General features: G+C 44.2%; 2 protein-coding genes across 6 annotated transcripts; one reads left to right on the plus strand and one right to left on the minus strand.

Annotated features, from left to right (window-relative positions):
• Positions 1-140: 140 nt before the first annotated feature.
• LOC308638826 (melanoma-associated antigen D4-like) lies at positions 141-7,371 on the minus strand (the record flags this gene model as incomplete). Of its 3 annotated transcripts, none has more annotated exons than XM_081276654.1 (13): positions 7,236-7,371; positions 6,020-6,263; positions 4,949-5,776; positions 4,366-4,569; positions 4,195-4,258; positions 4,000-4,079; positions 3,555-3,646; positions 2,870-2,949; positions 2,744-2,786; positions 2,332-2,394; positions 1,249-1,363; positions 535-971; positions 141-338 (listed from the first exon to the last, which is right to left on the minus strand). In XM_081276654.1, the coding sequence occupies exons 2-13, from the start codon at positions 6,230-6,232 to the stop codon at positions 329-331; spliced, it is 2,229 nt and encodes a 742-aa protein (XP_081132780.1). In that variant the 5' UTR covers positions 6,233-6,263; positions 7,236-7,371. The 3 variants fall into 3 exon arrangements, with proteins under 3 accessions (XP_081132780.1, XP_081132781.1, XP_081132782.1); XM_081276655.1 differs by lacking the exon at positions 7,236-7,371 and adding an exon at positions 6,570-6,590; XM_081276656.1 differs by lacking the exon at positions 141-338 and having other exon boundaries at positions 531-971.
• Positions 7,372-38,146: 30,775 nt separating this feature from the next.
• On the plus strand, positions 38,147-45,376 carry LOC308638825 (melanoma-associated antigen D4-like; the record flags this gene model as incomplete). Of its 3 annotated transcripts, none has more annotated exons than XM_081276651.1 (13): positions 38,147-38,282; positions 39,255-39,498; positions 39,742-40,569; positions 40,949-41,152; positions 41,260-41,323; positions 41,439-41,518; positions 41,872-41,963; positions 42,569-42,648; positions 42,732-42,774; positions 43,124-43,186; positions 44,154-44,268; positions 44,546-44,982; positions 45,179-45,376. In XM_081276651.1, exons 2-13 carry the CDS (start codon positions 39,286-39,288, stop codon positions 45,186-45,188), a joined length of 2,229 nt encoding a protein of 742 aa, XP_081132777.1. In that variant the 5' UTR covers positions 38,147-38,282; positions 39,255-39,285. The 3 variants fall into 3 exon arrangements, with proteins under 3 accessions (XP_081132777.1, XP_081132779.1, XP_081132778.1); XM_081276652.1 differs by lacking the exon at positions 38,147-38,282 and adding an exon at positions 38,928-38,948; XM_081276653.1 differs by lacking the exon at positions 45,179-45,376 and having other exon boundaries at positions 44,546-44,986.
• Between the last annotated feature and the right edge of the window lie 26,713 nt (positions 45,377-72,089).

Here is a 72,089-nt window from a genome sequence, read left to right on the forward strand (position 1 = left end):
ACTGTAGCCGTGAGCTTCATCTGCAGAGGCGAGGGCCACAGATCCAGGACAACCAGAAGCGACCTCCTTACCAGACCAGCCAAAGGCCAATCATAGCCACACGTGCACAGGTCAAGCAGGAGACAACCCAATTCATTTTGCAACTTTAATGTAACACTGATACCAAAACGTGAACACACACACAAAAGCACACAACGAAAGCAGGAGCAGCAAGGGGAGCTTCGCGTTGCATGGCCCCTCCAACCCACAGGGAGAAGCGCCTGGAGTGCTGCTTAAGAGGGACTCTGCAGAGGCAGTCTGGCTGGATGAGGAACATCACGGCACGTCCTCAACGCTGTCTGGAACACGAGGAATAAAATGGAAACGGATGGATGGAGGCCCACAGCAACCAGCCAGGGGTAATACACAGGGCAACGGGTGTCATTCCATGTTTCCACAGGCTCGCCACTGCCCTGCCCCTAGCCCTCCCCTTAGCCCTCCTGGGGCCTCCCCCACAGCCCTCCCGCAGGTCTCACGGCCCTGGGAAAATCTTACTGGATCCAGGAGAAGAAGCTGGCACCAACTCGGGCGGCATTTCTGGTCCGGATGGTGGAGCTGGTGCTGGGGCCATCAAGGATGCTGGTGCTGGCCCCGCCGTTGCCGTTGGTGCCGCTGCTGACACCAGCTCTCCATGTGGCTCTCCTGTTGGCACGGTTGCTATTCAGAATGTACTGATGGTACCTGGCCCAGAATGCAAAGGGGATCCTGGCCCAGGCGTCGCCGAAATCCCCGTCCTCATCCCAGGTCAGCAGCTCAGACTGTATGTCGTCCCAGCTCCACCGCCCAATCAGAGCTTCGTCCCCGATATTCATCTGCGCCCTCATCTGGGCCCTGGCATGTTCCTCGGCCATCTCCACATCCATCGTCTTGAAAGCATCATCCACAGCCTCCAAGAAGTGAGCCTTCCATTCCCGGGGGTCCCGGTTCTGGTTCTGAGGTGGGAAACAGCAGCCTCAGTGCCAGGGCTACCCCACAATTCGGGCAGCACCTGCTGCCGGCCACACCCTCCTAGGCGCTTCAGGAAATGACCACAAAGAGAAAGACCCCTGGAATGGGGCCACATCCAGCACAATCACGACCCCTGTGAACTTGTCTTCATCCCTTAGGAACCGCTCAGCATCCACAGGAGGAGGCCGTGACCAAGAAACGAACAAGGCATGCAAAGTGCCACCCCCCGAGGCCTGGCACCCCACACAGGTTCCCAGGTACCTGGGCAATGAATCTCAGGACCCTCATCTTGCTGGTCTCGTGGCGGGCTCGCAGGCCCCACAGAAACTCATACTCAGGTGGGCTGCTGTTGGGGATCTTCTTGTACTCCAGGTACCTGAGCGAGAGAGGAAAATGTCCTTGGCTTCTTTCCCAGGAGACCCGTTGTGGGTTCCATCGGGCCCCTCCTCTACCCCGCAGCTGCAGCTCGGCTGGCAGAGGAGGGCTGCCCCGCCTGCCCCCAGACTCACCCCCAGGACCTCCGCCCCCAGCAGCGTGGCCCTCACAGCTTCACAGCAGTGGGCCCACCCGGAAGCCACGTGCAGGTCAAGAGTGGACATGTGTAGGGCTATGCTCACGGGGAGGCCACAAGTGTTGTGCCTCTCATCATCATAGCCCCAGAATTCCTGTTGGGTGTGTTGTAAACAGAGGAGCCATTCTTCGGGCCCCCTGCTCTGAGCACACCCCGTCACTAGTGGCCCAAAAACAAAGAAAGACTGCGGAGCCCCGAAAGATGTACCATTGACAATGGCGGGAAATAAAGGAAAAAAAAAAAAAAGAGTCTGCCAAGAGGATCTCCATGGGTTAGTCTAAATTCCTGACCCTTTTGTGTGTGTGTGCATGTGTGCCTGTCCACACACCTGCCCACCTGCCTGTGCACATGCCTTCCCGTCTGCCTGCCTGTGTCCCTGCTTGCGTGTCCTCCAAGAACCAAAGGCAGGTTGGGTCTAGGCCTGGAACCCAGGAGAGCTGGGCTCCCAGCCTTTCTGGCTGTGGGCCATACTTGGAGACCTCCCTTCTCCAAGCCCCTGGCTCCTCAGGTGTACAAAGAGCAGGGAAAATTCCTGTGGCGGTCCATAGGGCAGGTGTTCAGTGACACGGTGGTCCTAACACACACGCCCTCAGCACACTCCCAGTCAACACAGGCTCCCTGTTCCAGAGACAGCCCCAGAATTCTCCCCCTGACCTCACCCGGGCTGGGCCCTGCTCGTGCTGGGTTACAAAATGGGATGTGGATGTCTTCTCCACCCGACTGGCACTGTGGAGTACCCCAGAGTGACGTGAGGTCAGCTCAGCAATACTTACTTCTGCTTCACGAAGTCATCTGTGATCAGCTTCCTCAGATCACCAAGGAAAGGGTGCCTCACCCTGAAGGCAAGCAAAGACATCCATGACCCGTGAGGGTTGCAGTGGCGGACACGGGCGGCAGCATTTCCGGGCACCTTCACTGGCTTCCCAGCCCATGGGGACTGCCTTCCCGGGACAGGGCACACAGCCGAGGCCAGGTGACCCGGTGGATCCCCTAACTCTGTCTCTCTGAGGTGTCCTCTGTGGACAGAGCCCGGAGGGGGCTGAGAGATTGGCATCATTACCGCATCCATCCCTAGGGAGACCCTCTGTTCTCTAGCTAGCCCGGGCGCCCCACTCCTTTCTAATCCCGGGACCTCCTCTGCCATAGAACAGCACCCAAGGGCAGGGGCCGAGGAGCCAGTCATACCCAGGGCGCAGTCCCATCTTGCGGAGTGCCTCCCAGAGGATAGCTGCGAGGGGAGACGGGGGACGAGAGATTGGCACCCAAAGATGAGACCGTGGCCAAATCCCCAGGTGCAGAGCCAGCACTCACCCTCGCTGGCACGGTTGCCATTCATGAAGATGACGCCCAGAATCACCAAGAGGAGACTCAGCCGAGGAGTGTCCTTGGTCCTACAGGTGGAGAAAGAGGGAAGGGATGCTGTGCAGAGGCCACTGCCCTCAACGATGCATCCAGCTCACCATCCACCCTCTCCCAGGTTGCCCATGGGGAGGGGAAATTCTTGGCAGGGATACATAGCCTGCTGCCCCACGGATCACAGACAATTCGCACCCGGAGGAAAGAGACTTAACTGCCTCGCCCACAACCGGGGCATCTGATACCCCTCCCCCCAGGGTTCTGCAGAGCATGGGGTGAGTCAGGGAACACGAGCTGGGCAAGTGGCCATGGGGTGTCCAGAGGCGCCTCCAGGTGGGCCATGCCCACCTCAGGATCTGCACTCTACAGGAAGCTCTCCCTGGAGGGCCACCCTGCTGCACCCATGCCAGCAGGGATGCAATGAACCACCTTCCTCCCACCCAGGGGCAAAAATCCCGACAGCAGCAAGGTCTCGCCCCCCAGGACGCTGCTCATTTTATACAGCGGTCCCTGGGCACTGTGACCTCCCAGGGTGGGCCCTGCCAGGGGGCCCTCCAGCCCTGTGTTCCTGGACCCTCAGAGGATGCAGACAGGGACAAGGCATCCCCAAGGAGGTCACGACATTCTTTCCCCTCCTTACTTCCCGAGAAGACGAGCTGAAGAATCCCGGGTGCAGATGAGAATGTACAGGTGCTCCTCCTTGTCGATTTCCTTCAGGTGGATCCCAAACTTCTACATGGTGAGAAAACAGAGTGAGATCTACCCCCACGCTGGGCATCGTGCAGCCAGCCAGTCAAGCCCCATGAGACGCGTGCTCCTCCCCTAATCCAAACCTGTGTGTGAGGGCGGGGGGGAGGGGGGAGGACAGGACAGGAGACCCACCACAGGAGACAGACTCTCAGAGCAGGGCCTGGGAAGGGGCAGGTATCGCCCTGCGGGGGCAGTGGAAACTCACGGGTGGAGGGCTAGCGGAGGTCCCCAGAGCAGGCAGGGTGGGAACTGGGCCTCCAGGGGCCACAGGCCATCCCACTGCTCCACAGCTCTAATCTCCAGTCGCGTGGAGCAGCTTCTGTCCCCGCACCCACCTTTTCCAGAGTGTAGGTGGCTCGCTCAATGATCTCAGGGAAATGTTCGTCATATTCCCGGATGACGTCCTTCATCATGTCTGTGGGAGGGGGGCAGTTAGGGGAGGCACCTGGGCTGAGCAGGGTCCTCACAGCTGAGCTCCCTCAGCCAGTCATGCTGAAGGCAGCGGGTCGGGGCCCCGCTCTGCCGCCTACCTGAGCGCTTGATGGGGATCTTCTTGTAGTCCTTAATCATTAGGTATTTCACCAGCTTATTTGCCTGGAGGAGGAGGAACGCGGGGGTACATCGAGGCATGGGTGGCCAAACAGTGCTGGCCCGTGGGGTAGGAGGGCATGGTGACGCAGAGTGTGGACTTCTTATCTTACCCTCTCTTGCAGAAGGGTCACATTGCGAGGGGGCAAGCACAGGACATGCCTCGAAGGTATCTGGGACCTTGGGGCCACCGGGGGCCGAGGGGCCGACTGAGCCTGTGCCAAAGAGGGGGGCTGCGATGCTCTCCAGGTCGGTGGCACGGCGGGGGGCTCTCTCTCCTCCTCGCTGCTCTCATAGTCCTCGACAAGGTGCTTGGACTGTATCATGGGAGAGAGAGAGGAGACAAGCGGGACTAGCAGAATTCCCGTGCCAAAGCACCCGCCACACACCTTCCCCCCAACAGGCGCTTGGAGGCGAGAGTAGTATGAGCAGTGGCTGGCACGTGCTGAGAGCTTGCTCAGTGCCAGGCTCTGAGCCAGCCTCTTCTCCCACCAGCCCCGAGGGCTGGAACTACGTGGAGTCAAAAACACACTCAGCAAGCAGCCTTGTGCTGCGGGAGCATGGACTAAGCTGGGATGAGAGTGGGGGGGGGTGGGGAGGAGAAGAGAGGAGAGGAGAGGTGGGGAGAGGAGAAGGGGGAGAGAAGGGGCAAGGCAGGGGAGCAAGGGGCTGTGCCGATGGCACAGGAGTCCATACCTTCTTTGTCCTCTTGCCTCCCATTCTGGTCCAGGGCTCAGCACTGTGCTGGGCAGTGGCAGCTGCCCCCTCCTGCTCGGGGATGCTTGTGGCCGCCTTGGCCTTGGCGGCAGCAGCTGCCGCCACATTCTGAGGCTCCACCCACCGAGTCTTGGCCAGCGCCTTCCCAGACTTGGTGGTCTTGGGCCGGGTGGCTGACCCCTCGCTGGCAGGTGCTGCCTGGGGCACACAAGAGGCAGCACTGGGACCCTCTGTGGGGGCCTCTTGGGCCGGGGCAGGTCTCTTGGGACGAGGGAAGGCCATGCCACTGACACCTGCCGGCTGAGTGAAATCAAAGACGTCGTTCTGGCCCAGGAAGGCTGTCTGGGGCTGGGTGGCATCCCTCTCGCTGGCACTTGGAGCCTGAGTGAAAGCACAGGCGGTGCTAGGGCCCTCTGCAGCTGCTTCCTGCGCCAGGAAGGCTGTCTGGGGCTGTGTGGAGGTTGCTGGAGCCCCAGGGGCAGCCCCCTCACTGGCGACTAGCTTCTGGGAGGTCTGCTGAGAGGCATGGCTGGTCTCAGGGGTGGCCCCCTGAGCCTGGGCATATGTCATTGGCTGGGCGTCCTCTACTAGGGCCTGCTGTGCGGCCCTCATCTGGTTAGAGAGGGCCTGGTTGAAGGACCTGCGGGCAGCAGAGGCAGCAGCCCGAGCGGCTCGGTTGGAGGCGGCGGAGCGGGCTACGTTGGCAGCGCGGGCCTCCGTCTCATTGGCAAGGGTGTCCGGATCCAGCTGCAATGCCTCCACCAGGGTCTGGGCCAGCACAGGGTTTTCCAGTTCCCAGGGCTCATTCTGCAAGGCCAGAGGAGCGGGGCGCGAGAGGGGAGGGCACACACAACTCTACACACTGCCATGGTGCTTCCCTGGTGGCCCCGCCTCCTCCCACCAGCTGGCCCTGGCCACCCCTCAGCAAGACAGGGAAGGTTCGGGAAAGCCGGCCATGCCTTGCCCACTCGGCCCTCCCCCTTCCTTCACCCACCCCGCTGAACAGGGGTCAAGGCTCAGGGCAAGCAGGTGCCCAAGAAGGGGCCTCACCGCTAAGAAGCGAAAGCCTGAACCCAAGCTCCCAAAGGCTCTCAGGAGATGGATGTCAAGGCTGGTGAGGGTGCCATAGCCACCGAAAGCACCGAATTCTTCATAGTCGTTGCCTCCAACCATCTCTTCCTCCCTGGCTCGCTGGCTCCCCTCATCCATGTCTCCAGAGTTGGAGTTTCCCGACTGCCCGCTGCTGTGGCTTCTCTCAGCCATGCCGCGGGTCCCAAGGAGGAGACAGCTCAGCCTGAGAGGGAGGGTGAGGCAGCTTCAGGGGAAGGGTGCGGGATTCAGCGAGGCGGGATCTCTCGCGAGCTGAGGGGCCGCAATCATCAGGTTACTAAGCAGTACAAGGCAGCACAAGGAGGTGGTGGTGGCGCAGCGGCGGCGGTGGCAGCGAGGGGGTGGGGTGGGGGGGTCTGACCGGGTAGCCGCGGTCAGGGGCAGAGCCCCACCACAGGGATAGAGGAGGCCCCGTCCCCAAAGGGCTGTTGAGCACCGGCAGGCTCCCCATCCCTGAGGCTAGGTTACAGCGTTTGAACTGGGGGTGCACCTGAGAGCTCAGGTCCCAAGAGTCCCGAAGGGATGCGTTGAGAGAGGGAGAAACAAAGGGCTTGGGCTTGAGGGCCACAGCTGGGGACCACGACCAAGGGGGAGCAGATGCCAGGGCTCAGACGACAGCGACAGCCCCAAGCTCTGGGAAACCGAATCCCGGGGACCTTGGGGCCAGGTCCCCGCCAGGGCGGGGGTGGACGGGGGATTCAGCTGATTCCGGTCTAGGCTGGGCTCGGAAAGGATGGCTAGGGCTGGATGGTGCATAGGATGAGGGCCTTGGACCGAGGAGGCGAGGTTCCAACTGGAGCCCTGGTGAGCTCAGGTCCAAGGGGCCGGGACTCCGGGAAGGGGGCAAGCGGTCAGCTCCTCCGGAGTCATCTAGGAGCCTCGGGGTGGGGGTGGGGCCTCGGACCTAAGGAAGCTCGGCTCTGAGCACACGGGTCTGCCCCACGGGTGGGGAGCATGGGCTCTGGGGCCGGTAGGCTGGGGTCTGGGCGCGCGGGCGGGATGGTCATAGCGGGGGTGCTCCTATCTCCACCTCGGGTCTAATGGGGTTCCGGTTCCGAGCGCTCCGGCTTTGTTCAGATCCGGAGGGCGGGGGCAGGGCGCAGCGTGTCGGGTTGCACTCTCCCTCGCCAGGTCCTGTCTGGGGCTGGATCCTTACCTTCCCTGGGGCTCCAATGGCGTCCGTCCTCAGCACCAGGAACCTCGCAGCCGCGCCCTCGCCTACTGCTGCCAGCACAGCAGCTCGGACCACCCCGCCCCTTTTCTCCGCGCACCCCCGGCGGCTGGGGAGCCTGCGCATGCGCGGACCCCTCCAGCCCTCCCGCTTTCCCAACAAAAGCCCTTTCCTCCAGGTCCCCAGTGCGCATGCGATTCCGCGGGTGGGTGCGTGGGTGGGCAGGGGGGCGGCGGGGTGGGGGTCTTCTTCCCGCCAGATGCCCCTTCACCCCTCCTCCTCCCACCGCAGGCGAACTCACTGTACCCCGCAGTACAGCTCCACGCACCCAAGTTTCTGTCCTCAACCCACACCCCTCACTGTTGCTCAATGCTTCTAGCTCCTGACCTTTCACCCAAGCTCCTCCAGCCTGGTCCTGGATACTTTATGCCCCATTTCCCTGACACGCCCCCATTGGCCACGTTAAAGAGGTCTCTGGCAGCGTCTGGAACCGCAACAAGTGGGAAACCCTCGACTTGTGACCTGTGGGGCCAGGAAACTGTTGGTGGCCAGAGGATGGAAGCGCCCCTCGCGCTGCCCTCCACCATCCATCTCTAGGGCCCCCAGACACTCTGGCTACATCTGCCACTTCCACTGCCTTTCTTGCAGCTTGGCAGGCCACAGCGGGACCCGTCGCCAGGCCTGTGTTCCTCTCTCAGCAGCTCTGGCAGGTGCATGGAGCCTCCCCATTTGACAGACCAGGAAACAGAGGCACAGACAGACACAGGGCAAGGGCCAGACAAGTCCCCGGAGCCAGTGAACAGAATGTGCACCATTTGGGCCCGGTTCTTTCTGAGAGCAAAGTCCCTTGCTGTGCTCCTGCAGGCCTGGGGACCAAGGCACCCTCCTCTCCTCCATTGGAGCCATATACCTCCCCCACCACCGCATCTGCCCCAGAGGAGCGAGGGTTGTGCTCTGGGAGGCCTAAGCTCATGCCCTGAGCTCTGTGTGGGCCCATCCATATGTGGCCCTTGTTCCTTGCAGGGGGTGTGGGGGGTCTGGTCTGCTCTCTGCTGCCACTGCAGAGCCTCTTGCCTGTGACGCCCTCAGGCTGCCTTCAGAGACCTTCCAGGTGCCCTGAGGGAGCTGCCAAGACAAGTGGGTGTTTCTTGACAGTCTGTGCCATGGCAAGCCCCTGGTTCAGAACCAACGCTTGCCTGCCCGCTTCCACGCCAGGGGTGGTCTTGCAGAAAAAAAGCTATGTCCCGCCCCCGGCTGGGGTCACTAGAGCCCCCTGAACCTGGCTCTCCAATGTGAAAACATGGGAAGCACAGTAAGGGGGTCCTGCCCGAGGACATCCAGGCCGCTGTGCTTCTAGGATGACCAGGAGAGACTGCTTTTGAGGCAGAGAATGCAAAAGCCCCATCTCAAATCGAAATGCAACTCTTCTTTTCGCAAGAAGAAAACATGTGAATTTATTTCCGCTCTGTGTGACACGGAGCCTTCAGAATGAAGACCCAGAAGAACAGGGAGACCTGTGTATGTGGGGGAACAATCTTGCAAAGTAGGGTTGTGGGACCAAATGGTATAACCCAATGCTAATAAGAGGAGGGGAGCTTCAGAAGCCCTGCACCTTGGGATTCGTTGCTGTGTCCATGCATGACATCCACTTATTCTGGGTATGGGAAGGACCCCTCTGGAATGATGTTCTTAGGGTCCAAGTTAGGGGAGCTTTGGAGCATTCTTTGACAGCCGGCTTCAGGGGAGAAGGGTGGGAAAAAGTCAGAGAGCCTTCCCTCCTTCTGCTCTTTTCTCCGAGGCCACGGCACCGTATCCTGGGGCACAGTGTCCTGAACCCCATCATTCATCCTCCCCAAGAAGTTGCCACCACCAGTCAACTGGGTGGGTGCGTTGTCTCCCAGGCCATTGGACCAGTCTGCCCCGGTCAGGCCAGTCCAGTTAAACAGCCAACAGTGTGTCTAGGTACAAAGAGGTGGCTTCGCAGGTGGGCTTCCACCCCAGTGGGCCTCCCCGTGGTGGGATCCAACAGGTGTCTAGTGACGGGCATTGCTAAATGGAAGCAGAGGAGGAGCCGAGGTTAGTGGTCAGAACCACTTCCATCTCTCAGTCCAGAGGGCCGTCGGTCAGGAAGATTTCCAGGTTGGAGTGTGAAGCATCTTCAAGTGAAGAGAGGACTGGCAATGGCAGCCCAAAAGAGTTCCCTGGTCTGCGGTGGGGGTCAGGTGTTGCAGTGAACTTTCTGTGTGGCTTGTTCAGAAACAGGTACAAAGGTTGTCCGTCCGTGCATAAGCTGCTGTGGTGATTTCTCTGGCTTCTGTAATGAGAATGTGTTGGACGCTTACTCTGTCACAAGCACCGTTACAAACACTTGATATCTTAATATTTACGTGTAATAGCTCATGGAGTCCTCACAGACATGTCATGTGATGAGACAAATATTTGCCCATCCTCGTTTTATAGACGAGAAGGCCGAAGAACACAGTAACTTGCCCAAGGTCCGGGGTAGCAAGACTTGGAGACCTTGTCTGTATGGTGGAAGAATTGAGGAGTTCTCAAGGGTATTAAGTAGGTCTAATTTGGGGAGCCAGTGATTTTCATTTGCAATTAAGCTTGTTTTTCACGGATACTCTGGAACATTTAAAAAAAAAACATGCATCTTATTGGGACACCATGTGATGTTCTGATAGACCTGCATATTGTATAATGTTTACTTTCCCTTAATTCATTTTATCCTATACATAAATCCTAGGAATGGTACATATCGATGTGTTACTATGTAATGTTTCTATGGCCTTGTATGCTATGTAATGTTTAAATCAGCTCAAACACGTCTATCTCCTCCAATGCTTTTCATTCCTTTATGTCCACAACTTTCAAAATCCTTTCTTTTAGCTCTGTGAAATGTTCAGTACATTGTTACCGTCTACAATCACCCTACTCTGCAATGCCACACCAGGGCTTCTTACTCCTCCCTAACTGTGTCTCATCACCCATTGACCAACGTATATAATCAGTCCCTCCTTCTCCCCTTCTCTCCCCAACCTCTGGGAACCACCACTCTACTCTCAACTTCTGTCAGATCACACTTTTTACATTCCACATGTTGTTTCCATTTCACTTGTTTTATAAGCATTATTCATATATAGTCAAGGGACTCCAACAAACAAAACAAAAAACTTGAAAATAATGAAAACTTGGAGAATCATTTTTTATATTTCAAAATGTATTTGTGAAACTACCATAACCAAAAAAGTATAATACTAGAAAAAAAACAGAAATATGAACCAGTGGAATAAAATAGAGACCCCAGAAATAGACCTTCATATCTATGGACAATTTATTTTAGAAAAGTGTAGCAAGACTATTCAATAGGGTAAGGAAGAGTCTTTAAAGCAAATGGTATTGTGAAAATTGGGTATCTACATGAAGATAACTGAAGTAGTACTCTTACCTTTCATCAAATGTAAAAGTAACTCATAGTGAATAAAGTAACTAAATGTAAGCAGATAAGTATAAACCTTGTAGAGGAAAACTTAAAGGATAAGTTCCATACCATTGTGTTGGCAATGATTTCTTAGGCATAATACCAGAAACACATGCATCAAAAAAAGTTGGACTTAATCACAATTGATTTTTTGCATCCCAAGACTCCATCAATAGGTAGTGAAGTCAATGCACATAGTGGAAGGAAATATTTAAAATTAATATCTTATAATAAATATATTAATTTATTATGGATATTCCATAATATAAAATGAGATTCTATAACTCAATGACAAAAATACAGTTCTGATTCAGAAATGGGGAAAGAACTTCGATAGACATATCTCCAAAGAGATACAGATGGCCAATAAGCACTTGAGAAGATGCTCAACATCACTAATCTTTAACGAAATGCAAATAAAAATCACAATTAAATACCCTTATGCACCGTTTCAAATAGCTACTATGTTAAAAATACACACTCCTGCACACACACATAATCCCCCAAATGCAAATTAAAACCACAATAACCACAATATCCCTTCACATGTGTTAGAGTTGCTATTTTAGAAATATAAAAGGTTGCAAGTGTTGGCCAACCTGGAGACAAAGGATGGTGATGTAAATCACTTGATGGTGATGTAAATTAGTTCAGCCATTCTGGAAAATGGTATGGAGTTTCCTCAAAACTTAAAATAGAATTGCCAAGTGACCTAGAAATTCTAGTTCTTCTATCCAAAAGAAGTTAAATCAGTATGCGAAAGAGATATCTGCATCCCCATATCAATTGTCACATTATTTACAATAGCCAAAATGATATGGAATCAACCTGAGTATCCATCAATAGAAGATCTGACAAAGAAAATGTGATGCATATACATAGTGGAGTACTTACTATTCAGCCTTTAAAGAGAAGGACATTCTATCATTTGTGGCAACATAGAAAGACCTGGAGAACTTTGTGTTAAGTGGAATAAGCCAGGCACAAAAAGACTGGGATTTTAAGAACTCAAACTCATAGAAATACAGTAGAATGGTTGTCATCAGGAGGTAGAGGAGAGAGTTTGGGTGGTGCTTATCCATGGATACAAAATTTCAGTTAGAAGCATCACAGATCTGTTATACAATATGATGGATGACTATGATAGCGGTATGTTGTGTTCTTAAAAATTGCTAGTGATTAAGTGTTCTTACCACAAAAAAATCAGTATGTGAAGTAATGCATATGTTAATTAGCTTCAATTTAGCCATTCCATAATGTATGCATATTTCAAAACAAAATGGTATACACAAAATCTGTATACTTTTGTGAATTAAAAAATAAAATGTAGAAAAACACACAAACCAGAAAATGACAAGTGTTGACAAGAATGTGAAAAAATTACATTCCTGGTGAAAACATAAATGGTGCAGTCACTATAGAAAATAGTGGGGCTTTTTTGTAGTGGTCATTGAAAAAATTAAATGTGAAATTAGGACATAATATTGCAATTTTACTTCTGATTATATAACCAAAACACAAAAGCAAGGACTCCAACATATATTTCTATTCCCATGCTCAAAGCAGCATTATTTGTCAATAATCAAAAGTAGATAACTGGGTAAACCAAGAATAATTATATACACAGTGGAATACTATTCAGCCTTCTGAAAGAATAACATTTTGGTACACTTCATAAAATGAATGAATCTGAGGACATTAAACTAAATGAAATAATCCAGACACAATAGGAAAAATGTATGATGTCACTTAGATGAGTTATTCTGAGGAGTCAAATTCATAGACAAATAAAATGTTGATTGCCAGAGGTTGAGAAGAGGGGAATGTAGAATTATTTTTAAGGTATACAAAATTTCAATTTGAAATGATGAAAAGGATCTAGAGATGGGTTGTAGTGATGGTTGCACCAAAGTATTAGATATACATGATGCCACATTTATGTTACATACATTATAACACTATGAAAATATTAAACATAAATACTGTCACATACCCAACTCATTTCCCACATTAGTATGAAACAGAAATGAAAACCTATATCCACATCAAAATATATATTTGATATATATTTGCATGTTTTGCAGGTTTATTCACAATTGCCCAAACCAGAAGCAATGCAAATACCCATCAACTGTTGAATGAATAAAGAATATATGGTTTCTTTATACAATGGAATATTATTCATCAATCAAAAGAACAAACTATTGTTACACATTACAAATGTGTTCTTGCAGATAGCTCATTTGTTAATCAAATTTCAATGATTTATTTATTTTGCTATTGAGTTGTATGAGTTTCTTATGCATTCATTTGTAAACTCCCTATTGGGTATATAGATTGCAAATATTCTCTCCCATTTCATTGATTGTCTTTCCTTTTGTAGACTGTATCTTTTTCTGGGAAAAAAACTTTTTAGTTTGATATAGTCTCACTTTTTTTGTTTTTGTGTTTGGTGTCATATTCATAGGATCATTGTGAAAACGAATACCAAGGAGTTTTCCCCGTTTTCTTCTAGGAATTTTATGGGTTTGGGTCTTATATTTAGTTATTTAATTGATTTTGAATAATTTTTGCATACAGTAGAAGACAAATATCTAATTTCAATCTTTTGCATGTGGATATCCAGATTTCACAACATTTATTGAAATGACTATCATTTCCATATTGTGTATTCTGATCACTTTTATTGAAAACTGGTTGACTGTTATGTGTATGTTTATTTTATGGACTCAGTTGTCTTCTATTAGCTTATGTGTCTGTTTTTATTCCAGTACAATATTCTTTGGATTATTATATATTTATAATATACTTTGCCATCAAGTAGTGTGGGCCTTCTTTTTCATGATTGCCTTGGATATTCAGGGTCTTCCAGGTATATGAAAAAGGTCTCAACATCACTAATCATGAAGCAAATGCAAATCAAAACTATAATTGAAATGGCACCCTCATAACTGTTAAGATAGATAACATCAAAATGTCAAATTATAACAAGTATTGGTGAGGATGTAGCAAAAGGGAATGCTTATGCACTATGGTTGGATCGTATGGTGGTACAGCCACTAGGGAAAACAGTATAGACATTCCTCAAAAAGCTAAAACTAGAACTATTATTATGATCCAGCAAATTCGACTTCTGGGTAAATATATCCATAGAATTGAAACCAGGATCTTAAAGAAATGTCAACACTTCCATGTTCATTGCAGCATTATTCACAATAGTCATGATCATGGAAACAACCTAAGTGTCCATCAATGGATGAATGGATTTAAAAAAGTGATATGTAATGGAATATTATTCAGCCTTTAAAAAGAAGGAAAGTGTGCCATTTGCAAGAATATGAGTCAAACTGAAGGATATTATGCTAGGTGGAAATCATCCAGACACATAAAAATAAATACTGAATTATCTCATTTATATGTGGCATCTCCATTTGTATGTGGAACAAATTTGGGGGACCTAATGTACAACATGATGAAAATACTTAATAACAATATATTGTATGATTATTTACCAAGAGGGTAGGAATTAAGTGTTTTCAGTACCAAATAACTATGAAGTGATGGATATTTTAATCTACTAGATTGTGAAAATCAATTAATAATTTATGCATATACCACAATATCACATTGAATACCTTACATACATTCAATTTTCCTTGCCAGTTATACCTCAATAAATCTTAGAAAGGGAGAAAAAATAAGTAAAGCCATTGTATTGCTTGAGGAAACAGTAATGACCTTCCATGTAAGCCAATGAGGATTCTCTTAGGGACTCATCATTACCACCCATCTTCTATATCTAAGACTAGACTCAAGCACCCGCAAACTCATAAAAAAAATAGGTATAAAGTCTTATGCCTGAAAAGATGTGCCACACTCCAAAAGAACTACTCGAGTTTTCTAATTCATATAGGTAGAAATCCAGAGAATATGTGAGGGAATAGATAGGAGATAATGGCAAAAGAAGCATAGAGTTGGATCATGCCAAATATATTAATGAGGGCTCACTTAAAGATTCTGAATTTAATGTTGTGGCTTGGGGAATTATAAAGGGCTCTAACAGCTTAGATAATGGACAGAAAACACGAATCAAAAGATTGCCCACTTTGAGTCAATTGGATATGTTCAACTTCCTGTAGAGAAAGAGAATCAAAGGCTTAGGGAGATTGGAATATTAGAGTACTTTTGTCATTTAGGACCTACTCATCCATGCTGTCAATATTCAGAAGACACATCTTAGATCAACACCTTGAGAAATAAATTTGAGGGGAGTCCCAACATCCTTGAAGAGCTCCTTATCCCTCTTCTCTGTATGCCAGATCTCACAGTAGGAACCACAGCTGCTCAATTGGAAAATCCAAATGCATTAAATGTAATTGCATCCCTGAGTATCACAGATAAGTAGCATTATTTAACCACCGAAGGCAAGATGGTCAGAGTTACCATAATGGACTAAGAGTTGAAGCAGCAATCTGAATAATCTGAGTCATACCGACCTATGGCATTGAGAAGTGAATCATGGTTTTATAGAAGTAAAATAGATAGAAATCCTACTAAATTATTACCTGGTCTCTATAAGAAAAAAATGTTCTAGGTCAAGTGAACAGAAAGTGAAATCATAAAAGCAGGCAATCATTGCCCTTCAATTAATTCTCAGACTAGAGCCAGTTTACAAATTTATTCCCCTGGAATGAAGGGGAGGCTGAGCCTCCTTAAGGAAGGACTCCAGAATACTACAGATAATTAACACTGCTAATTTTTTTGCACAGCTATCCCCAAAGGGGCCCACAGCCTTTTGCCAAGGTACGTATGCTTTGGGGTAAAGGAAATAACTGGGGACAGCTAGACATTGACTCTGGACTGACACTAATTACAGGAGATTCAAATGTCACTGTGACCCTCCAGTCAAACTCAGGGCTTGTGGAGGTCAGATGATCAATAGACTTTATAGACTAATTTGTAAGGCACTTTAATATCAAAGGGTGGGAAATAAATCAAACTGAAGTTCAGTAGCCTTCTATCTCAGTGAAATTTCTAGAATCCCAGTTGTTTGGCACCCAGCACAAGACTTCAAAACAGATCCAAACTGCTGTGCAAAGTTCTCTACCACTTGGGCCATATAATACAGTATATCCAATGTTGCTTCACTGATATGCTGTTTGAAATCTTTTGAAGAGTCTAGTTGAATTACTGTGTAATATTTTAGTACCTTGAACCAAGGTCCTGCCATAATCCTCAAATACTACTCTTCTTTTAAGAAACAGCTCATGGAGCATGAAGAGAGAATCTACAGAACAGGAGAAACTTTTGAGCAGCTACTTCTCTGGGATTAATATCCAGAAAAGATACAAAAACTAAAAAAAACTTAGTAGCATAAAAACAAATTTCCCAGGCTGAAGCTGAGGCTCAGTAGTAGTGTACTTGCCTGGCATGTGTGATGCACTGGGTTTGAGTCTCAGCACCGCATATAAATAAATTTTAAAATAGAGTTCTATTAACAACTAAAAAAATTAAAAATTACTTAATAAATAGGCAAAAGAACTAAACAGAAATTTCTCAATAGAAGAAAGAAAAAAAGGCTCATAAATATGAAAAAATGTACAACATCTCTAGCAATCAGGGAAATGCAAATCAAAACTACACTAAAATTTCATCTTACTCCAGACAGAAAGACAATTATCAAGAATATGAGCAGCAATAAATTTTGGCGAGGTTGTGGGGAGAATGAACACTTGTACATTGTTGATGGGACTGCAGACTAGTACAACCACTCTGGAAAGCAGTATAGTGATTCCTTGAAAAACTGGTAATGGAACCACTACACAACCCAGGTAACAACACTCCTTGGTATTTTCCCCAAAGGTCTAAAATCAGCATACTACAGCTATACAGCCACATCACTGTTTATAGAAGCACAATTCACAATAGCTAAAATATGGAATCAACCCAGATGTCCATCAATAGATGAATGGATTAAGAAACACACACACACTCACACACACACACACTGGAGTTCTACTCAGCCATTAAAAAGAATGAAATTATGGCATTTGGTGAGCACAGGTCACCAAAGTTTCTATGCAAGCTAAGGTTCTAATTTGCTGGTAAGTGGATGGAAATGGAGAATATGATGCTAAGTGAAATTAGCCAAACTCAGAAACTCAAAAGTCAAATGTTTTCCCTCATATGTGGAAGCTAGATCATAAAGTACCAATTAAATACAAATAGAGGAGTGAAAGGAAGGCTAATAGACTAGAGGAAGGAGAAGGGGAGCGGGGAGGAAAAGGGGGATTGTGAACTGAAATAGATTTCTATGCATGTGTGAGTATGTCAGGATGAATCTAACTATTAGATATAACCATAAAGCTCTAATAAAAAATAAAATGAGGGGGCTGGGGTTATATAGCTCAGTGGTAAAGTGCTTGCTTTGCCCATGTGAGGCACTGGGTTTGATCCTCAACACCACATAAAAATAAAAAAAAATAAATAAAGATATTGTGTCCATCTTAAACTAAAATAAAAACGAAAAGAGAAGAGTTCTTGACCTGCTACTGGGCCTTAGTAGAAACTAAATATTTGAACACGGGTCACCAAAGTTTCTATGCAGGCTAAGATGCTCATTGTAAAATGGTTGTACACAGCAGCACTTCATCATCAAATGAAGTGGCATGTACATGATTGGGCCCAAGCAGACTACGAAGGCACAAGTAATTTACATGCAGAAGCGGTCGCAAATGCCCATGGTCTCCACTCCTGCAGTACTATCTCTTCTATCTCAACCTGAACCTATGGTCTCACTAGGGAGTCCCTACAATTAGTTGACTGAAGAAGAGAAGACTCTGGCCCAGGTTATAAATGGTTCTGCATGATATGCAGTTACTACCCAAAAGTAAACGTCTATACAGTTCCATTCTGGGACATCCCAGAAGGAAGTAGTAAAGGGAAATCCTGTCAGTATGCAGAATTTCAGGTTGTGCACCTAGTTATATATTTTACTTGGAAAGAAAAATAGCCCAGTATGCAATTATGTACTGATTAATGGGATATAACCAGTGGTTTGGCTTGAGAGTCATGAATATGGAAGTAAAGTGTTTAGAAAATTGGTGATAGAGATTATGAGGGAAGAGATACATAGACAGACCTTTTAATGGACAAAAATGTGAAGATATTCGTGGTCCAAGTGAACACTCACCAAAGCATGACCTCAACAGAGAAAGATTTATTAATCAAGTCGATAGTATGACACATTCTGTGGATGCTAGTCAGACTTTCCCCAGCCATCTGTCATTGTTCAATAGGTTCATTCATAAAGCAATCATGGTGGCAGGAGTGGAGATTATATACAGGTTTAATAAAATTGACTTTCACTCACCAATGCTGATTTAGCTATGACTATTTCTGGGTGTCTAAATTTTCAGCAGGAAACACGAACACAAAACCCAGTGGGATTGTCAGCCAGCAACCTGATGGAAGGCTGATTATATTGCATCACTTGCCTCATGAAAGAAGCACCATTTTGTCATTATGGAATAGATATTGCTTTGCCTAAATTTCCACCATAAACCTTTTTTTTCCTGTACAGGTACTTAATTTATTGGGTAATTCCCACCCACATTGGAGAAAGCTATCTTCTTTACTTGGTCCACTGATTCAAATGCTAATCTCTTCTATAAACATCTTCACAGACATACCCAGAGACAATGTTTTACCAACTATCTGGGTACCTGTTATGATTAGATATTAAATATTCCCCAAAAGCTCAGGTATCTAACAATGCAAAGTTTAGAGGTGAAACTATTAGGTTATGAAAGCCTTCACCCAGTTAGTGAATTAATCCCCTGATAGGGATTAACTGAGTTCTAACTGAAAGCAGGTAGAGTGTGGCTGGGCGAGGTGGCTCATTGGGGGGGTGCCTTGGGGATCCATATTTTTTCTGCTGTGAGGAAAACTCTCTCTGCTTCTTGATCATGTCCTGAGCCGCTTTCCTCCACTACACTCTTCTGCCATGACGTTTGGCCTCATCACAGGCTCAGAGGAATAGAATCAGCCATCTATGGACTATGACCTCTGAAACCATGAGCCCCAAAATAAACTTTTCCTCCTCTAATTGTTCTTATCAGGTCTTTTGATCACAGCAGTGAAAAAGCTGACTAAAACAGTACCAATTAGCCCAGCCACATTGACATATAAAATTAATCATCACAACATATCTTTTCATTTTCCTTGGATAAATGCCTAAAAGTGGAATGTCAACATCATATGGTAGGTGAATATTAAGTTTTTGAAAACCAAGAAAACTGTTTTCCAAAATCGCTATATTATTATACCTTACTACCAACAATGTATAAGAGTTCCAATTGATTTAACATTCTCAACAACACTTAATAAGGTCAATCAGCATTTTAAGTTTAGCCATTTTATGGTTATGTAGGGGAAGCTTATTTTGTTTATAATTCGTATTTCCCTAATAACTAATATTTCCACTTATTTGTTTTGTGAACTTTATCTTCAAATCTTCCCATTTTCTTATTGCATGCATTAGGATGTTTTTGCCATATTTTAAAATTGGTGCATTATAGTTGTACATAATGGTGGAACTTGTTGTTACATATTTATACATGCATCAATATAACAATATTAATTTGACCAGTAATAGTCCCCAGTATTTCTTTGTTTCATCCCTTCCTCCTTCTCCGAGTCCCTTTCCTCTACTCTACTGATCTCCCTTCAGTTTTCATGAGTGGCCTGCCCACTTTTCTTTTCCTTTTCTCTCTAGCTTTTACATAAGAGAGAAAACATGACTCTTGACTTTTATTTTTTTTTTAGTTTGGCTTATTTTACTTGACATAATGTTCTGAAGTTTCGCCCATTTTTCTCACAAAGGACATAATTGCACTTTTCTTTATGGCTAAATAAAATGCCATTGTGTATATATACTGCATTTTTTAAATCATTCATCCATTGCTGGACACCTAGGTTAATCCCATAGTTTGAATATTGTAAATTGTGCTGCCACAAACATGGATATATATGTATCAGTGCAATATGATGACTTTCATTCTGTAGGATAAATACCAAAGAGTTGTATAGCTGGGTTATATGGTATATTCTTATTCTTTTGAAGAAGATTCATACTTATTTCCATAGTGTTTTTACTATTGTACAATCCTACCAATAGTGTGAAAGTGTTCCTTTATCTCCGTATCTTCTTCAGCATTATTATTTGTATTTCTGATGGCTACCATTGTAACTGGAGTGAGATAAAATCTCAATTGAGTTTTGATTTGCATTTTCCTAATTACTAATGATGTTGAACATTTTTTCATGTATTGGCCATTTGTACTTATTTTGATGTATCTCTTTAGTTCATTTATGCATTTATTAACTGCGTGTATTTGTGTGCATGTGTGTGTTTTAAGTTTTTTTTAGTTTATTACATATTCTGGATATTAATACTCTGAAGAGTGTCTAGCAAATATTTTTCTCCCATTTTTAAGTTCTCTCTTCATATTTGTAGTTGTTTCCTTTGTTGTGCAAAAGCTTTTAAAATTGATTTATTAACTCAGGGAATTCTTTTCTGAGATTTAGGGGTCTATTGATAAAATAGTTGCTTGAACCTATGTGTTGGAGTGTTGACCCTATATTTTCTTCTAGGATTTGAATAGTTTCTGCTCTAAATCCTAGATCATTGATTCATTTGGTATTGACTTTTGTGCAGTGGATAACCAGTTTTCACAGCACAATTTGTTAAGAAAACTCCCTTTTCCAGTGTGTGTTTTTGGCATCTTTGTCAAAGATCAGATGGCTGTATCTGTGTGGGTGTGCATGTGTCTTCTATTCTGTACTATTTGTCTTTGTGTCTGTTTTTATGCCAGTACCATGCAGTTTTTGTTACTATCCCTTTGCAGTATAATTTGAGATCAGGTAATGTGATGCCTCCTTTTTTGACTGAGAATCACTTTGGCTACTCTGGGTCTTTTATTCTTCCAAATGAATTTTAGGACCATTTTTTCTAGTTCTGTGAAGAATGTCATTGGAATTTTGATGGGGGTTGCACTGAATCCATATATTGCTTTTCATAGTATGGCCATTTTAACAATACTAATTCTGCCTATCCATGAACATGAGAAGTCTTTCCAACTTCTTGTGTCTTCTTCAATATGTTTTTTCAGTGATTATAGTTTTCAATGTACAGGTCTTTCATATCCTTGGTTAGATTTATTCCTAGATAGTTTTTTTTAAAAGCAATTGTGAAAGAAATTAGGTTTCTGATTTCTTTCTCAGAAGATTTATTATGGATGCATAAGAAAACTATTTATTTGATTTTTGAATATTGATCGTGTAACCTGATATTTTGCTTTTAGCAGTTTTCTGGTGGAGCTTTCTGGATCTTCTAAGAATAGGATCATATTATCTGCAAACAGTGATACTTTGACTTCTTTCTTTCCAGTTTTACCACTTTATTTCCAGCTTTGGCTGATTGCTCTGGCTAGAATTGTTTTTTTATATTATATGGAGTAATAGTGGTGAGAGTGGACATCCTTTTTAAAGGGAAATTGTAATTTTATTTTTTGTGAGCATTTATTTTTTTTTAAAAATGGCACATAATAGTGGAATTTATTATTACATATTTGCACATGCACATAGGGCATAACAATATAATTTGGCTAATATCCCTCTCTAGAACTTCTCCTCTCCCTTCCCACCTCTTGCCCCTAGTCCTTTTCCTCCACTGATCTCCCTTTGACTTTTTACTTGTTCTTTTTAGATATACATGACAGTAGAGTATATTTTGCTATATTACACATACATGGAGTATAACTTATTCTAATTAGAATGTCATTCTTGTTGGAGATGAAGTGGAATTTCACTGGTGGTGTATTCATATTTAAACATAGGAAAGTTAAGACACTTGTCTTGTTCTGGATTACAAATAACATGCTTTCAGTTTTTTCCCATTCACTATGATGTTGGCTTTGGGTTTGTTGTTTATAGCCTGTTTTAGTAAGTTTTGTGTTGCTGTGAACAAAAGACCCAAAAAAAATTTAGAAAAGGAGAGGTTTATTTGGGGCTCACAGTTTTAGAGGTCTCAATCCATATACAGCCACTCCATTGTTCTGGTCTTGCAGTGAGGCAGAATCTCATCACTGAAGAGTTTGTGGAGGAAAGTGCTCAAGAAAGATATGGAACCTGGAAGCAGAGATAGAGATAGAGATAGAGATAGAGATAGAGATAGAGATAGAGATAAAGATAGATAGACAGAGGGAAGGAGAGAGGGAGAGAGGGAGGGAGGGATATATATATATATATATATATATATATATATATATATATATATATATATATATATATATAGAGAGAGAGAGAGAGAGAGAGAGAGAGAGAGAGAGAGAAAACACACACGCACACTCTACTCTCCAGGGACAAAATATGTACCCAAAAGGCCTACCTCTCAGCCATAACCTGCCTGCTTATGGTTACCTCCCAGTGAATCCCTACAAGAATAATGCACTGATTAGGTTAAGACTCCCATAACCTAATCATTTCATCTCTAAACTTTCTTGAATAGTATCTCACATATGAGCTTTTGGGGGCCACCTGATATCTAAACCATAGCATAGCCTTTATGATGTTGAAGTACTTTCCTTCTATCCCTAGTTTCTTCAGTGTTTTTATCATGACAATGTGCTAAATTTTGTTAAAGGCTTTCTCTGAAACTATTAATATGATTGTGATGTTTTTCTTTAGTTCTATTTATATGGTAAATTATAATTATTGATTTGCATGTATTAAACCATCCTTGCATCCTTGGGATAAAACCATCTTGGTCCTGATATACAATCTTACTATGTTGTTGAATGTAATTTAGAAATGTTTTATTAAACATCTTAGTTCATCAGGTGTCTTGATCTATAGTTTTCTTTCCTTGATGTGTTTGTTCTTATCTAGTTTTGGTATGAGAGTGATACTGGGTTCATAGAATGAATTTGTAAGTATTCCATCCTTTTATTTATTTATTTATTTTTTTTTTTTGAGTACTGGGAACCGAACTCAGGGGCACTTGACCACATTCCCAGCCACATTTTGTATTTTATTTAGAGACAGGGTCTCACTGAGTTGCTTAGCACCTCATTTTTCCTGAGACTGGCTTTGAACTTGCGATCCTCCTGACTCAGCCTCCTAAGCCTCTGGGATTAAAGGTGTGCACCACTATGCCTGGCTCCCTTTATTTTTCATGGAATAATTTGAAGAGCATGGGCATTGGTTCTTTATTAAAGGTCTCCTAGTATTAAGCTGAAAATCTATTTGGTCCTGGATTTTTGTTTGTTGGAAGTATATTGTTCAATCTCTATGTTATATATTTTCTGTAGCGTTTTTGGTGTTGATTTCTAATTTCATTCCATTATAATCTATTAAGATGCAAGGAATTATATCAATTTTTTGTATTTGCTAAAAGTTGCTTTATGGCCTAAAATAAGTCTATTTTAGAGAAGGTTCCATGAGTAGCTAAGAAGAAAATGAATTCAACTGTCATTGGATGAAATATTCTATAGATGATTTATAATGTTTTTAGTTCTGAAGAGACTTTATAATATTTTTTTAGTTCTGAAGAGTCTTTACTGAATGTATATCTTCATGGCTCAGAGACATGCATTGAGATAACTCAGTATTATTGTTCTGGGCTCTATTTGAATCTTTAATTTGAGTAGGATCTGTTTCATGTAATTTGGTTCACCAACATTTGGGGCATAAATATTTATTTTTGTTATCTTCTTGTTGGTTTGTTTGCTTTACCAGGGTGAAGTAACCTTCTTTGAGTCTTCTGATTAATTTTGGCTTTAAGCTTTCTTTGTTGGCTATCAGAGTAGCTACTCTTCTTTTACTCAGGCTCCACTGTCATGATATATCAATTTCCATCCTTTCACTTTTGGCCTGTTGCTGTCTTTACCTGTAAGGTGAGTCTCTTGCAAACAACATAGTTGGATCTTATTTTTAAATCCTTTTGCCAGCCTGTGTCTTTCAATAGGAGATTTGACACCACTTAAATTCAGTTAGTTAGTATAGAGAAATGTTTGTTAAGTCTTGCCATTTTGATTTATTTCTAATGTTTAAATTGGTCCTGTTTCTCATTTGCCTAGCTACTCTCCAAATGAGATTTGTCCATTTGTGAGCTCTGGGATTTGTTTTTTATTTCTTCTATGTGAATCATTTCTTTAAATACTTGCTATGGATTAGGGTTGTGGCTCAGTGGTAGAGTGCTTGTCTCGCATGTGTGAGGCACTAGGTTCCATCTTCAGTACCACATAAATAAATAAAATAACGTTATTGTGCCCATCTACAACTTTAAAAAATGTATTTGCTATAGCATCAGGTTAGCAGCCATGATTTTCTTTTTTGGTTTCTCCTTATTTTGGAAGGTTTTTATTTCTTTGATTCTGAAGGATGTGCTTGTTGGATATAGCAATCTTTTTGTGATATAAATTTTAATTGATTTTTAAAAACTAAATGACAGCAGAATGCATTACAATTCTTATTACACGTATACAGCACAATTTTTCATATCTCTGTTGTATATAAAGTATGTTGACACCAATTCATGTCTTCATACATGTACTTTGGATAATGATGTCTATTGCATTGACTTTCCTTCAGGTTACTTTCCTTTAGGGCTTGGACCACACCATTCCACGTCCTCCTAAATTTTAGAGATTTTGCTGAGAAATCATAAATAATTCTCATTGGCTTGCCTCTAAATATAATCTGATGTTTTTCTTTTGAGGCTTTAAATGTTCTATCTTTATTCCGTATGTTTGGTATTTTAATTATAATGTGTCATAGAGAGGTTCTTTTTTAATCTTGTCCATTGGGGATTCTGAATGCCTCCTGTGTCTGTATTTCCATCTCATTCTTAAGGTTTGGAAATTTTTCTGTTACTATTTCCCTAAAAATGTTATGCATGTCATTAGCCTGCATCCCAAAAACATTCTTTGATTTCACTGATTCTTTAATCTGGTATCTTAATGTTGCCCCAGACTTCCTGTATAGTTTGGTTATGGTTACTTATTTTCTTTTTTTCAATACCGTCTGAATGTTCAAGGCAAACCACTTTGTCTTACAGCTCTGAGCTTGTGTCTCAGCATGGTATACTCTATTAAAGAGACTTTCAACTGAATATTCTAGTTGATTTATTTTGTTTCATTTTCAAGATTTATGTTTTGTTATTTTTGAATACCTCTATTTCCTGTACTAACTTCTTAATGCATTCAGTTGTTCTTTATGTTCTCTTAGTTCATTGATCATTTTTATAATCATTCTTTTGAATTTCTTATCTGATATTTCCTCTACTTCAATATATTTGAAGTCAGTTGCTGGTGAATTTTGGAGGTTTCATGTTATCTTATTTTATATATATATATATATATATATGTTATATTCTGATGCTGGGTTTTATTCATCTGCTTGGATTGATTTATCTTCTACTTTTACATGCACATCTTACCAATGTGTCCTAGAATGATCTTGATTGAGATCCCCCTGTACATGTGGTATCCACAGCCTTTATGTTCTTTCTGTTTTTGCTGTAGGAGAGGATGTCCATGAGTGGGACCCAATCCTCCCCTACCCAGTCATTCCTAAGTGGGAATTGTTTATTAGTTTGGGATTTTTGTCTCTTTTATTCTTTGTATTAAAGAGAATACAAAAAGGGAAGAGAATACTTCTGAAGAAAATAGAAGTTTGTGTCTTCTATTTTTATACAAAATTTCTTCTATTTTGTCTTTTTAATTCTTATACAAAAGTCTCTTCTATTTAAACTCTGAGGACTGTGTGTGGTTGATTTGTGTGTGAAGCAAAGTGTGTTCTCTCTTGGCTGGGTTTAATTCAGCAGCAGAATCTCTACCCTGTGAACTTGTAGAGTCCCTGTAGATTAATAGAACCTCATAAAAAAGGGAGAAACAAATAATATCAACAATGAAAACAAACAATATATGGCATTAAAATAAATACCTGGTGCCTACCATGATATCTTCAACACTAATTACCACAAAACAAAAACGATGGGGCCAGCAATTGCCATCATAATAAACAATAAGTAGCCATGAACTAGATCTGACGTTAAAGTTAACAGGCAGCATTGAGTATGCAATCCACAGTATTAATAACTGAAACAACATGAATGGTGGGACTAGAAGTTATATAAATCAAATGGTTCTAAAATATGGCAACCAGGGGCTGGGGTTGTGGCACAGTGGTAGAGTGTTTGCCTCGCATGTGTGAGGCACTGGGTTCGATGAATAAAATAAAGGTCCATCAACAACTTAAAAAATTATATAAAAAAACAACATATGGTATCCACACAGTTCATTATGAGAAAAGAAATGTGATAGAAAGGTGAAACAATGTTTAGGATGTTTAAAATGTGAATAGAGAGAAGGCAGAAGAGATGTAGCAAGAGATGGTTATAAAGAAAGTGGAGAAAAAAACAGAAAAAAAAAACCAAAGTGAAGGTAGAAATAGAGAGCAAGAAAATTTGGCTGCTGGTGGGAAAAAGAATGAGAAAAAGAGAAACAAACAATAACAAAATAAACAGGGGCTGGGGTTGTGGCTCAGTGGTAGAGTGCTCGCCTAGCAAATATGAAGTGCTGGGTTTGATCCTCAGCACCAGATAAAAATAAGTAAATAAAATAAAGGTATTGTATCCAACTACAACTAGAAAGAATATTTAAAAAACAAAATAAACAATCAAAATCCCTAACTTTCAAAAGACAAGGAAAAATAATTATCATTAAAAATAAAAAAGAAAACAAATGTGTGGTGTATACACACACACACACACACACAAATATACACAAAGAAAGCAAGATTTTTTTCGAAAGTTCTTAATGAAAAATGAAAGAATTGTCACCACTGAAGCGGTCAAAACTCTCAACAAGGATGGATGGCCTCTGCTTATGTCCAACTGTGCTTCTTTCCATTTTTTTTGGGGGGGGGTATGGAGAAAGAGAGAGAAAGAAGGAAAGAGAGAGAGAGAGTACAAGTACTGGCTGGGATTGTTAATCTCTTCCTTTTTTTTTTTTTTTTTTTTTTTTTTTTTTTTTTGTTGCCCACTGAGCTGCCAGCTGGAATGGCTTGAAACTGAAGTTTATAGAAACATCACTCAGCTTCCCTTCTCACCAGTATAAGGTAGTGTCAATTGGAGTTTTGTATGGACCGACCAGATCACTGTACTCCTCTGGGCTGGGGCTTAGTAACTTTGTTGAGTGATATCTGCTCTGGAAAGATTAGATCAACACACCCTTAGGGGCAAACCAATACCAATTTCTGCTGGGAGTCTGAAGGTCAGGAGTCTCCCAAGATTTCTACTCATGGGGCTGGGGTCTCACATAGTCTGCTGCCCATGAATACAGCCTTCTCAGGCTTGGTCCCTGAGTGGGTTCATACCTGTACGACCCTCTTCAGTTGGTTATGTGAGCTACAAAACTCAAAGAGAAATCAAGTTGTATTCCCCTACAATTTTCTGACTCTGATCCCCCTGGGTGCAATCTTCTCTGAGCCCATTTCACTTATTAGGCTAGTTGTGCCCTAGGCCACATGGTAAGCCCTTGCTGGAACATTTCACGGTTTAAGCAGCAGCAAGCTACAATGTGGCCTTCTCAAGATGGCTCTTGGCCTTAGCTCTCTACTTAAAAGTTGGGAAACAGTCTGATATGGTGGTGCATGCCTGTAATCCCAGTGGCTTGGGAGGCTGAATAAGGAGGATAATTAGTTCAAAGCCAGCCTCAGCAACATAGCAAGGCACTAAACAACTCAGCAAGACTCACTCTCTAAAAAAACATATACAAAAAGTGCTGGAGTGCAGCTCAGTGCTTATGTCCCTTGGTTCAATCCCAGTACCAAAAAAAAAAAAAAAATAGGGAAACACAAATCACTTTTCAAAGACTTGTTTGTTTTGGGATCAGCTAAGTTAAGGAATCTTTCCTGATCTACAGGATTTCTTGTGCCAAATTTGTCCATTGTATTCTCTCTCTGTTTGTATTATCCCTCCTATCTATAGTGAACTAGTACTGCTGCCAATATTGCACCAGTTTGGCTTAATGTTTTCTTGTTTTTGTTCAGTGTACCACAATTTCTGAGTCTCTAAGAGACTATGACTGTCTGCTATAGAATTTCACTGAATTTCCTCTTTCACTCACCTGGCTGAGAAGCAGAACACCTGCTGCTTGAATTCCAAGAACCACACAACTAGAAATGTAGCCTTCCTTTAATCTGCCATAGTGAATTTCTGTCATGTATATGTATATATGACATATATATGTGTATGTGTATATACATATACACATGCATATATATACACATGCATATATATATACACATGCATATATATATATACACATGTATGTATATATATATATATATATATATATATATATATATATATATATATATATATATACTGGTACTGGGGATCGAACCCAGGGGTGTTTAAATACTGATCCAAACATCCCCAGACCTTTATAATATTTTACTTAGAGATGGGGTCTTGCTGAGCTGTTTAGAGCCTTGCTAAATTGTTAAGGATGACTTTGAATTTTTGATCCTCCTGCCTCAACTTCCCAAACCACTGGGATTACATGTGCTATCATGACCGGCTCTATTTTGTATTCTTAACTTTGAGTTGTAAAAGGTTTTTATATATTCTAGATATAAATACTGTGTCTACTATATGTTCTGCAAATATTTCCTAATTGTCTTTAGGTTGCATTTTCATTTTCTTAACATTGTATTTTAAAAATCAATTGATTTTATTTTGTTATGTTTAACTTATTGATGCTGTTCTTACATAATTTGTTATTTTGTGTCCTATTTAAGAAATCATTGCTTCTGGGTGGGGTTGTTATGACTGAAATTCTACCCACTGGGGTTATTGAAGTAGGAGGATCACAAGTTAGAGATAATTCTGGTCAACTTAGTAAGACCCTGTCTCAGAAAACAAAGTGGGTGTGGGGGCACTGGGGATATAGTTTAGTGATAAGAGTGTCCTTGGGTTCAATCTTAGCACTGCAAAAAATACATATAAAGTAAAAATTGAAATTGACTGTTATTTACAGTAACAATATAATATTCATATTATTTATTGAAGACATTATCCATTATTTATTGAATTGCTTTGTCAATTTTCCCCAAAACCAATTGAACTTCTATGTGTGAATCTCTATGGATTTTATTCTATTACATTGATATTTCTATTTTTGCCTCAATATTTTATGCTCTTAATTACTACAACTTAGTACTAAGTCAAAGTCAGGTAATGAAAGTTCTCTACTTTGCTTTTCTTTGTCAAATCACTATGTGTATTGTAAGTCATTTGCATTACCAAGTAAATTCTACAATGACATTGTCAATTTCTACAGAAAATCCTGAAATTTTAATTGCAATGGTGTTAAGTGAATAGACCAGTTTGGAGAAAATTCACACCTTAAAAACATTAAATCTACAAATACATGAATATAGCAAATATGTTAATTTATTTACAGTTTCTTTACTTTCATTAAATGATGTATACACTTCAGTGAGCAATAGAAATGTGGAGGTCTTGCCAATAATTTGTTAATTTATTAATGCATTATTTCCTTAACTCAATTTTTGGTTCACTGCTAGTTCATTAATTTAGTTAATATATAAAAATCATTGCTTTGGGGCTGGGGTTGTGGCTCAGTGGTAGCGTGCTCGCCTAGCATGTGCAACGCCCTGGGTTTGATCCTCAGCACCACATAAAAAACAAATAAATAAAATGAAAGTATTTTTAAAAAAGAAATCATTACTATTATAGAGAAATCGAATTTATTATTATATAATGATTTGATAACCTGCAGATTTCCTACTTAACTCCAATTTTTCTACATGGTCATATCATCTTCTAATAAGAAAATTGTTATTTCTTCCTTTCCTATAAGGATAACTTTATTCTGGTTTTGATCTTCATTTCGTATTGCACTTTCTAGAAACAGTATTACAATATTGAATAGCAAGTACAAAGAGTCATTGACTCTGCTTTATTTCTGATATTCAGTGAAAATCACTGTCTTTCATTTAATATGATATTAGTTGTAGATATATGCCCTTTATCAGGTTGAAGGAGTTATCTTTTATTCACATTTTGCTGAGAGATCAGTTTAAAAGTTAGAAATGTATGTTATATTTTGTGAAAATTTTCTTCATCTATGGGATTATTATACATTTTAGACAATTATCATGGTTAATTAAATTAATTTTTGAGAAAACACACTATTTTCCTGGGATAAATGTAACCTAGACTATATTCCATTCCTACGTATTTTTATTCTGTTTGCAAAACTTATATTAAGAATTTTGCACCTATGTTCTTTTTTAACTTATTTTTTCAGTTGTAGATGGACACAATACATTTATTTTATTTATTTATCTTTATGTGATGCTGAAGATCAAACCCAGAGCTTCATACATTCTAGGCAAGCGCTCTACCACTGAGTTGCAACCTCAGCCCTACACCTATATTCTTGAGAGATATTGGTGTATTGCTGTCTTTTATTGTGATACCTTTTAATTTTCGATACAATATAACTTCTGACTTAATGGAAACAGATATGAAGTATTGCCTCTTCTTCAATTTCCTGGAAGAATTATTATTAGTACTTCATTAAATATTTGGAGGAATACACCATTGAAGTCATTTTGGCCTGGAGTTTTCTTTGTGGGATGATTTTAACTGCTTATTTAATTTTCTTGATAAAGTAACTGGCATTTCTTTATCTACTTTTTCTCTAATAATTTTTATTAACCTATAGTAATTGCATATATCAGTGGGGTTCAGTGTGAGATATTCATTCGTTTTTATGTGTTGGGAATTTCATATTCATTTTGAATTTTATCATGGATTATTTCTGTGCTAAAGAAAACCAAGAATGATTCCTCTACTCTATTTTTGATTCTGTTTCATTGAATTTCTTTCTTCCTTCCTCCTCTTCCCAGTGAAACAAATGCTGAATTTCACTAATCATCAGAAAAAATGCAAATGAAAATCACAGTGATATATCATCTCACCCCAGTTAAAATGCCTATCATCAAAAGACAAGAAATAACAAATGCCTGACGAGGATGCAGAGAAAAGGGAACTCCCACATTGTTGGCAGGAATATAAATTAGTACAGCCATTATGGAAAACACTATGGAGATTCCTCAAAAAACTAAAAATAGAACAACCATATGATACAGCAATTCCACTACTAGGAATATATCCAAAGGAGATGAAATCATACCAAAAACACTTGCACTTCCATGTTTATTGCAGCACTATTCACAATAACCAAAATATGGAACCAAATCAGATGCTCTTCAGTAGATATCTGCATAAAGAAAATGTGGTATATTTACACAATGGAATACAATTCAACCATAAAAAGAATGAAATTCTGTCATTTATGGCAACATGGATAGAAATGAAGATCATTATGTTAATTGAAACAAGCCAGACACAGAAAGACAAAAATCATGTGTTCTCATTCATTTGTGGAAAACAACAAGCTGAACTTATGGAAGAAAATAATGGAATAATGGTCCCTAATGGCCCACTACTCTACTTTCAGGTCAAAGATTTTGTTGTTGTTGTAGTTCATTTGTTTTGCTTTTATGTATGAAAGAAAACTTGCAGTATTTGTATTTCCACCCTGGCTTTTTTCATTTAACATCATATACACAATAGAATATTATTCAGTCATAAAGAAGAATGAAATACTGTCATTGGCAGGAAAAGGAATGGAGCAGGATGACATTATCTATTTTTGAGTGAACTTTGGTAATTTGTGTCTTTGTTGGAATTTGCCCATTGTGTCTAAATTTTCCCTGTGTTTCATTTTGGATAGATTTTATTGTAATGAATTTATGTTGGTGACTCTTCTTTTGGAATGTCTAATATGTCTAATATCATAACAGATATCACATTTTTAATCTCTAGAAGTTTGATTTAGGCCTTTATTATATTATATATTATATATTATATTATAACTCATATGTATGTCACATTCATGCTTGGAATATAGTTATCATGCCTCTGTTTATATCTTTGTCTACTAAATCTGTCATCTGTGTGATATCTGGGCTTGTTTTCCATTGTTTGCTTTTTCTCTTTTATATACATCTTAGTTCCCTGTTTGCTTGGCAAACACTATGAATTTAATTTTTGGGCTGTTCCATATATTCACATTCCTACAAATGTATTTCATCTTTGCTTCATAATACAGTTTGATTACTTAGAAAGAGTCTGATTCTTTCAAACTTTAAACTTTATTAGGTTGAACAATAGCAAAATTTATTCTAGAGTTCATTTGGTCTCACTACCTTGTAGTACTCTTCTAAGTACTCTGCTCAATACCCCATTTATTAACATATTTTTCAATTCAGATTTGTGGGAACTCTGGTAATTGTTTTATTATGTCTTTTGTTGTGGTTCACTGGCCTATAGTATTTTCTTCTCATATATGTACACAATGCACACGAATATACTCCAAGGACTCCAGAGTACAAGACTTGCATATGAATATTTATGGATAAAAACCAAAATCCTGGTGACAAACTAAAGTCCATCAACAAAGGTATGGATAATTGAATTGTGTTTGAGGTATAGAATATAATACTACTTAGCATTAGAAATGATTGAATTATTCATGTGTATGATAAAAATAATATGAATGAATCTGAATACATGTGGCTGGGAAAGTATATAGAAAGGATGATTACTATCATATGAATATCAGGAAACTGAACAGGAACCTTTCTCTACCAGAAAATCAGTGGTTGCCTTGTGATGGGGGTGAAGGGTGGATGTTTACATGCACACAAAGGCTACTGTTGGTTGGAATGGCTTTTGTATCAACAAAGCTATACCTGAAAGATAGAACTAAAAGTACACACACACACACACACACACACACACACACACACACACATATGCATGTATATAGTGTTAAAATGCAGAATATATATAGAATAATTGAATATGATGTATAGAATGTATGTGTATATATTATATTGTTACTGTTTGTATACATATATGGATATATACATGCATAAATATATGTTAATTTCATTAATGTGGTAAATATTAAATATATACAAGATGATTTATTGCAAGGAATTGGCTCACACAATTGTGTGAACTGGCCAGGCAAGTCTGAAATCCATAGGATGGGGTGATAAGAAAGGGCAGGCTCAAATTCCCAGGAAGGAGCTGATGTTGACAGTCTACATCTGGGATTTTTTTTCCCCAGGGAAGTCTCAGTTTTGCTCTTAAAGCCTTTTAATTGACTGAGACCCACTCAGATTATCAATTATAATATCATTTGCTTAAAGACAAGTGATTATAGAGTTAATCACAGCTACAACAAACTTTCATACGGACATTTATTTATTTATTCATTTGTACCAGGGATTGAATCCAGGGGTACTTAACCACTAAGCCACATCCCTAGCCCCCCGTTTTTTTCTTTTGAGATGGAATCTTGCTAAGTTTCTAAGTTGTTGAGGCTGGCCTTGGTCTTGCAATTCTCCTACCTCATACCAACATGTCTTCAGATTCCAGTACAAGCCCCAAAGTGAAAGGTTCCACTATCTATTTTGTTCTCCATTGTATATCCTGAGGGCCTAACCCAGAACCCATTATGTATTAGATTCAAAATCATGTTTATTAGAGCAATGGATAAATAAATTTAAAAAACAAACAGAAAAGATGGATGAATTGACAGATATAAGTGGTGGATGGATGCACATAAAATAATATTCTATGCAAGGAAAGACAGCAATAAGTTAGATATATGTGATTACTAGTTAAAGAGAATCTGAAGAAGCCAATTCTTTTAAATATTGTTTTCTTTCCTTGTATTTCATTTTTATTGATTCACATTAGCTGTATGTAACATTAGGATTCATTTTGACATAATTATAAATACATGGAATCTGATTTGCTCAATTCAGTCTCCAGTACTTACACTTACCCTCCACCTCCTCCCTCTTCCCTAATCCCTTTCGTCTACTGTACAGATCTTTCTGCTATTTTCTTACATTTTTAAATTAGTGTCTTGTGGATATACATAATGGTGAGAGTCACTGTAGTATATCCATATATGTACTTAGGAAAGTTAGGTCAGATTCATTCCAAAGTGATCAGGAATACGAAGAGTCATTGAATTGCCTATGAGAAGTGTTTACAATTTGTACTATCTAAATGATAAGGTCAAACTATTAAGGATTAAAGAACCCTAAATGATGACAATCTGAATACTGTGAGACCAGTTTAAGAGCCAGAACACTGACTTACTGGTAACCAAGTTTGTTGCATGAGCCCCTAAGGGAAAAGATAGCTGTAGGGGAAACACTGGGTTGAAGAGGACTTCTCTGTCCTCCCCAAAACAAATCTTCCAGGCTAAGGGTTGTATTTTCACATCACCATGCACCTATAAATTGAAATTAACACTGGTGACATTCAGTTATGAATGCAGAAAAGGAAAGGCGATGCCATAAATATCAAGTAAGACAGAACTTCCCCCAAGGAATGAAAGGGGAAGAAACAGCTCCATCTCCCTGATAGCCTTTGTGCCATAATTTCTTAACAGTATGACACTGAAAATCCAGCAGTATTTTAGTCCTTTAGAATTTATTCCTATGCCATCCTCGAGATATTTACCCCAGAGACATTTGTTAAATGGTTATACAAAAAATCATACACTAATTACTTAGAAAATATAAATGCATTGTTATTACCATAAATGGGAAAATGTTTATCCACCCTTAGGGGAATTCAGAGGTAAAATGTTACAAATACACACTACCTCATTGCAGTGCATAACAGCTTAGAGACATCTTCCATGTTAGCATAGCAACATTGAAACACCTTAAAAGCACAAGGTTCAGTGAGAAAAAAACAAAGAAATAGGACAGATCCTTATGCTTACAACCAGGATGAAATAACAGCAATAAGATTTTGCTTACCACCTAAGTATTTATAAACTGAAAATTTATATGACAAGCCTACCACACAGGAAAGGGATTTCTGAATGGAAACTAATCAGGTCAAGTTCTGATTCCGTAATTCCAAAAACGGCTAGCCTGGCATTCCTCAATGTTTAAGAACATTCAAAACCTCATGTCATACACAATAAATACAACATGATTTTGTTTATCAACATGCAAAAAAAGAATAAATAATTCTTATAAAAGAAGTGAAATGGAAAAAACCCCAGTGTTCACCAAAGGATGAAATGGATAAAGAAAAGATAGTACATATAAATAAGGGATACTATGCAGACATAAAACAATGAAATCCTGTCATTTGCAGTGTGACATTGCTATGTTCAGTGAAAGCAGCCAGGCAACAAAGAAAAGTACCCTATGATCCCACTCATTTGTGGAATGTGAAAAGTGTAATCTGACAAAAGTTGAGAGTAGAGTGGTGGTTCCCAGAGGTTGGGGAGAGAAGGGGAGAAGGAGGGACTGATTATATACGTTGGTCAATGGGTGATGAGACACAGTTAGGGAGGAGTAAGAAGCCCTGGTGTGGCATTGCAGAGTAGGGTGATTGTAGACGGTAACAATGTACTGAACATTTCACAGAGCTAAAAGAAAGGATTTTGAAAGTTGTGGACATAAAGGAATGAAAAGCATTGGAGGAGATAGACGTGTTTGAGCTGATTTAAACATTACATAGCATACAAGGCCATAGAAACATTACATAGTAACACATCGATATGTACCATTCCTAGGATTTATGTATAGGATAAAATGAATTAAGGGAAAGTAAACATTATACAATATGCAGGTCTATCAGAACATCACATGGTGTCCCAATAAGATGCATGTTTTTTTTTTAAATGTTCCAGAGTATCCGTGAAAAACAAGCTTAATTGCAAATGAAAATCACTGGCTCCCCAAATTAGACCTACTTAATACCCTTGAGAACTCCTCAATTCTTCCACCATACAGACAAGGTCTCCAAGTCTTGCTACCCCGGACCTTGGGCAAGTTACTGTGTTCTTCGGCCTTCTCGTCTATAAAACGAGGATGGGCAAATATTTGTCTCATCACATGACATGTCTGTGAGGACTCCATGAGCTATTACACGTAAATATTAAGATATCAAGTGTTTGTAACGGTGCTTGTGACAGAGTAAGCGTCCAACACATTCTCATTACAGAAGCCAGAGAAATCACCACAGCAGCTTATGCACGGACGGACAACCTTTGTACCTGTTTCTGAACAAGCCACACAGAAAGTTCACTGCAACACCTGACCCCCACCGCAGACCAGGGAACTCTTTTGGGCTGCCATTGCCAGTCCTCTCTTCACTTGAAGATGCTTCACACTCCAACCTGGAAATCTTCCTGACCGACGGCCCTCTGGACTGAGAGATGGAAGTGGTTCTGACCACTAACCTCGGCTCCTCCTCTGCTTCCATTTAGCAATGCCCGTCACTAGACACCTGTTGGATCCCACCACGGGGAGGCCCACTGGGGTGGAAGCCCACCTGCGAAGCCACCTCTTTGTACCTAGACACACTGTTGGCTGTTTAACTGGACTGGCCTGACCGGGGCAGACTGGTCCAATGGCCTGGGAGACAACGCACCCACCCAGTTGACTGGTGGTGGCAACTTCTTGGGGAGGATGAATGATGGGGTTCAGGACACTGTGCCCCAGGATACGGTGCCGTGGCCTCGGAGAAAAGAGCAGAAGGAGGGAAGGCTCTCTGACTTTTTCCCACCCTTCTCCCCTGAAGCCGGCTGTCAAAGAATGCTCCAAAGCTCCCCTAACTTGGACCCTAAGAACATCATTCCAGAGGGGTCCTTCCCATACCCAGAATAAGTGGATGTCATGCATGGACACAGCAACGAATCCCAAGGTGCAGGGCTTCTGAAGCTCCCCTCCTCTTATTAGCATTGGGTTATACCATTTGGTCCCACAACCCTACTTTGCAAGATTGTTCCCCCACATACACAGGTCTCCCTGTTCTTCTGGGTCTTCATTCTGAAGGCTCCGTGTCACACAGAGCGGAAATAAATTCACATGTTTTCTTCTTGCGAAAAGAAGAGTTGCATTTCGATTTGAGATGGGGCTTTTGCATTCTCTGCCTCAAAAGCAGTCTCTCCTGGTCATCCTAGAAGCACAGCGGCCTGGATGTCCTCGGGCAGGACCCCCTTACTGTGCTTCCCATGTTTTCACATTGGAGAGCCAGGTTCAGGGGGCTCTAGTGACCCCAGCCGGGGGCGGGACATAGCTTTTTTTCTGCAAGACCACCCCTGGCGTGGAAGCGGGCAGGCAAGCGTTGGTTCTGAACCAGGGGCTTGCCATGGCACAGACTGTCAAGAAACACCCACTTGTCTTGGCAGCTCCCTCAGGGCACCTGGAAGGTCTCTGAAGGCAGCCTGAGGGCGTCACAGGCAAGAGGCTCTGCAGTGGCAGCAGAGAGCAGACCAGACCCCCCACACCCCCTGCAAGGAACAAGGGCCACATATGGATGGGCCCACACAGAGCTCAGGGCATGAGCTTAGGCCTCCCAGAGCACAACCCTCGCTCCTCTGGGGCAGATGCGGTGGTGGGGGAGGTATATGGCTCCAATGGAGGAGAGGAGGGTGCCTTGGTCCCCAGGCCTGCAGGAGCACAGCAAGGGACTTTGCTCTCAGAAAGAACCGGGCCCAAATGGTGCACATTCTGTTCACTGGCTCCGGGGACTTGTCTGGCCCTTGCCCTGTGTCTGTCTGTGCCTCTGTTTCCTGGTCTGTCAAATGGGGAGGCTCCATGCACCTGCCAGAGCTGCTGAGAGAGGAACACAGGCCTGGCGACGGGTCCCGCTGTGGCCTGCCAAGCTGCAAGAAAGGCAGTGGAAGTGGCAGATGTAGCCAGAGTGTCTGGGGGCCCTAGAGATGGATGGTGGAGGGCAGCGCGAGGGGCGCTTCCATCCTCTGGCCACCAACAGTTTCCTGGCCCCACAGGTCACAAGTCGAGGGTTTCCCACTTGTTGCGGTTCCAGACGCTGCCAGAGACCTCTTTAACGTGGCCAATGGGGGCGTGTCAGGGAAATGGGGCATAAAGTATCCAGGACCAGGCTGGAGGAGCTTGGGTGAAAGGTCAGGAGCTAGAAGCATTGAGCAACAGTGAGGGGTGTGGGTTGAGGACAGAAACTTGGGTGCGTGGAGCTGTACTGCGGGGTACAGTGAGTTCGCCTGCGGTGGGAGGAGGAGGGGTGAAGGGGCATCTGGCGGGAAGAAGACCCCCACCCCGCCGCCCCCCTGCCCACCCACGCACCCACCCGCGGAATCGCATGCGCACTGGGGACCTGGAGGAAAGGGCTTTTGTTGGGAAAGCGGGAGGGCTGGAGGGGTCCGCGCATGCGCAGGCTCCCCAGCCGCCGGGGGTGCGCGGAGAAAAGGGGCGGGGTGGTCCGAGCTGCTGTGCTGGCAGCAGTAGGCGAGGGCGCGGCTGCGAGGTTCCTGGTGCTGAGGACGGACGCCATTGGAGCCCCAGGGAAGGTAAGGATCCAGCCCCAGACAGGACCTGGCGAGGGAGAGTGCAACCCGACACGCTGCGCCCTGCCCCCGCCCTCCGGATCTGAACAAAGCCGGAGCGCTCGGAACCGGAACCCCATTAGACCCGAGGTGGAGATAGGAGCACCCCCGCTATGACCATCCCGCCCGCGCGCCCAGACCCCAGCCTACCGGCCCCAGAGCCCATGCTCCCCACCCGTGGGGCAGACCCGTGTGCTCAGAGCCGAGCTTCCTTAGGTCCGAGGCCCCACCCCCACCCCGAGGCTCCTAGATGACTCCGGAGGAGCTGACCGCTTGCCCCCTTCCCGGAGTCCCGGCCCCTTGGACCTGAGCTCACCAGGGCTCCAGTTGGAACCTCGCCTCCTCGGTCCAAGGCCCTCATCCTATGCACCATCCAGCCCTAGCCATCCTTTCCGAGCCCAGCCTAGACCGGAATCAGCTGAATCCCCCGTCCACCCCCGCCCTGGCGGGGACCTGGCCCCAAGGTCCCCGGGATTCGGTTTCCCAGAGCTTGGGGCTGTCGCTGTCGTCTGAGCCCTGGCATCTGCTCCCCCTTGGTCGTGGTCCCCAGCTGTGGCCCTCAAGCCCAAGCCCTTTGTTTCTCCCTCTCTCAACGCATCCCTTCGGGACTCTTGGGACCTGAGCTCTCAGGTGCACCCCCAGTTCAAACGCTGTAACCTAGCCTCAGGGATGGGGAGCCTGCCGGTGCTCAACAGCCCTTTGGGGACGGGGCCTCCTCTATCCCTGTGGTGGGGCTCTGCCCCTGACCGCGGCTACCCGGTCAGACCCCCCCACCCCACCCCCTCGCTGCCACCGCCGCCGCTGCGCCACCACCACCTCCTTGTGCTGCCTTGTACTGCTTAGTAACCTGATGATTGCGGCCCCTCAGCTCGCGAGAGATCCCGCCTCGCTGAATCCCGCACCCTTCCCCTGAAGCTGCCTCACCCTCCCTCTCAGGCTGAGCTGTCTCCTCCTTGGGACCCGCGGCATGGCTGAGAGAAGCCACAGCAGCGGGCAGTCGGGAAACTCCAACTCTGGAGACATGGATGAGGGGAGCCAGCGAGCCAGGGAGGAAGAGATGGTTGGAGGCAACGACTATGAAGAATTCGGTGCTTTCGGTGGCTATGGCACCCTCACCAGCCTTGACATCCATCTCCTGAGAGCCTTTGGGAGCTTGGGTTCAGGCTTTCGCTTCTTAGCGGTGAGGCCCCTTCTTGGGCACCTGCTTGCCCTGAGCCTTGACCCCTGTTCAGCGGGGTGGGTGAAGGAAGGGGGAGGGCCGAGTGGGCAAGGCATGGCCGGCTTTCCCGAACCTTCCCTGTCTTGCTGAGGGGTGGCCAGGGCCAGCTGGTGGGAGGAGGCGGGGCCACCAGGGAAGCACCATGGCAGTGTGTAGAGTTGTGTGTGCCCTCCCCTCTCGCGCCCCGCTCCTCTGGCCTTGCAGAATGAGCCCTGGGAACTGGAAAACCCTGTGCTGGCCCAGACCCTGGTGGAGGCATTGCAGCTGGATCCGGACACCCTTGCCAATGAGACGGAGGCCCGCGCTGCCAACGTAGCCCGCTCCGCCGCCTCCAACCGAGCCGCTCGGGCTGCTGCCTCTGCTGCCCGCAGGTCCTTCAACCAGGCCCTCTCTAACCAGATGAGGGCCGCACAGCAGGCCCTAGTAGAGGACGCCCAGCCAATGACATATGCCCAGGCTCAGGGGGCCACCCCTGAGACCAGCCATGCCTCTCAGCAGACCTCCCAGAAGCTAGTCGCCAGTGAGGGGGCTGCCCCTGGGGCTCCAGCAACCTCCACACAGCCCCAGACAGCCTTCCTGGCGCAGGAAGCAGCTGCAGAGGGCCCTAGCACCGCCTGTGCTTTCACTCAGGCTCCAAGTGCCAGCGAGAGGGATGCCACCCAGCCCCAGACAGCCTTCCTGGGCCAGAACGACGTCTTTGATTTCACTCAGCCGGCAGGTGTCAGTGGCATGGCCTTCCCTCGTCCCAAGAGACCTGCCCCGGCCCAAGAGGCCCCCACAGAGGGTCCCAGTGCTGCCTCTTGTGTGCCCCAGGCAGCACCTGCCAGCGAGGGGTCAGCCACCCGGCCCAAGACCACCAAGTCTGGGAAGGCGCTGGCCAAGACTCGGTGGGTGGAGCCTCAGAATGTGGCGGCAGCTGCTGCCGCCAAGGCCAAGGCGGCCACAAGCATCCCCGAGCAGGAGGGGGCAGCTGCCACTGCCCAGCACAGTGCTGAGCCCTGGACCAGAATGGGAGGCAAGAGGACAAAGAAGGTATGGACTCCTGTGCCATCGGCACAGCCCCTTGCTCCCCTGCCTTGCCCCTTCTCTCCCCCTTCTCCTCTCCCCACCTCTCCTCTCCTCTCTTCTCCTCCCCACCCCCCCCCACTCTCATCCCAGCTTAGTCCATGCTCCCGCAGCACAAGGCTGCTTGCTGAGTGTGTTTTTGACTCCACGTAGTTCCAGCCCTCGGGGCTGGTGGGAGAAGAGGCTGGCTCAGAGCCTGGCACTGAGCAAGCTCTCAGCACGTGCCAGCCACTGCTCATACTACTCTCGCCTCCAAGCGCCTGTTGGGGGGAAGGTGTGTGGCGGGTGCTTTGGCACGGGAATTCTGCTAGTCCCGCTTGTCTCCTCTCTCTCTCCCATGATACAGTCCAAGCACCTTGTCGAGGACTATGAGAGCAGCGAGGAGGAGAGAGAGCCCCCCGCCGTGCCACCGACCTGGAGAGCATCGCAGCCCCCCTCTTTGGCACAGGCTCAGTCGGCCCCTCGGCCCCCGGTGGCCCCAAGGTCCCAGATACCTTCGAGGCATGTCCTGTGCTTGCCCCCTCGCAATGTGACCCTTCTGCAAGAGAGGGTAAGATAAGAAGTCCACACTCTGCGTCACCATGCCCTCCTACCCCACGGGCCAGCACTGTTTGGCCACCCATGCCTCGATGTACCCCCGCGTTCCTCCTCCTCCAGGCAAATAAGCTGGTGAAATACCTAATGATTAAGGACTACAAGAAGATCCCCATCAAGCGCTCAGGTAGGCGGCAGAGCGGGGCCCCGACCCGCTGCCTTCAGCATGACTGGCTGAGGGAGCTCAGCTGTGAGGACCCTGCTCAGCCCAGGTGCCTCCCCTAACTGCCCCCCTCCCACAGACATGATGAAGGACGTCATCCGGGAATATGACGAACATTTCCCTGAGATCATTGAGCGAGCCACCTACACTCTGGAAAAGGTGGGTGCGGGGACAGAAGCTGCTCCACGCGACTGGAGATTAGAGCTGTGGAGCAGTGGGATGGCCTGTGGCCCCTGGAGGCCCAGTTCCCACCCTGCCTGCTCTGGGGACCTCCGCTAGCCCTCCACCCGTGAGTTTCCACTGCCCCCGCAGGGCGATACCTGCCCCTTCCCAGGCCCTGCTCTGAGAGTCTGTCTCCTGTGGTGGGTCTCCTGTCCTGTCCTCCCCCCTCCCCCCCGCCCTCACACACAGGTTTGGATTAGGGGAGGAGCACGCGTCTCATGGGGCTTGACTGGCTGGCTGCACGATGCCCAGCGTGGGGGTAGATCTCACTCTGTTTTCTCACCATGTAGAAGTTTGGGATCCACCTGAAGGAAATCGACAAGGAGGAGCACCTGTACATTCTCATCTGCACCCGGGATTCTTCAGCTCGTCTTCTCGGGAAGTAAGGAGGGGAAAGAATGTCGTGACCTCCTTGGGGATGCCTTGTCCCTGTCTGCATCCTCTGAGGGTCCAGGAACACAGGGCTGGAGGGCCCCCTGGCAGGGCCCACCCTGGGAGGTCACAGTGCCCAGGGACCGCTGTATAAAATGAGCAGCGTCCTGGGGGGCGAGACCTTGCTGCTGTCGGGATTTTTGCCCCTGGGTGGGAGGAAGGTGGTTCATTGCATCCCTGCTGGCATGGGTGCAGCAGGGTGGCCCTCCAGGGAGAGCTTCCTGTAGAGTGCAGATCCTGAGGTGGGCATGGCCCACCTGGAGGCGCCTCTGGACACCCCATGGCCACTTGCCCAGCTCGTGTTCCCTGACTCACCCCATGCTCTGCAGAACCCTGGGGGGAGGGGTATCAGATGCCCCGGTTGTGGGCGAGGCAGTTAAGTCTCTTTCCTCCGGGTGCGAATTGTCTGTGATCCGTGGGGCAGCAGGCTATGTATCCCTGCCAAGAATTTCCCCTCCCCATGGGCAACCTGGGAGAGGGTGGATGGTGAGCTGGATGCATCGTTGAGGGCAGTGGCCTCTGCACAGCATCCCTTCCCTCTTTCTCCACCTGTAGGACCAAGGACACTCCTCGGCTGAGTCTCCTCTTGGTGATTCTGGGCGTCATCTTCATGAATGGCAACCGTGCCAGCGAGGGTGAGTGCTGGCTCTGCACCTGGGGATTTGGCCACGGTCTCATCTTTGGGTGCCAATCTCTCGTCCCCCGTCTCCCCTCGCAGCTATCCTCTGGGAGGCACTCCGCAAGATGGGACTGCGCCCTGGGTATGACTGGCTCCTCGGCCCCTGCCCTTGGGTGCTGTTCTATGGCAGAGGAGGTCCCGGGATTAGAAAGGAGTGGGGCGCCCGGGCTAGCTAGAGAACAGAGGGTCTCCCTAGGGATGGATGCGGTAATGATGCCAATCTCTCAGCCCCCTCCGGGCTCTGTCCACAGAGGACACCTCAGAGAGACAGAGTTAGGGGATCCACCGGGTCACCTGGCCTCGGCTGTGTGCCCTGTCCCGGGAAGGCAGTCCCCATGGGCTGGGAAGCCAGTGAAGGTGCCCGGAAATGCTGCCGCCCGTGTCCGCCACTGCAACCCTCACGGGTCATGGATGTCTTTGCTTGCCTTCAGGGTGAGGCACCCTTTCCTTGGTGATCTGAGGAAGCTGATCACAGATGACTTCGTGAAGCAGAAGTAAGTATTGCTGAGCTGACCTCACGTCACTCTGGGGTACTCCACAGTGCCAGTTGGGTGGAGAAGACATCCACATCCCATTTTGTAACCCAGCACGAGCAGGGCCCAGCCCGGGTGAGGTCAGGGGGAGAATTCTGGGGCTGTCTCTGGAACAGGGAGCCTGTGTTGACTGGGAGTGTGCTGAGGGCGTGTGTGTTAGGACCACCGTGTCACTGAACACCTGCCCTATGGACCGCCACAGGAATTTTCCCTGCTCTTTGTACACCTGAGGAGCCAGGGGCTTGGAGAAGGGAGGTCTCCAAGTATGGCCCACAGCCAGAAAGGCTGGGAGCCCAGCTCTCCTGGGTTCCAGGCCTAGACCCAACCTGCCTTTGGTTCTTGGAGGACACGCAAGCAGGGACACAGGCAGGCAGACGGGAAGGCATGTGCACAGGCAGGTGGGCAGGTGTGTGGACAGGCACACATGCACACACACACAAAAGGGTCAGGAATTTAGACTAACCCATGGAGATCCTCTTGGCAGACTCTTTTTTTTTTTTTCCTTTATTTCCCGCCATTGTCAATGGTACATCTTTCGGGGCTCCGCAGTCTTTCTTTGTTTTTGGGCCACTAGTGACGGGGTGTGCTCAGAGCAGGGGGCCCGAAGAATGGCTCCTCTGTTTACAACACACCCAACAGGAATTCTGGGGCTATGATGATGAGAGGCACAACACTTGTGGCCTCCCCGTGAGCATAGCCCTACACATGTCCACTCTTGACCTGCACGTGGCTTCCGGGTGGGCCCACTGCTGTGAAGCTGTGAGGGCCACGCTGCTGGGGGCGGAGGTCCTGGGGGTGAGTCTGGGGGCAGGCGGGGCAGCCCTCCTCTGCCAGCCGAGCTGCAGCTGCGGGGTAGAGGAGGGGCCCGATGGAACCCACAACGGGTCTCCTGGGAAAGAAGCCAAGGACATTTTCCTCTCTCGCTCAGGTACCTGGAGTACAAGAAGATCCCCAACAGCAGCCCACCTGAGTATGAGTTTCTGTGGGGCCTGCGAGCCCGCCACGAGACCAGCAAGATGAGGGTCCTGAGATTCATTGCCCAGGTACCTGGGAACCTGTGTGGGGTGCCAGGCCTCGGGGGGTGGCACTTTGCATGCCTTGTTCGTTTCTTGGTCACGGCCTCCTCCTGTGGATGCTGAGCGGTTCCTAAGGGATGAAGACAAGTTCACAGGGGTCGTGATTGTGCCGGATGTGGCCCCATTCCAGGGGTCTTTCTCTTTGTGGTCATTTCCTGAAGCGCCTAGGAGGGTGTGGCCGGCAGCAGGTGCTGCCCGAATTGTGGGGTAGCCCTGGCACTGAGGCTGCTGTTTCCCACCTCAGAACCAGAACCGGGACCCCCGGGAATGGAAGGCTCACTTCTTGGAGGCTGTGGATGATGCTTTCAAGACGATGGATGTGGAGATGGCCGAGGAACATGCCAGGGCCCAGATGAGGGCGCAGATGAATATCGGGGACGAAGCTCTGATTGGGCGGTGGAGCTGGGACGACATACAGTCTGAGCTGCTGACCTGGGATGAGGACGGGGATTTCGGCGACGCCTGGGCCAGGATCCCCTTTGCATTCTGGGCCAGGTACCATCAGTACATTCTGAATAGCAACCGTGCCAACAGGAGAGCCACATGGAGAGCTGGTGTCAGCAGCGGCACCAACGGCAACGGCGGGGCCAGCACCAGCATCCTTGATGGCCCCAGCACCAGCTCCACCATCCGGACCAGAAATGCCGCCCGAGTTGGTGCCAGCTTCTTCTCCTGGATCCAGTAAGATTTTCCCAGGGCCGTGAGACCTGCGGGAGGGCTGTGGGGGAGGCCCCAGGAGGGCTAAGGGGAGGGCTAGGGGCAGGGCAGTGGCGAGCCTGTGGAAACATGGAATGACACCCGTTGCCCTGTGTATTACCCCTGGCTGGTTGCTGTGGGCCTCCATCCATCCGTTTCCATTTTATTCCTCGTGTTCCAGACAGCGTTGAGGACGTGCCGTGATGTTCCTCATCCAGCCAGACTGCCTCTGCAGAGTCCCTCTTAAGCAGCACTCCAGGCGCTTCTCCCTGTGGGTTGGAGGGGCCATGCAACGCGAAGCTCCCCTTGCTGCTCCTGCTTTCGTTGTGTGCTTTTGTGTGTGTGTTCACGTTTTGGTATCAGTGTTACATTAAAGTTGCAAAATGAATTGGGTTGTCTCCTGCTTGACCTGTGCACGTGTGGCTATGATTGGCCTTTGGCTGGTCTGGTAAGGAGGTCGCTTCTGGTTGTCCTGGATCTGTGGCCCTCGCCTCTGCAGATGAAGCTCACGGCTACAGTTACAGGTGGAATGCAGGGAGGTGTGGCAGTTCCAGGTGAGAGGGGGGACAGTGAGTTGGAGGAGGCCCCAGTTTAAGTGCTTCTGTGATGCCCCACGAGGGCAGCTCAAGTAGCAGCAGCTAGTAGGCAAGAGGCGGCAGGAGAATGGAGGGCCTGGAGGTTAGTGCCACCGTACCACAGAATGATTGTGCCCGTGGGCAACCACAGGGTTCGCTCACCGGAGCCCCCACTTTTGTGGAGACCTGGTCCCATAACCCTTCGCTCAACATGAGGCAATTCAGGACCCTCACCCCGGGACGGAGTCTTAAGCCCAGTGAGGAGGGCCCTGGGTTGATGGCCTCAGCCCTGCAGTGGGTAAGAGTGAAAATTGCTGACCAATGAGGACAAATTGAGAAAAGCTTAGTCAGCCCATGGCCAGCGAGGGATAGGGGCTTCACTGCCCCTCTCATCCTGAAGCAGGCCAGTCCGTTTCCAGCAAGATGCGGAGGGAAGAGACAGGCTGGTCCCCTGGGAGGAGCTCCATCCCTGGCAGAGATGGTGCCCTGGGCTTCCTGGGGTTCTCCAGTAATGGCCATCGCCAGGTAGAACACAGCCCAGAGGACTAGGAGGCACACAGTGGTGTCAGTGTCCCTGCCGCCCCCTAGCCTCTTTTGTCCCAGTGAGTTCCCAGAGCCTGACCCAGATCTAGACCCAGGCTGCCCACATTATTTGGAGGCTCAGTGGAAAAGGAAAACCAAGGTCTGATTCCTTGAAAATGATTAAGAATTTCAAGAGAGTGATAGCAGAAGGTGATTCCACATTGGAGCTCTTCTGAGGTTGGGTGGGGCTGCATAGGTCACATATGCAGGACTTGGCCCTGTTTTTCACACAGGTCAGTCGGGTGCGTGTACCAGTTGGGGGCCTGATTTCTTCTGTGTGAAGTAAGGGCCCACTCTGGGCCGCAGTGACTGACCTGTGATTCTGACCTGCACCGAGCCTCAGTGATTAATTTGAACATTCACGCATGCGCCACACACACACACACACACACACACACACACACAGAGTAATGGAGTGTTCTTCCCTTTCTCTGTGTGGGTCCATGGTTGCGATGGAGGGAGGGATAAGAGGTGTGTGGGATTGTAGGCTCCTGGTGTGATGAGTGGTACCCAGTGTGACCAGAACTGTCCAGGCCACTTCCCACATGCTCTAGACAATATGCCTTTTCCAGGATCGGGGTGGGGGGGGCAATTACCATAAGCCACAGGTGTGAGTTGGAGCACTGTAGTGCAGAGGGTACTTGATATGGCAGCTCCCTGGGAGAGGAGTGAGGAGCCTTCAGGGACGTGGTGGTTGGCCTGCCTCCACCTCCCCGCCTTGCAGGGTGCTCCCCCTTCTGCCTCCCTTTCCCCGAATGGGCCACACCAGGGTCCAAGGCTCCACACTCTCTGTGGTGCTGTGCTAAGAGCATGGGAGGAAGGGAGAATGGGAGTAGACAGATTGTCTGGAAGCAGAGCAGAAGATGGCCTCAGAAATGGCTGGCAAATGTGGGCCCCACTGGAGGGTTGGCTAGGCCCATGTGGAGACCACGCCTTCTCACTCTCTGTGTCAAGAGAAGACCAAGTCAGACCTTCCTCCATCCCCAGCCTGCGACCTTCCACAGGACCCTCACCACAGAGGTTAACGTTTTCTCTTGGCAAAGTGTTTTCAGAGACCCTCTGATGTGGCAGGTCTGTGGCTGTGGTACACAAGGCACCTGAACCTACCTACAGCCTTCTCCTCATCTGAGGACTCTGGAGTCCTTCTGCAGTTGTTCACACCCTAGTAGTGCTCTGCTGGTTTCCAGGTATCCATGGTTATGTGGAGTGCTGCTCTGAATGTTCACCTACGATCTCTTTTGGGAGCCCATGTTTCCATCCATCAGGCAGCCCCGAAAGGAGGGGCTTATTAGGCCCAGTGAAAGGGTGAGAAATGTGAGGCTCTGAGAGGGAAGACAGGGTGGCAGAGTCATAGTTCCAGCAAGTGACAGCACAGGGACTCAAACCCTAGACCCACTGAGGACAAAGTGTGTGTTAGTCAGCTCTTTGTTGTTGTGAACAAAACACCTGAGAAGAAGAAGTGAAAGGAAGAAATGTTGACTTTGGGCTTCAGAGGCTAAGCCCATGGTCAGATTACTGCATTGCTCTGGGCAGGCCTGAGGTGAGGAATAACAACATGGTGGAAGGGCATGGTGGAGAAAAGCAGTTCAGGTCTCAGCACCCAGGAAGGAGAGGGAGAAGGAGAGGAGCCAGGTGCAATAGAGTAACAGGGTCATGCCGCCAGTGACCTACTCCCCCCAGCCATGCCTCACTTGCCTACATGTAGCACCCAGTAGTCCATTCAAATTGTTAATCCATCAAGTGGGGGAATCCACTGAAGAGGCTACAGCTTTCATCATCCAATCTTTTCACTTTCAAACACTGCGTCATTGCCTAACACATGAGCACTCTGGGGACATTTTGAGGGTGCTGGAGACTCAACCTAGGGATTCTATGTACCCAGTCTTTTTGTAGTTGTTTATGTTGACGCAGGATCTTTCTGTACTACTGAGGGTCTCGCCACTTTGTTCAGGATGGCCTCAAAGTTGCAATCCTCCTGTCTCAGCCTCCTGAGTCCTTGGGAGTACCGGCCTGTGCCACTGGTCCCCGATTTTAAACAGGAGCCATTTTAAAATGCAATCCATAACAAGTCACCAGCTCTGCTCTTTGCAGTCCATTGCTCCTGACCCTAAGGGGCTCCTATGTCCCTGGGCAACACGACCCCCTGCTCTGCACTGTCTCATCATACCCAGCCTCGGACTCATCCAGCCACACACACCCAATCCCACTGCACCCTCACTGATGCTCTGGGCAGCTGTCCACCCTCACTGTCCACATGAGAAAAGTAGAACCATAGAAGGGAGGTGACTTGCCTGAGTGCTCAGACCCAGCTCAGACACTGCCTCAGTGACTGTCTTTGGCCCAGTCTCGTCTCCTGGCCCTTTCCCACGTACGTGTGTGTGTGTGTGTGTGTGTGTGTGTGTGTGTGTGTGTGCCAATTCACCTTTATTCGAATGCTTTGCCCTTGACTATCGGGTTTTCTCCTTCATCAATGGTTGGCGAGGGCCTTATATATGCTGCAGGCTTTGTCCTTGACTGGTGTCCCTTTCGCACACATTTTCTCACAGTCTACAGCTTGCCTTTCCATTCTGCTAAGGGCAAAGGGCACAGTTGCTGAGTTTGGTGAAATCTAGGCAACCTCTCTTGTGTGTGTGGCCTCTGTGACTTTCTGTGCGTTGGAAGTGAGTCTTTGGCCCACACCACGTGCGCCAAGACCTAATCCTACATTCCTTCCAGACGTTTTTGATTTTAACTTCTTTGTTTACATTGAGAGTCTCAACAAATTTAATGAGTCTGAAACCACGCGAGGTCTCATTTCTGACCTCCGAGGAAAGAAACCAGAAACCCATTCCAGAAGGGTAATTGGAAAATTAACAAAATTGTGGAAATTGAACAGGACCCTGTCAAATCACCCCCGGGTCAAGGAAGAAACCACAAGGGAACTTAGAAAATATCTCCAGACAGATGAAAGCAAAAGCCCAACAGACCACACTTTACGAGGTACAAGGAATGTGGCACTAAGGGGGCAGCTGAGAGCAGTAAATGCTTACATTTGCAAAGAAAAATGATCTCAGCTCAACAAGCTCACTTTGTGTGTCAAGAACTACATAAGGATGAAAACCTTAAACCCGAGGTGGCCCAGGGAAGAAAGGAGTGAAGATTCGAGCAGGAAGAAATGAAGGCGAGAACAGAAAAACGGTAGCAGAAATCCGTGAAATAAAGAGCTGCTCTTTGGAACAAAAACCAACAACACAATGGGCCGACTCTTTAGTAGATTAACTAGGAAAAAAAAATAAACAAGACTCAAGTAACTAAATTCAGAATGAGAATCACGGAGTTACAGCGGACGCTGCCCAAATAAAAGAGATGACAAGACACTCCTACCATCAAATTACACCCAAGAACTCAGAGGACAGGGAGGGAATGGAGAAAATGAAACATACAAACTACCAAGAGTGATTCGTGAAGAAAAGAGAAATCAGAAGGGACCTAACCCACCGAGGAGAACAAATCCTAATCACAAAGCAACCTATGGAGAAAAACCCGGGACCAGATGGCTCCCCTGAAGAATTCGACAAAACATGTAACAAATTGGCAATTATGAATGCCGGTCTCTTCCGATAATAGAGAAGGCGGGAATGCTTGAGATTCATTTCAAGGGGCCAGCATCACCCTGATACCCAGCCAGACAAAGAGACCACAAGGGAAGGAAACAAGAAGCAATTACCCTGCAAGAACATTGATACAAAAATATTAAACAAAAACTAGCAGCACATTTAGAGCCCACAAACAAGTGGGATTTCCTTGGAAAGCACATGAAAACCAATGTCATACACAGAATCAACAAAATGTAGGACGACAACCTGCTAATCACCTCAACTTAGGCAGTGAGAGCACCTGACAAAATCAGCACCCTTTCAGGATAAAAACACTCAACGTAAGGGAACATAAAGGAAGGTCCCTCCAAACAGTAGAAATCCGTTGATAAAATCCCCTCTGTGTACATCAGACCCAAGAGTGAAAGAGGAAAAGTTCTTCCGTTTAGGCCAGGGACAAGGCACGAGTGCCTGCTTTTGCCACTTCTTCACACGGTGTTTATTAGACCTTTCAAAAAGAGCAATCCCCAAAATAAGAGATAGAAATGTTACCCTCAACGTGTTCATGAGAAAGGAAATACCCTTCAACCTGGTCCATAGGTCTCAGAAGTTTCATGGGTTAACTGACAAAATGTTTCCAACTGAATATGAATAAGAAAGCATGAAAGAGTCAGACATCCTTGTCATAACTGAGTATAAGAACAGATATCACCTAAAGGGATCAGAAGAAATTGAGTAAGGAGGAAAGTAATAACAGTTCAGATAATGTACAACAGCCCAAATCAGTTCTCGGTGACTCCACGGACACTGGCCTCCTCCTTGGGACCTCCACAAAAGAGAGAAATCACGAATGACCACTGTCTGGAATGAACTGGGAGATGTGGCTCTCACCAATAGCATGTTAAGAATATCCTGAGTCCTGGGCTGAGGTGTGGCTCAGTGGCAGAGCACTTGCCTAGCATGTGTGAGACACTGGGTTTGATTCCCAACACCACAGATAAATAAAGTCCATTGACAACTAGAAAAATATTTTTTAAAAAGAAGACCATTAGTCCAAATCTTTTTTTCTTTTCTTTTTAAATACTTTTTCTAGTTGCTCATGGCCGTTCATTTAATTAATTTATTAATATGTGGTGCCGAGAATCGAACGCAGTGCCTCGCTCATGGTAGGCGCTCATCCTGCCACTGATCCACAACCCCAGTCCAATGCTCAGGATTTCAACGTGGAGAGGAGATTCAGATTTCAAGAAAATACACCAAAGTGACAAAACACAAGCAAACAGAACATTACAATTGTCCAAAAAGCACTGAATGTGTGAAGTATGATGAGAGCCACAGGCAGAACAACAACCCAAATCACCTCCAGACGTGGATGGCTCCAAACATTATCCCACCACACACTTCAGGAAGAAGGAATGTGAATTGTACAACTTGCCAGAACATATCAAAGAGAGGAGACATTTCCCCTCTCCTTTTTTTATATTTATTTTTTAGTTGTAGTTGGACACAATAGCTTTATTTTATTCATATTTTTTAAAGTGGTGCTGAGGATTGAACCCAGGGCCTCCCAGGTGCTAGGCAAGCACTCTACCGCTGAGCCACAAGCCTGGCCACATCCCTTCTCCTTTGATGAGACCCCAACCTCATAAGTACACGTCACATGATACACACATCCTATCTTTTACAGAAGCACCCTGGGAAGAGTCTTGAATGAAATTTTGCCAATGCAAAGCCAGCACTACATCTTTAAAGAAAAATGCCACCAGGAAATCCAGTACATGCCGCCAGTGAGGCGGTTCAGCCCTTGAAAAATCAATGTATCTCACAAAAGTCATGTATGAAGCAGAAGAAAGCAGAAGAGCCTATAGGATCAGCAAGGAATTGCCTTTTAAAAAGTGAACATCCATTCATGATAAAACCTCTCAGCACACTAAGTCTCTTAATCCAATCAGAGTGTCCCAGAACCCGCAAATCCTTCACACTGAACTGTGAGATGTTGCAAGCCTTCCCCGTGACATCAGAAAAACATCTGGATATTTCCACCTTCAACACACACCATGCCATCAGGGCAGTCAGCGATGTAAGTGACCCTGGGAGTCAGACTTCAACACCCACTGACTCAAGCGGAGGATGTGCGTCACCACAGCAACAGCCCTTAAGCTCCAGCACTGGGAAATACTGAGACGCCACTCAGAAATAGAACTATTCGCTCCACTGTGCAGCGTCTATGACGTTGAAACTCTCTCCTCAGTAATGAAAACAAATGAAGTATGACTCCCCAGGACGGCACAAATGCACAGTGGTAAATAGGAACATGATATTTCCACAATGAAGCCGCATTATAAACAGAGGTACCATCAGGATTGGAGCGATTTGGAGCAATGAATTTCAGAGAGGCAGAACCCACTGAAGTGTTAGAAGTCACAGGAGTGATCCCACTTGCTGAGGTGCTGGCTGGTGGTGACCCAGGGGAGGCAGGAGCCCGCCTTTCCATTGCAGGAAACACTGGGTTTCTTGATGCTGAGGGACATGACTGTGATGTTGCCATGTCACAATTTATCACATGGTGCCTTTGTGTTTTGTGCAAATCTGTTTGGAGTCACATTCCATTAAAATCTACAGAAAGATAGTAAGTGAATAGAAACCCAGGAGTGTCAAAAAGCATACTCTCTGACCACAGTGCCATGTATTTAGCAATTAGTAACAAAGGTCAGTGTAGAAGATCCCCCATAGATTTTTACTTGGGGAGGTATTCTCCTCCCAGTTTCAAGGAGATGAGAAATGTTTTAAACTCAGTGATGATGACCATTTGAGAGGCCTTTGTCTACCAATATCACTAAGTCTCCTGTCTTGCGAAGGCTCCTTTACCCAGGGAAGGATCTCCTACATCCTTGGGACCACACAAGTCGCTGGCAATCTGGACACCAAGATCCTGATGAGTCCCGAGGCTGAAGAACTCTGTGGACGTCAACTTATACCCTGAGTTGGGTTTGGTTGTATGGGTCCGCTTTGAACTGAACCTGAAGTGACAAAGTCTACAATTCTGCCGAGTCATCCTCTGCAGAGGGCAAATGTTTCTTCCATCTCCAGAGCTGAGGGAGAGAGATTTCCCAAGCTGAGGAGTTGAGAGGAGATCCTGGTATGCATGGAATCTGCTCAGAATTTCACTCTAGAGCACTCTTGCAATTACAGCCCCCACCACTACTCAAATAGGGCAATGCAGCCCTCCACACCTGGAGACAGGTTTCAGTCCTGATGGGCTTTCCTTACTGCTAGTTTGAGTCCCAGCTCCCTTTTATGAGCTAAGCACATGTCTCTCATCTCTCTCTCTTCCGCCTCCTGGCATTTGATTTCTACTGTTACTGTCTGTTGCCTAGCCCCTTTGTCTTTGTGGGGCTGAGCCTCAAAAAAAGATGCAGGCAATTGAGGGGGAGTAGAGGAAGAGAGATGAAGAGAGTTGGGAAAGAGCATGGGTGAGTGAGTCCATGCTCAGAGGTGCCTCTGGGGACCTGGTAACAGGAATAAGGTCCCAAGGAAATGTGGGAACAGCTCCTCACCCCGTTTCATTGGTAAACCAGACTCTAGGAAGTGGACAATGGGTGGACTTTATGGTCACACCCCAACTAGTGAAAGCCAGGACTCTGTGAACTAGAGTCCACCACCCTGCAACAATGCAAGAGGACAGTTGACCAAGGTAAAAGGGAAGCATAAGGATGAATGTGCATGTCATTGTCTTCACTGAGCTCACCCTGCTGTGGAAATTACTTCTCCCATTATTCACCCTCACGGCTCCCTGTCATGTTGCACCATATCACTTATGGTAATGTGTAAGGGAACAATTATGTCCGTGATTGATTTGATGAAGCACTGCCCCAGTGGGCTGCACATTCGTGGCCCATATTATGCCCATCGTATCCAAATGAATGAATTATCATTCACTTCATAAGGGGCAGGGTACCAAGAGTGGGAGGGGGCTGATGAGAACAAAAGGCATAGCCTGAAGGGGGAGGGGAAACTGGGGGACAATTGAGCACAATAATGAGAAAGAAAGCCAAAGGGCAGGGAGGGATGGGGGAAACAGGAAGGACAAACTGAAGGACCTTGTAGGGAGGAGAGAGGGAGTGGGTAGAGAGGAAAGAGGAGGGGCCATGATGGGTGGAGAGGTCGGGCAGGAAGAGAGGACAGTGGAAAGGGCTTGAGAGGAATTGAATGGGGAGCAAAGGGGAAAGACAGTCTGGGGGGTCCCTTCCAAGGGATCATAAATGAGCACAGAGAAAGAGTAGAGTCAGGTAAAGGGAGCTGTGATGTCTACAGAATGAGGAGAAGCCATCTCCCAGGTCTGGGTATCCTTCCCTGCCTCCAAAAACAGGAGGCTACATTTCAGCTCTGCCTGGGGCTCCTCCTAGCCACCCTCTCAGAGGGAAGAGATGCCGAAGTCAAGATTGAGAGGCACACACAGTGCCTCTTCCCTGCTGCATGTGACATATCAGGGCCTTCCATGACCACAGGTCCACCTTCCTTACCTCCGGACTACGTCTGCCCAGGCCAAGCTCGGCACCCAATCCTTCCTTCCTCTGTGCGATATGGTGCCAGCAAGCAACGCTCCCTGAACAACTCCCCTTCCTGGGCTCCCAGCCACATCCATTTTGTGTAAAGTCCCACCATTTGCGTGGTCATGTCTCAGCTTCACTCACAAGAAAGCTATGGGCCAGCCAGAGTGATTCACCATTTCGATCTGCTCAGGAGGAAGCTGGGGTGGGGCAGGCAGGGGGTGCATGTAATAATAGTCTCCGGGATCAATATATCTGTGGAAATTGCAAATTCTTTCAGTGGTGCGCTTTGCTAAAATCTCTGCCCCCAATGGCCTTCATTTCAAGGACCAGCTCTGCTTTCCTCCCACAGCCCAATGAATGCATCAGACACTCAGCTTCCGTTCCCATGGCAACCGGGCTAATGGTCTAGGGACTAAGGATGAGACAAAGGGAAATGCAGAGAAATGTGCTTGCTCTGTGTTCCTCTGAGGTGCACAAGCCCCTATTCACAGATGAAAAAGGACATTCTATTTAGTTCTACCCTGCCCTCCCCTCACAATGTTGGAGGAGGCTAGAAAGGTACAGGGATCCAAGATGCGTTTTGCACCCCCACACTACACTGGCGGGGTTTCCAGACCGAGGCTTCCTTGTCCTTTAGCCACCTGCTTACCACCAACTTGTTTCACTCCTGCAACAGGGTGCTGTGAGCAGGGTCTCCATCGGCCTTTTCCCTTTCCCTTTCTCATTCCCAGGCTAGGCCTCAGCCTGCATTCTGGAGCACCTTGTCCTCAGGATAAGAATAGCCCACGTGGAGGGCACTGTCCCCTCCACCAGGGCCTCTTGGGTGTCAAAACCCCAGACCATCTCGATCACGTTCCGGGGAAATGCTGATTTCTGTAGCCCCTCAGAAATATTCCCTATTTCCCTGAAGACTCAGACCAGGGAACGGGAACCATTAATTTCCCTCCTTCCTAGGCTGCTGGTCCCTAGTGAAGTTCACTTTCTTCTTCCCAGGACTCACCTCTCTGGTAACGAATTTCTCTGTGGCTAGTTTCCTCACCTCAGTTCAGTCGTCCTCTGACCCATGCAGTGCTTAGTAAGGCATGTCCTACCAGAGCATTCCTGCTTCCCCAACTCTACTTCTCCTTCTCCAAATCCTCTTTCTTCTGCATATGATAGAGATTTTAAGCATCTTCAATTTGTTGACATGAAAGTGAGTTCCAGACCAATTTCAGAGTGCTGTGTGCAGAACAGTTCCAGGTCTTTCACGAGCAGAGTCACACAGGAAAGTCCACTTCCTCCTCTCCTCTGTAGCCTGCGAGACCTCTGCCCAGACCCTGGGACCAGTGTGCAAGGCTCTCTCTTCCACACTGCCCTTTCCACCCAGACTTTGGGGAGCCTGAGAGGAGGGACATTTCTGGTAGCTTTCTGCTTTCTGCAAACAGACCAACTGATCCAGGGCCTGTTCCCTGCTCCCTTCTCCTTCCCGAGTAGAGAACTACCTCCTGTGTGTTTGCTCCATGTTTGTAAGGCTGGACACACACAGTTCCAGGGAGGAAATGAGGGGTCCCACAGCATGAAGTTGTCACTGATGGAAACACACTAGCTGGGCATACGTCCATGACTTCTCCTCCCTTCTCGCTCATTACTGCAGTGTGTCTCTGGAAGTCCATTTGTGCTGCCACACTCTTATTGACTGAGATGTAGCCATCTCCCACTTCCCTTCGCCTGGATCCCTATGCTCCAAAATCGCTGACAACTGCACCTTCTCTCTAGCTTACCAACACTCACATATAGCCATGACCAAGGTCCAAGGTCCCACACAGAGGTTTGTTATCTTCCTGACCACCAGGGTGTCTCTGGGACGTCCAGTCTGTGTTTGGAAAGGGGTTTGCCACATATCCACTCTTGGTTCTCTACCTCTTATGGACTCCTCTATGCTTTCCACCCCTCGGAGGAGAACCAACATCCACATGGCCACTCTTCTGTCTCCAGGTGCTAAGGATGTTCCCCTTGGAGAAGTACCAAAATGGAAGGTTAATGTAAGGAATGCAGTGCTTGCGTGGTTGGCTCTGCTCCTCCAATCCCACCAAACACCCCTCCCATGACAGTAGACTTCATGTGAGCAAGAGACTTTAAGGAACAGTGAAAAGGGACCAGTGGGAATTAGAGTGTGGAACAAATCTATGGGAAGCACATGGCTATAAATGATTGTTTCCACACTTCCCATCTCTTGCCTGCCACAGGAAACTTTAGACCTTCTGGGAGATTGTACTTTGAATTGATCCCTGTTCACAGCTTTCTCCTCTGCCTTAAGGACTGCCCCTATATCTCTCTGCAAAGGAGAAAGACCCCTCCATTAATCTTTTTTTTCCTTCACATTTGTGGGTATCCACATTGGTATCTCATTCTGAAAATTGGATTTGCCACAAATTCCATAAAGTATGAGTGGCACAGAATATTCCCTCCCCAATACATTTATCAACTCTCAACTTGTCCACCATCTCCACCCATGTGCATTACTCAGTCTGGATGTCCTAGTCCTCAAACCTAATTCTCTCATCTTCTGGACATCTTCGCAATACCAATACCTCATTATCAATCAGGCCATCCATGAAGATGTAGATTATCAGCATATCTTTCACTACGAACCAAGAGTACGAAGCAAGATTTTGATGGATCATAGTTTTTAACAAATCTGTGTCTCAATGCGATGTAATGTTTAGCTCTCACTGTGTAAAATGTTCGCTTCAATTGATATGCGCTGTCTCCCTTGAATCACCAAATTCTCCTGCTGTGTTGGTGATTTCCAGCAACATACAATTATGCTCTGCTAGCCTCCATTTTTATTAATACCTTCCCCTGATCTGCATGTCAGTATTAGCTATTGTTCCGTATATCTGCTGCCCTTCATTGCAAAAGTTTTCTGATGAGTTTTTTAAGGAGTAATCAGGACTGCCTCATCTCTTTCTATATCTCCAATGTCGCGCATCACCTTCTGTTGTCTAGACCTGCGATCTCCATGTTCTCTGATAAGGTTCATCTTTGCAGAGTCAAGATGTCGTTTCTCTTTCCTGCTTGGCCTCCCAGTAGCATTGGATATGTTCGCCTCATCTCTGCCTTGGAATGTTCTGTATCCCAAGAGTACATCATCTGCTGCTTTTCTTGCTCCAAATCCTCGACATGTGCATTTGCTCCCTGTCATGGCTTTGAGCTTTCATTTCCTCCTTTTCTACCTTTTTTTTTTTCTAAGAAATTCCTGCATCTACCTGCCTCTACCACCTCCTACATCAATCAAATCTTTGGTTTAAAAAAAAAAAAAAACAGAAAAAGACTCAGGATTCCCAGCCTCAAATAAATCATATGTAAGAGTGTCACATTGCACATGCCATCCAAAAAGGGCTATGTGACTAGCAGGGTTCCTGGAAGTTTGAGAGCTGAAAACAATCTTGAAGATCATGCCTGAGAAATATGACATCATTGTTTTCCAATATTTCTTCTCTGGCAGAAGTGGTTTTTATTTTCTCCTATCACAATTAATTTCCTAACAGAATTCTCCATATTTGTCTTACAAGATAAGATTTTCAAAGATATTCTGTAACTTGCAGGCTGGTATGTTTGCCTGTATATATGTACGTCAATTTAGGGATGAATTCTGATCAATTTGGAATCCTTTAGAATTTTTCTCCTTCTTTAAAATAAATAGCTTTAGTGACATATAATTCATGTATCAGAAAACTGACCTTTTGTGCAGCGCAGTGGTTTTAGGCTCATCAAAAAGTTATACAAGTCCCATTGTGTATGTCACCTTTACACTATGTTGATTATTTCATTTGTTTTGTGGAAACCTTTGTATTCTGGGATGCAGGTTGAACCTAGGGCTTCACACATGCCAGGGAAGGACTCTACCTCTCAGCTCCATCACAGAGCTTTTCAATTTAACATATTTCCCACTTGTCTAATTTTGTTTTTCTTATTTGTTCTTCTCCGTCATATCCAAGAATTCATTGCCAAGTCTGATGTTGTGAAACTTTTCACCTGTTTTCTTCTAGGAGTTTTTTTGGAAGGAAATATTTTCAAACGATTTATGTAATAAGAGATTACTATCCATAATAAATGAGAACTACTGCGATTCAATAGCAAAAAGATGATTTACAAACGGGTAAAGGACATGAATAAACATTTAACCAAAGAAGACATATTAAAAGAAGAAAATACATTAACAGGTGCTAGTTATTTAAATTATGTTATATGCATATATGAATGTCACCATGAAACCCATAATTATGTGTAATTATAGTGCACTAATACAAAATTTTAAGGAAACAAAAGTAGAAGTACTATAGGACCCAGCTATATATTTGGGGGTATAATCCAAAGGAAATGTTCATAAACACTAAAGGAAAAAACTCACATACCCATGTTTCAAGGCATTATTCATAACAATCAAGATGTGGAATCAGCCCAGGTGCCCATCCACATATAAATGAATAAAAATATGGTATATAGACACAATGAACTATTATTTGGTCATAAAGAAGAACAAAGTCATGTCAGTTTCAGGAATATATGTGGGACTAGAGGAGATGATCTTGAGGAAATAATCCAGACACAGAAAGACAAGTGTCATGTTTACTTTCATTTGTGGAAACTTAAAAAAAAAAAAAAAGATGAACTGTTAGAAAAAGTGGGACTTTCAGGGAAGGGAAAGTGGATAAGAATTAGGGGTAGAGAGGAAGGGCAAATGATGGCAAATGAGGTTAGCATGTAGGGTGGATTATATGGAAGCATGATATATGCATATATGATAATGTCACACTGAAACCCATTCATTTGTAGAATTAATATATATTAGCAATACTAATAAAAGGAAATGATACTCATTATGATTAAACATTACTCCAAAGAAGACATGTTAAAAGAAGGTGTATTAGCAGCTGCTCCTTATGTGAATTATGTGAAGTGCATATATGAATGTCACAAGGAACCTCACCATTACGTATAATCGTCAGGGAAGTGCAAATGGAAACCACAACAAGATAGCTGCTCATTGGAAAGAAGATGAGCATCATGAAAACTAAGTAAACATAACAAGTTTTGGAGAAATTGGAACTCTGGTACACTGTTGGTGGCAACATTAATGGCATAGACACTATGGGATACAGTGTGATGATTTCTCAAACAACTAAAAAGAGCAGTGCCATATCGTCTAGCAATCCCATTTGAGGTATATTTCCAAAAGAATAGAAATAAGGACATCAGAGAGATGTGTGTGCTCCCATCTTCCTTGGAGATTATTCCTAACAGCCAGGGTATAGAAACTGTATGCAACCATCCTAATGCCCCTCACCAGATGAATACTGTAGCATATACATGCACTGGGATATTTTTAGTCTTTAAAAGGAAGGATATCCTGTCATGTGAGATTACAGAGATGAACCCAGAGACACTATGCTAACTGGAATAAGCCAATTTCAGGATGATAAATACTACGTGATTCCACTTATTTGAGTTTTCTAAAATAGTCAAAACTTGTAGAAACAGAATGTCAGCTGTAGGTCTGCAGTGAGAAGGAAATAGTGAGTTGCTGTTCAATGAGTATAAACTCTCAGTTGTTCAAAATGAATAAGTTCTAGAGATCTATGATTAGCTTGTCATTAGCAAAATTGCGTTTTGCATGTAAAACTTTGTTAAGAGGGTAAATCTCATGCTAGGTGTTCTTACCAGAATAAAATAAATGAAGAGTTGTATGACTCTCACTCACCACAATGTTTGTATATATTTAAGTGACTTCAAATCCATTCCTTTCCTCTGGCCCCCAGAAACTCCAATCTATCCCCTTGTTCCCTGTGGGATTTGCATATAAAGAATATTTCATATAGATCAGCTTGTATAATCGGTGGCTGTTTTTCAACTGGCTTCTTTCACTAAGTGTCTTTTCCAAATTAGTTACTTTTGTAACTTGAATCCTTTAACAACATATCATATCATTCAGTCTATCATTCCTTTAACTGGTGAATGATATTACATTGTAAGGAAATACCACATTTTGTCTACCCATTCATCAGTTGATAGACATTTGGACTATTTCCGTGTTTTATCATTTAGAATAAGGCAGTTTGGGCCAGTATTAAACGGGCTTTTGTGACATAATTTTTCATTCACTTTGCATAGATATATCTAGAATAGAATTGTTACATCATAAACTTTCTGTTTAACTTGTTCAGGAACTGCTAAACTATTCCCCATGGTGACTGAACTATTGTACCATCACACAGGAAATGTATTCGAATTCCAATTTTTCCACATCCATTCCAACGTTTGTTTTGGTACATCTTTTATTCCAGCCAACCTAGTGAGAGGAAAGTGGTATCTTGGCTTTTTATTTGCATTTCCCTAATGACTAACGATATTGAGTATCTGGTTGCTTGAAAATCGTCTTTGGCTAAATGTCTATTAAAATACCTTGCCCATTTTCATTTGGACTATTTGTCTATTTATTATTCAGTTATAAGTGCTCTCTACATATTGTGAATAAAACCCTATCAGATATATGATTTGTTAATATTTTCCCATCCCATGCTTCTTGGCAATTAAAGGTGGGCTTCCAAAATAGTTTTTCATTTCAATGAAGTACAATTTGCTGTGTTTTGTGTTCACTTGTGATTCGAGTGCCACATCTGAGAAATTGTTGACAATTTCGAGGACCTTAAGATTTATCCCAATGTTTTCTCCTACGTACTTGATAGACTTTCCTCTTAGATTGGTATCTATCATGGATTGTGTGTTCATTTTTAGGCACAGTGAGGGATGGTGAGGGTCCAACTTTGTTCTTTTGCACACACACACAGCCAGTTGTCTTAGCAGAATTAATTGAAAGCATTACTATAGATGCATTTGAGTTGTCTTGATGTGATTGGCAAAATCCATCTGAATTTCCATGTAAAGATTTGTTTCTGGAATTTCAATTTTTATTACATTGACACATATACCTATATTCATTACAGTAGTACAACACCTTGTATATTGTAGTTTAGCAGTAAAATTTGAAATCAGGTAATGTTAAATACTCCATCTTTGTTCACCTTGAAGATGGCTTTTCTTGCATTATCATAGGAATTTTAGAACCACCTTGTCAATTTTAGCAAAAAACGACTGTTGGATTTTTAATAAAGATGACATTGCACTTGTGGATCTATTTGTGGAGTAATAACATTTTAACTTCAGACAGTCTTCCCATGCATGAGTAATGGATGCCTTTACAGTTTTTGAGATGTCTAACTCCTTTCAACAGTGTTTTGTAGTTGGAGCCTAAATGTATTGTACTTTCAATAAAGTAATTAACAGGTGTTTACAAGTTTTTTTCTTTCCTTAGATGAAATTGTTTCATAAATTTTGTGTTGGGATTATTCATTTCTAGTGTTCAGAAAACCCCATTGCATTTTTTTTAGAGAGAGAGAGAGAGAATTGAGTGAGAGAGGAGAGAGAGAGAGAGAGAGAGAGAGAGAGAATTTTTAATATTTTTATTTTTTAGTTTTCGGCGGACACAACATCTTTGTTGGTATGTGGTGCTGAGGATCGAACCCGGGCCGCACGCATGCCAGGCGAGCACGCTACCGCCTGAGCCACATCCCCAGCCCCCCACCCATTGCATTTTATGTGTTTCGACCAAGCTAAACTCAATGATAATATTTTTTTCTCTTCTGGCATTCATACAGTTCTCTATGTACAAGATCATGTCAGCTGTGAATAGAGACAGTTCTGCTTTCTTCCTGATTTGGAGGTCTCTTCCTTGTCTAAATGTAAATGCTCTCCAGTACAATTTTGAATAGAAATGGTGAGAGTATACATTGTTGCTTGGTTGCTTGTGGAGTGTGAGGTTTTTCAGCCTTTCACTGATAAGAGTACAGGCGGATGTGCATTTTTGGAAGTCTCTTCATTAAAGAAGGAAGTGTCCTTCTTCTCCTAGTTGCTCCATTATTTTTGAATTATGAACTTTTTATTACTCAAATGTGTTTCTCATCTCTTTGAAGTAATAATATGAGTTAATGTACTGTATTACATCGATGGATATTTATATGTTGAACCATATAAACCTTATATTTATATTTCCAGAGTAAATCTGCTTGATCTTTCTGTATAATGTGTTGCATGTGTTGGTGGTGGTGTTGGATTTAATACACGTGTAATGTGTGGGGCATTTTTTTGTGTCTGTATTCATGAGGGATATGATCTATGATTTTTTTCCTTTTTCTCTTGATGACTTTTCTGGTTTTGGAATGTGGTGAAATCTAGGCTCATAACATTAGGAAGTGTCTCCCTGTCTTCTATTTGTGGGCAATCTTGTGAAGTTTGGGTGCTAAATCTTCTTTGAGTATCTAGTACAGTTTACCAGTTATGCCTGAGTCTCTCTTTGTGGTAATACGTTTGCTAATGTCAGCAACAGATGTACAACCTGAAGGTAAATGCCCGATGTCTTCTTTGACATATACAACAATAATTGCCACTTATACATAAATGGTGCAGTCAGCATTGTACAATAGCAGCAACAATAAAACACCAGAACTACATGAGGTGTTTAACAGCAGGTGTCTGCTATGCTGTCCACTGTATTAATAATCACGACTTGGATGTTATTTTTTAGTTTATTGGTTCTTTTTTGTTATGCATGACAGCAGAATCCATTGTGACATAACTATATAAGCATGGAATATATCTTATTGCAGTTCGGATCCCATTCTTGTGGATGTACATCATAGTGGCATTCCCTGTGTTGTTTTCTTATGCATTATTCAATGTCTTTTTTCAGATTGTTTGTGTCTCCTTGAGGCAGCTACACTAGTTTGTGTCTTTCTAAACATTTGCCCATTTCAACAAGGCTATCTATTCGGATGACATGAAATTGTTCGTTTTCTCTTAATCTGTTTATTTATTTAAGGTTGTGATAATGTTCTATCTTTCATTTCTGAGGTATTTTAAAACTTATTTTTATATTTTCTAGATTTTTCCCTGATCTAACCAAAGGTTAGTCAATGTTTCTGATTTTTTCAAAGAACCAACCCTTTTTGTTGTTGTTGTTATTGTTGATATTCTCTATTACTTTTTTGAATATTTATTTTTTGGTTATAGGTGGACACAATATCTTTATTGTGTGTTTATATGGTGCTGAGTATTGAATCCAGTGCCTCACGTATGCTAAGGGAGCTCTCTACCTCTGAGCCACAACCCCAGCCCCAATTTTATCTATTATTTTTATTTACTTTCCCTTTAGAGTCATTTTAACCTCTCTTATTTCCTTCCTTCTTTTTGTTTTGGCTTAGTTTATCCTTTTTTTTCCAGAGTCGCCACATGAAAATTAGGATGATTAAGAAATTGCTTTCTTATGAATATGAGCATTTGCAACTATACATTTGCTACTAAGAACTGCTTTAACCACATTCTTTAAAGTGTGAGGTCTTGTGCTTATTCCACTCGTATAAAAATATTTTCTAGGTAATCATGCTTGGGCAAACCTGAGTCTTAGCTACCTGGGACTTTCAGGCAGGAGGAACACAATTTGAGGCTAGTCTGAGTAATTTAGTGAGGTTTGCCAATGAAATTATAAAAAGGGACACTGAGGATGCAGCTCAGTGGTAGAGCACTAGCCTACCACATATGAAGCCCTGTGCACTTTCCCCAGCACCACACACACACAAAATTAGGAATTTGGACTGTTGCTCAGTAGTAAAGCACTTGCCAAACACACACAAATCCCTGGATTTAATCCCCAATACCTTTATCAAAAAATATATCTAGTTTCCTTTGGAATTTCTTCTTTCAGCAATTCCATTTTTTTAAATTTTTTTATCTTTATTTTATTTTTTTATGTGGGGCTGAGGATAGAACCCAGTGCCTCATGCATGTCAGGCAAGTGTGCTACCACTTGAGCCACATATCCAGCCCAGTAACTTCTTATTTAGAGGTAGGTTGTTTAATTTTCACATCCTTTTGAATTATCTGACTTCCTTTTGTTATTAATTTATAATTTCATTTCAATGTTTTTGAAAAATCTAACTTGTATGATTTCAATTTTTTCAAAATTTGTTCAAGTATATGTAATGACCTACCATATGATCTGTTCTGGAGGATAGATCATGCATGCTTGGTTTAGGTGAAGGTGTATCCTGCTGATTACAGGTGAAATATTCCACAGATGTCTGGTTGTTTTTATATATATATGTATATATATAAATCAAATGATGTATGACCTGAAGGTGTGTGTGTGTGTGTGTGTGTGTGTGTGTGTGTGTATATATACAATTCCTTGATTTTTATTATTTATTCATCTTTATGTGGTGCTGAGGATCAAGCCCAGTACCTCACACATGTGAGGCAAGCTCTGTACCACTGAGCCACAACCCCATCCTTAGGTCTAGTGTTTTCTTTTGGATGGTGGTGTAACACAGTGCTAGAGTACTGGCCTAGCATCCATGAGGCCCTAGCTTTCATCTCCAGAGCAGAAAATAAAGTACTCAGGTTTAATATAGACTTTTGTTAATGTAGTCTATTTTCCTGATATCTTTGGCCTATACATTCAATGTTATTGAAAATGAGATATTGAATTCTTTATTATTCTTTGTTTAATATATTTAGTTGTACATAAATATTTATTGAATTAATTTATTTGTATGCAGTGCTGAGAATTGAACCCAGTGCCTCACACATGCCAGGCAAGCACTCTACCACTCAGCCACGACCCCAACCCTGGATGCTCTATTATTCATGGATCTTCTTTTACTCCCTCAAATTGTGTCAGGTTTTGCTTCATGTATCATCATACACTATTATTATCTATGCATACTCATTTTAATTAATGTGTCTTCTTGATATATTGAGCATTTTATCATGATACAGTACCCTTCCTTGTATCTAAATATAGTTCTGTCTTAGGATCTGTTTTTGAAGTGTACTTTGCTTCAATGCATACTAGTAGAGCCATTATACTTCTCTTTTCATTATTGTTTGTATAGTTAAATTCCTCATCATTTTGTTTTCAAGCTCTTTGTGTTTTTGACAGTGAAATGTACCTCTTCCACATGCATATAAGTGAAACATTTAAAAAATCTATTCTCTGATTTTGATTTTGTTGAAAAAGTTCCCAAGTATATCCATAAATTGTATTATTCTCTAGTATGCTTTCCTCATGGTGTCATTTTCTGACTTTGGTTTCTGGGAAATACTGGTCTTACAGATTGAACTCCATGAGCTTGAGCAAGTTTTATAACTTTTCTAAACCTCCGAGCCTAATGTACACATTAATGAGCTAAGTTTGCCAGGTTTTCATTTTTCTACATTGTCTCCTTTTTGTGGGGTTCAGTCACCTACAAAGGTATAATGAAGAGTGGACTGACAGTGAGGCTTGTATACCACCTTGCACATGTTTTATCTACTTGGTCCATCTTTCAGAAACCTTCCTGTATATAACTGTCTCCTTTCTCATTGACGTCTACCATAAGAAACTCAAAAATGTTTGAGAAAGCTTTAGATCAAAGTTCTCCAACAGTAAATTTTACAAGAGGTCCAGAAGATGATTTTGGTATCCAAATGTTTTTCAGATGACATGGTTTAACTAATAGATGAATGTTATTTTGAAGGTTCTATTCTTTCTTCCACCCAGTAGAAAGCATATTTAGTCTTCCAAGTAGACAGCTAAATCCTTGAATGCAAAGATTGAAACATGGAAGAAGGAATTGAGACTTACCTGAGGTTTCAGTATTTTGTCAATCTCTAGAATTTAGTGATGAAGAAAATCTTTGGTGGGGCTCTAGGATCAAGGATTATAGCTAAGAAATTACATCACACACATAAGGAATAGTCAGACTCTCTTATACCACAGGAACTCCAAATATGTTTTGAGAAATACCCAACACATGACGCTGTTTAATGTAATAAAAGGTGCTATAGAAATTGAAGAAGTTTCAACAAGCTACACTAGATATAGTCACTACTATTGAAGGTTTCAGAGTCTGGTTGTGAGTATAGACCTCAAAACAATACTTAGAATAGAGCTATGGGTAATATTTGATAAGAATAGACAGGAGGGAACAAATGGCTTACTGAGGGAGCCTAGAACACTTGCACAAAGTTTAAGGAATTATTTGTAGCTTCTCAGCTGTCTAACATGGGGGAGCGACATTCCAGGAAGAAGAAATAGAATTCTCAAAAACTCAAGGGAACTTGATTGACAAATATTTACTGAGAACATTTTGTCCTTTAAATACTGTAAAAGGTTCAGATGAAATTAACATGGCCTCTGTTCACTAATGAATTCATGTGCCCTCAACTGGTAAGGAAAACTTTCACAAACCAGTTCTCATACTTTCAAAAGGCATAATTACCAGAGGATGCATGAGGAAGTCCATCTTGCTACATCGTCAGTTCCCCTTCAGGGACAGTCAGTACAATAGTACAATCACCATGATTCCTAGCTTTGTAAGTTCGGAAATTAGATTTTTTTCTCTATACAACCAGAAGAAATTGGGCTACAAAGGACTGTGAAAGATTAATAAAATCAAGCAAAATTATATCCATATCGTACACAAAATGAGTTCAGGTGGTACACTGAGTGAAACTTCATAAATGTTAGGGCTTCTTTAGTCATTTTTAAAAATGGTATATCTTATTTAAATTTGTTTTCATGGTCAAGGGATGGATTTCCACTTAGGATGATAATATAATGTTTCTTTTGAAAACATGTTTTTCATGTATTTTATATTAATTAGTTAAATGGAGAAATATTAGGCCTTCCAAACTCAATAAGGAGGATGTCAATGTGAGATAGATGAGCAAAAGTATACAAATGCAAATGAGATATTTTTGTAAATTTGAAGGAGTGCTATTACCATAGTTTGTTGTTGTTTTGTTTGTTGGTTTTTAACCATGTTGTCTTTAACAGTGAGAATGCTGGAGACCCTTTGCCCTAATCTTTTGTCCATCACATCTGGCCACTAGACCTTAAAATAATTGCTTTTATTTTCTTAAATTCAAAAGCTTCCTCTATGAAATTTCTATAGTTGCCAAACTCAAAAGGCAGTTGACATAATTAAAGGAGAGCATCCCTGTAAAGTACTTAGTAAGATATCTTGAACACACCAAGCGGTCAATAAATATAGCTATCATTATTGTCATTGTTAATGTAACTTGTGACAAACATTTCTCAGGTCAATGTTCCTTCCTTTGTCATAGTTAACCTAGGTCCCATGAAGAATCTTGCATTGCAAGTCTGTTATTAAGAAGGGTGAATTGACTATGTCACAAGGACTAGCCTAGTAATTCTCAGAGTTTTTCTTGCCACGTTTCCTTCTGTTTCCTGATAGGATTGTTAAGGAGGTGGTCAGCTTTCTGAATTTCCTCTGAAGGATCATGGTTCACTTTAGATTCTGAAAAGATCTAAAGTGTTGATGTTGATGTTGTTGTAAAGTCTCTAAATTTCTCAGGTTTCACTGTGGTATGGCATCTCAGTACAGCCAGGTTACTGGGAATCTTTGATAGAGCACTTGCCTGTTGCCAAGGAGAGCAGCATTCTGTTGGCAATGAAAGTGGCATGTGTCGGGATGAATGAGCCTGGTGTAGACTGTGTCACATGCTACAGTGGGCCAGCTGTTAGGTTCCATCTTGTCCCCTCTACATTACGGGGCTCCTTCCCCATAACACATATAAAACAGATCCTCTCAATCCATAAAGAGATGTTTGGATGTTTGGACCTATTCCAGCCCAGGCTAACAATGTGAGGCTGTTGTTCTGCATGTGATAAAACCTAAGGGCCCCCTTACCAGGAAAGAGTTTGAATTTGCCAACTCAATTCCAGGCCCAACAGAAAAAAAATAATAGAGGCAGAGGGGAAAGAGGAACAACACAGGGAGTGGGGAGGGCTCCATTCTTCCTCTCAACACACTGGATCATATTCTCTCTCTCTCTCTCTCTCTCCTTTAAAATGAAATTAGAAAATATCTAAAATATCTGATTTAGTATAATTTCAGTCTATTATTTGCATTTTACACGATACAAAACAGAGGAAGCTATTTTCAAAATTCCTAGTATGAAAGAAGAGCCCCCTTACCAGGAAAGAGTTTGAATTTGGAACTCAATTCCAGGCCCAAAAGAAAAAATATTAGAGGCAGAGGGGAAAGAGGAACAACACCAGGAGTGGGGAGGGCCCCATTCTCCTTCCCCTTAAAACACAGGATCATATTCTCTCTCCCTCTCTATGCTTTAAAATGAAATTAGAAAATATCTAAAATATCTGATTTATTATTGCATTGTACACTATACAAAATAGAGGAAGTTATTTTCAAAATTCCTAAGTGTGAAAGAAATTTGTGCATCAAAAATGGTTACAAATGCTGGGCTGGGTATCATTGATAGAGCATTCGCCTGGCACACATGAAGCACTGGGTTTGATCCTCAGCACCACATAAAATTAAATAAATAAAAATAAACTCATTCTGTCGAAGTACAACTAAAATATATATTTTAAAAGAATAATTACAAGGGCTGGGTCTGGGGCTCAGTGATAGAGCACTCACCTGGCACACGTGAGGCACTGAGTTTGATCCTGAGCACTACATAAAAATAAAATAAAGGTATTGTGTACACCTACAAGTTAAAAAAAATGATTACCAGTGGCTGGGGCTATAGCTAAGTGGCAGAGCATATGCCTGGCAGGTGTGAGGCAATGGGTTCGAACCTACCACCAAAAAAAAAAGTAGATAAATAAAATAAAGGTATTGTGTCCATCTACAATAAAATATTTTTTTAAAAAAATGATTACAAGGACTCTGATGTGGCTCAGTAGTAGGGTGTTCGCTTGGCAGGCATGAGGCCCGAGAATTGATGCAAAGCATTGGAAGAAAAAAATTACAAATCCCAGTGTAGTGATATACTGGTTTTGACTTCCAGCTCCACCACTGGCTGTCTGACCTTGAGGAACATTTCACAAAGTTGTCTTTGATTCTGAGGGATTAGTAGTGATAGTTGTTTTGAAAAATGGCAGAAGAAGGGAACATTGGGAATATGCCCCCAGGCAGTATGCATGGAAAACATTGGTTTTATTTCATGGGTTTTATTTCTCTGAAAGATCACAATTTTGAGTTGCCTGTTGTCCAATGCCCCCAAACAGTCTCTTAATGAATTCTGTCTTTTTATAGTTGTTTGTACTGGAAGTGCATATCAGGGGGCCAGTCACTCTGTCATAGCTCAGCTCAGCTAATATAACTTGTTTTCCAAATCTCAGGCACCATTCTAGGAGAGGCAGAAATTTCATCTCCAACTGGGTTTGATAGTTTGTGTTCCTTTTTGCAGAACACATATTAATTCAGAGAAAATGTGGAACCTATAAACTCTGACTCATTTCCAGGAAAAGGTTATTGAACATGGCCTGTCAGAGAAACAGTCTATGAGTCCATAAAATGAATCTTGGGAAGGAAGGGGCCACATGGAGCCTTCACTGGCTCATAAACAACCTCCACATGTGAGGGACTGGGGGGTTACCTCTCTTTTCTGCTTTCACCAAAGAACTGAATGCCTGGCTGACTAAAAAACTGACTTCACAGTGCAAATGAGGAGCAGAAAAAGGAATCATGGAAGGAAAAGCTGGTCAATGTTGATAAATACTGCCCTGCCCAAGTTTTGAAATTTCTTGCGTCTTATGCACAATTCATCAACTGAAGGTAGACACGTAGCTCTCTGTCCCAGAGCATGCCCAGTAAATAGAAACCGTGAAAATTAAACATATAGAAGGGCCTACCAGACATTGATAAGAACCTGTTTTCACCAAAGGCTTCTGACCTTGGCAATGGCAAAGGCAAGCTGCTCCTCTAAATGACATGGAATGGAGATGGTGGGGCTACCTACAAGTTTCAGTCATCAGTTGATCACCAACCTAGATGAAGTTGCTTGTGTGCACCCCACATGGGCATCGGAAGTGTTATGTCCTCCTTTGGTTTATTTGGGTAGTCACATTGTTCATGCGGATCTGAGAAACCGAGTTCAATGGAGGTCAATCATTTCTCCTCTGAAATCAGTTCAAAAAGAAAATCAATGCAGCAGAAGTGTTTTGAGAATAATGTAAAGTCCTCTTTTAGCTCTCAATGGCCAAGCTCAAACCTTCCTTCTTCCATTCATAATTTTCTGCCCTGATGTTGGGACTAAAAACAAAGCATTAGCGGTCTCTAGATGCAGAACAATAGGCCGCCTATCCAAAGTAAGGGCATCTAGTACTCCAGAAGCAACCCTGGCACCTCTCCTGTCATCCACTTAGAAATTAAGAAAGTGGCTTAGACTATCCCAGAGGCTGGTTGGGAGGGGGGAGGGACAGGACTGGGGCAGTGGAATTGCTCCTCATCCATCACACAGACCATTCTGCAGGGAACTGATGTCACTTGCCTGGCACCTGGACTTCAACTTTGTGCCCCAATAGCTTTCACAGAAGATTGAGGGACTCTAAGGAAACACGGAAGATTAGAAACACAGCATCGAATCCTGCGACCAGGAGAAATTCACAGTAGCACAGAAAGATAAGCATGGGAGACTTTTAAGTTGGTGAGTCCTTGATAAACTTGTCCAAGATTAAAGTGCTTCTAGTTTCCCCAGTGTTCCCCAATGTGGAATACTTAGCGAATGGAGATCCAATGTTTTCTCAAGAGAAAGCAACATATGGACATTCGGAAAAGTTTTTTGCATAGGCCCCAGCTCTGCCCAGCCCAGCGTCATTGAATCAAAGTCTGCTTTTGCATCCTGACACCATCATTCCCCACAGATTCTAGGGTTAGCAATTGGAAAGCAATGACAGTTTAGGACAGACGAGCTCCAAGCTAAAGCAACTATAAGAACATGGAGCAGACTCACCAGAAATAAGGCACCAGGACCCCTAAGGGAGAATATACCAGTGATTTGCAAAAAGACAGGTTGTTCTGGGTCAATGTGGGTGTCACATACAGTGGTGCTGTACAGGGCGAGGCATGGGCCTGCTAAAGTATTGGATGCAAATATAGAAGTATTTTTAATACTTTTTAAAATTTCTAGTTACACATGATAATACGATTTACTTTGGCAGAATATACATACATAAAGTATAACTTAGTGTATTTTGGTTCCCACTTTTGTGGGCATGCATGATGTGGAATCACCCTGCTCAGGTATACAAATACAAGGCTAGGAAAGTTAAGTCCAATTAATCTGCCATCTCTCCTATTCCCTTGGGGAATTTCCCAAGAAAGTCTTTTTAAAAAGTCATGTGTCAGCTGGGCTTGGTGTCACATGCCTGTAATTTCAGCACCCCAGGAGACTGGCAGGAGGATCACAAGTTCAAAGCCAGCCTCAACAACAAAGCAAGTTACCAAGGACTTAAGCAATTTATTAAGATCCTGACTTAAAATGAAAAATGAAAAAGGCTAGGAATGTAGCACTGAGGCAACGTACTTCTGCATTCAAACCTGGTATAGAAATAAAAAGAAAGAAGAAAGAAAGAGAGAAAGAAAGAAAGAAAGAAAGAAAGAAAGAAAGAAAGAAAGAAAGAAAGAAAGAAAGAAAGAAAGAAAGAAAGTTGGGGATTTCCCTCAGTGGTAAGGCAGCCCTGGGTTCAATCCCCAGGACCAATAAAAAAGTCACATGGCAAAGGACTTTAAACTTACCTTCATGATTGAAATTATTTTAACAAAGGTGGGTTTTTTGTTTTTTGCAAATTCATAATGGGAGCAGTGTAAGGAACAGAGAAGTGACAGAGGCTTACTCTCTTATGTACTAAGTAGCTGCATTTGTCATTGCTTAAGAATTTCTGTTGGGAATTCTCT

Source organism: Spermophilus citellus, assembly GCF_964194105.1.
Source record: "Spermophilus citellus genome assembly, chromosome: X".
NCBI classification, from domain to species: Eukaryota; Metazoa; Chordata; class Mammalia; order Rodentia; family Sciuridae; genus Spermophilus; species Spermophilus citellus.